Source organism: Lactuca sativa, chromosome 9 (assembly GCF_002870075.4).
Source record: "Lactuca sativa cultivar Salinas chromosome 9, Lsat_Salinas_v11, whole genome shotgun sequence".
In the NCBI taxonomy this organism is placed as follows: Eukaryota; Viridiplantae; Streptophyta; class Magnoliopsida; order Asterales; family Asteraceae; genus Lactuca; species Lactuca sativa.
The window spans coordinates 158,191,983-158,264,071 of record NC_056631.2 but is presented as its reverse complement, the minus strand read 5'-3'; the positions used below and the strand labels follow the sequence as shown (position 1 = coordinate 158,264,071).

The following is a 72,089-nucleotide window of genomic DNA, read 5'->3' as shown; positions in this document are numbered from 1 at the left end:
AACATAAACTAGGAAAGATAAACATAAAATAGGTAATACGCAGACAAGGAAACGATCATCAAACTCCCGTTATTTTTGCAATTTATTTCTCCCTCCTATTTCCATCTACGCCTCTAATAAACATTGACCCATTTGCCCTTATGATTTATTTCTCGTTGACCTCCATCTCGACCCATGGTAACTACTTAACACACCATTAAGCATTGCACATACACTTCAACACTTTAATTCACAAACTCGGTGTGTCTATCCATTTATGGATATGATAGGTCGTGTTTTTTTCGAGAAACGTTCCCCGGTGTCCTGAATAGTTTAGGGTTTAGGGTTTAGGGTTTTGGATGGATTTACATTCACCATGACCCCCTCACAAGATACAATATGACCCAAGTACTCCACACAATCCTGCCCGAACATATACAATGGTTAGTTGCTCTCGATGCTATGTTAGCTTTTTAGTATAGACTAATATATCTTCAAAGAGAACAAAAACAAATTTTCGCAAATATAGGAAAAACACCTTCTTTATCAATGATTGAAAGGTCTCCAGTCTCCACTCGCCAACACGTTGGTTAGCCTGAAGGGCATAACAAAAACTCGTAATGGCCTTTGTTAGTTCAGAAACTAGAGATGAGAGATAGATAAACAAGACAATATTGAGACAATTTTCTGCTTAATTCTTAATCAAAATGCAGGTTACAATTTATAGAAATTTGAAACTACTTGCTAACTAAAATTAAGGGAAACATGCATACTGGAATTAAATCGTGAGTCCTAAACTAATGCAATAAACTTTTAATGGCGATTGAATATGACCAAATCTTTATGCACGTGACTTGACCACTCTTCTAGTTTGACTTATGTACATGGAATGTGTTTGTATCAATGAATTATAGTTCCCTTTGCTTTGGCTAATTCCACGAGAAAACCCTCATTCGTAGAGATCGAACTAATGAACAAAAACAAACTAGGGGTTGACTAAATTCTTAATCGCCTCGAAGAACAACCTTCTCACCACCATATAAAAATGACAACCTTGATGTGTCAAACTACCCCTTGCATATCCCAAAACTCTTTTCGAATCTCCCATTACTCATCATCACTTAAGTCGTCAAGGTCCCTTTTACCATCAATATATTTAGGCGCGGCATGGTTTTTGCCAAGAAAAAGGCACCTGTGAACTTTCTGACCTGACCGACTCATTGAAAGGAAGATCAACATTTAGACCAGCGATGTTATATTTTTTGGATGGGCCGGAGGGAAGAATGCATGTGTGGATCTAACAGGGGTTTCCCCTCTTGTAGGTTGGGGAGTGTGGTTTTCATTGTGGGGCAAGCTGCTTATCATGCAAAGTGGCAGAACATGAGAAAACGTGCGTGGAAAATCAACACACGTTTATACCTTTTGCATTTGATACTTTCGGTTTCCTTGCACCAGATGCTGTGGAGCTCCTCAATAGAGTCCAACAGGTCATGCATAGTAATGTTATGACTCCAAGATCTATGGATGTTGGTTTTAAAAGAATTAGTTTTGCTATCCAAAAAAAGGGTTGCGGTATAGCTTGTTGCTCGTTTACCCGCTATGTCTATGTAAAACTTTTACTACCCTAATTTATAAAGATATACATTAAACCTGTTGGAAGAAGGTTGAAACTGCCACCGAGAGTCGAAAACATCAAAAACAGAAGTCAAAATGTCAAAGAATGAAAAAATTAGGTGCGATTGAGAAGAAGAACAAGTAGCAGCGTGAGCGACTTCTTTAGTGTGTGGGAATTGAGGAAAAAAGTCAAAATAAGTCTAAAGGAAAAAAAAAAGTTAGATTGTTCACATGTTGGATTCTCTTGGTGTATCGGGAGTGAGGCTTTAATTCCGGTGTATTAGTGTTCAAGTGAAGTGTTGAAATGAGAGGATGAAATCAGGAAATAACAACAGATAACAAGAGTTTCACTAGATTGATTAAACACTCAAATTAAGACCAAAATAAACAAAAATAACCTAATACTTACTTGCTAGTGATTCAAGAGCTTAATCTCTCCCAAAGGTTCTAAGACCAGAATTTGACAAAAGATAAACTCTACTCCTTTATAAGCATTCTGGTAACAACTAAAGAAAATGCACTAAAAGATGCTCCTTATTTACTGATTTTCCCATAATACCCTTTTCTATATATGTTACTTTGGAACAATCACAGTAAGTATTCTTTTACTGTTGAATTATAGACTTGAATGTGATACCAGAGATTTCTGACAAGATTAAAGACGTTCCTGTTAAACCATGTTTCGCTCTCATGTTGGCATTTCACAATCCCTTGTCTTCAGTAAGATTCCCATTCTTCAACTTCATCTTTCATAATTTTGTTATGGGTTAATAAATTTTTTTTAATAAATTTCTTGGCTCAGATACCACTTAAGGGTTTCTCATTTGAAAATTCTGAACTACTTAGCTGGGCAACCTGTGACAGCTGTAAGCCTGGTCGTTCTACCTCCAGGTCTTATATTATTTTGACTTTTTCATTATATCCTTGCTTTGACCAAATCCATTTTATTTATTTTGTTTTAACCACTAAGATTTTTTTATTAAAAAACAATCCAAAGATTATTTTTCTGGTTTTTTTACAAGTCAAGGTTTTGATGGTTTCTTTTTCTTCTTTTATAGAACTTATGTAGTGTTTAAGAAAAAAAAACAAAGTTTTATGTTTAATGGTTTGTATGGAACAGTGAAAGGTGGGTATTGCGTTCAACAGAAAAGTATGCAGAGGGTATAATTGGAAAAGCAGGACTAGAAAAACCTTCAAATGCAGCATTAGCAGAAATCGCTGAACAACTATTTCAAGAATTTCAGAGGACTGGACTTGATGTCTCTCTGCCATTTTTCAAGAAAGCTCATAGATGGTTTTTACTTTTTACTCAAACTTTACATTTCAACTACATATCTCATTATTTGATTTTTAATTTTTATATGTTATGATTTTTTTTTTTTTGTATTTGATTCAGGGGAAGTGCTTTTCCAGCAACAAGCATAGCAAGAGATGAAAAATGCATTTGGGATAGAAGAAAGAAACTGGCAATCTGTGGAGATTTTTGTGTGAGCCCAAATGTTGAAGGTGCTATTTCAAGTGGATTGGCTGCTGCCTCTATGTTTTCTGAATCTTTCAGTTGTTTATAGTGCAACAAAGATTCTCATTTCTTTCTTTTCCAGAAGGAGTTATTGAATAAATATGCCATATGCCATGTTTGTTAACGTTGCGTATACTTTACAAATGAACCGATTGTTGTATTGAAACGAATATCACATCCACTTATTCATCTATACTGTAGAGGGGTCAGTTCATAAAGAAAAGTAGACTAAAACACAACTGATTTAGAAGTTTGGGTTGTGTGATTGTTTTTGTGAGATGTGGAATCTTTTAATCGGGAATCTATCGTTGGTTGGTAGTATTTGAATTAGAATTGTAGAAAGATGTTATTCTTGTAATATGTGTCGAAGCATTTTGAAATTCTTTACTTTATATCGGGAGCTGATTCCTATATAATAGTTTTTCTCCATATATAATAATTTATGTTTTAAAATGTTGTATTGTAACTCTATAAAACATAAATTGTTGTGTATAAATTACTATGATATCTCATCTTTGAGTAATATTTGAAAATACTTAGATTTGAAACTATATACCTTAGCTGAACAACACATTAGATAGAGTATACGATGTGTGTCTAGAAAACGACGTTATTACCGACGTGTCATTGCCTTAAACGGCGTTATAACGGGGAGCACACTGCCCCTTCCTCGTTATGTGTTTTCTCGTTGGTGTTATGACTTGGTGAAACACGCGTTTGTGAATGTTTTTTGTCGTTATTTGGTGGACCGTTGTCAAACGGTCAATATTAATAAAAAATACATATATTTTTTTTTTTAACTTTAAAAACAACACATTTAATCCATCTTTTTACACAACTCCTCTATTTCTCTCTATATTTTATAAAAAAATCACTATTTTATTTAATCAAAAAATGAAACAAAACCCAAACATCCATCCACCAAACCCAAACAAACAACCAAACATAACTTCTCATATCGTATTTGCCGGTTACAAAATTTATTTTAACCTTTTATCCTCTCAAAACTCACCACAAATCCCATACCAAGGAGCTTCTTTCAATCTCACTTCACTTCCAATCCAATTTCCTACCTCATTTTACATTCAACAAAATCTTTTTAGGCAAATCCCAAACTTACAACAAAACCTTTTACCGACTTTCTCTTCGATGGCAGAAGCACAAGCAACCACAACCAACACAACCAGCGGTTGAAATCGAGGCCGAAACAAGTAGGGGCAGTAGGAGAAGAAGAGGGAAAGGGAAAGGGAAAGCGATTGCAATGGCAAGTGAGGAACCTCTACAATGGTGGACATCGGAGGAGGAATACGCTTTGACGGCAGTGTGGTGTGGTACTTCAAAAAATATGGTATGAAGAAAGGTGCCTATTGGGAGGCGGTGCTTAAAAAATTCCACAATATCTTGAAGAAAAAACCATAAAGCAATACCAACATGCTTAGTAGCAAATGGATTCAAATAAGTAAGCGGTGCACAACATTCAATGGTTTTACAGAAGTCTCAACAACAGAGCGGAACTATAGACTTCGATTTGTTTGAATCTGCAAAAGAACAATATCGGGTCGAGAATGGACATGCGTTTGAGTTCGGAGAAGCATGGGAGTTGGTGCGAGTAGATCCAAAATGGATTAAAACTCCAACATCGTCGGAGGTTCAATCGAAGAGATCTCGTAATTCGAGTTCGTTAGATGTTTCGGATGCACGGACTCACATTGATCTCAACACCGACACTGATGACATTCCGAATGACATCGATGAGATCTCCCCGCCACGAAGACCAATAGTCCGTGATAAAGCGAGACGCACTGCAAAACATGCATAGGAATTTGAGATGAACAAAAGTGACATTGCAGAAATGAAAGCAAAGTTCGATGATCACAATTTAATACAAAAAGAAAAGAAAATGAGTTGAAACATCGAGACTTGGAGACCCTTGAAAGGTAAGCGCGGGAGGAGAAGGAGCAAAGAGAGTGAGAACAAATGGCAAATCGGTTGTCAATTCTTCGGGCTAATGATGAGAGTTTGGCGTTTTGATATCTAACAGTGCTACAAGCGATGAAGAAGTAGAGTAGGAAAACTTATTTGGGAAATTAGGACTATGGTTATGTTAGGTTTAATTTAAATGTTATGTTTTTTTAGTTTTTAAATGTTATGTTTTTTTTAATGCTATGTTTTTTAAATATTATGTTTTATTTAAACATTATGTTTTATAAAAATATATTTGGTTCTATAATTAAAAAAAAGAAAATAAAAAAAGATAAAAAAACATGATGACATGAAAATTAGTGGGGTGTTATAACATGGTGACAATTTTCTTAATTGATTTTATAATATTATTGGTGATGTGGCATGTAAAGTGGTACCAAAATAATATTACGTTGTCTATACCCAATGCTCTTCTGTTATAATGAAATTCTATTTCAAATCTTACCAAAACAATCACTTCTAAAAATATATTTTCAATTGTCATTTGTTTGATGATGTATCTCACGATTTTTTCTTCTTTTTTCCGTTTTTTCTAAATTTTGCTTTCTTATTTTAGAAAAGAAACATATTTGATATACTTTTAAAATCTTGAGTAAATTACGTAAATGGTACATGTGGTTTGGGGTAATATATATGTTTGACTCGTAATTCCTTTTATTTTTTTCCAACTCAGACGGTCCTTAAGATGTAATTTTGTTTCACGTTTGGTCATTGTTCAACCTAAAAAGACTATTTTACCCTTGATGGTCTTTTTATTTATTTATTTTTGTTATTAACTTATTAATATTTAAAAACAATGGTAACTAGATATGTGGTCCACCTCCCTACCTAACCCATCCTCCTCAACCTCTTCTTCCCGTACTTAACCTCCGGTAAACAATCACCTCATTTGTCTTCTCCGACATGACTGCCGAAAAACCACTACATTGTTCATATGAAGCAAATCAAAAGTAAATCACAGGAAAATTGTACCAAGATGTGACATGGAAAATGGGAATTAGGAAATGGGAAAATCGGAAAATCACTACCATATTTGATTTTTTTTTGAAGAAAATCAAACCGGAAAATAGGAAAAGCAAATTAGAATTAGATAAAATCGAAAACCAAACCTCCACTAAATCTAAAGAAGAATCAAACGAGGGAGACTCTTCGCGATCAATTTAGCCAAGTACGCCCAACGTAGATACCTCGTACACCCAGCGTACTGACCAAACTCTTTCCCAATCTAACTTCCATTGGCCATAACTTTCTCGTCCTAACTCCGCTTTTGGCGTTCTTTATATGTTTGGAAAGGTAATGAAAACCCATACAATCCCCACTAATTTCCTTTGACTTAAAACCTTCCGAACTAGAATCTTTAATTCAAGAAAGATCTGAAGTATCACTTTTACCATTATACCCTTGAACTCCAAAGCACAAACTGAAAGTCTTGATCACATAACATGTATAATCCACACCTAATTGGGTCTAAAACCCAAACCCTTGAAGTCCAGGGCCCTAACTTGATCCTTTTAATTCCCATAATTCCCGAAATAGGAAGCTTCTCGAAACTGGATGTTACAACTCTCCCCCACTTAAACTGGATTTCATCCCTGAAATTACTCCTTGTTACTTCCAGGCACCCAAACGATCCAACCAATTCTTCCCAAACCCCTCTTCAGGCTAAACGTCGACTCACACGCACAACAACCCTCCAATGCTACAATCGAAACCCAAATTAGCAGGACTAACATACCCTAATAACGAACAAATCCTTGTCCTACTCACTTAATGTTGGATTAGATGTCTAAGCCCATAACTATTATTGGTATGTACTTGACCCGAGAGTAGCATGGTCCATTTGGGTTGCATATCATCAGGACAATTTGTTAGGATGGACTTTTGAGAGAAGGTTATTTATGGTTTATTAATATATTATAAGTTATAATATATTAATATGAAATCATATGTTTTAATTAGTATCGATCAAGAATTAATTTGGAATTAATTTAGTGATCAAAAGAGACTAATTAAATCTATGGGGACTAATTATGATAATTAGTTATATTTATATGTGTTGGGCTTATGACCCATGTTGGACCAAGTTTATGTATGGATACATAAAGAATTGGGCCACATGAACCATGGATCATAAAACCCATGGGTATGGATTATGGGTTATACCCATGACCCTTGGAATTCTACATATAAATAGGTTACTCCATAGCCAAAATCACCACTTCTTTTCTTAGAGAAATATGGAGGTGTTTTGGTGCATGGAATTCTCTCTCAAGAGCCACCTTTGTCCTAGGTGTGTTGTGATTTCATTTGAGGCATTTCATACTATTGGTGCTGAGCTCTTAAGGCCAAATACATCAAGACTTCAAGCCACATAAAAGGTATGTTTCCCTAACTAGTATATTATATGGTTTATGTCAAATGCATGCTAGTTATAGGTTTAATGCCTTGGAAACCATTTGCATGTATAATTAGTGAAAACATAGATCCAAGGTATTTAGGGTTGTATGTGCATCATAGGATGTTGTATTATACCAAAACCCAACAGTGGTATCAGTGACACGGGTTGTTTTCTACTATATTTGATGCAAATGTATTTTTTTTTTCAAGTTGATGAAAAAAAAAAGAAAAAAAACATGAAGTTTGTCAAATTTTATGATAATTACTTGATTTTATGAAAAACTAATTATTTGTAAAATTTGAGTCACTTTACTACAAGAGTTGAATTAGGTCAATTTATTAAAAGATAGAATGATATGATTATTTTATCTGTTTTAAAAGTTTGATCTAAGTGGTTTTAAGGAGTTACAAATTTTGTCATAAAATTTTGGAACTCAAAAGTTTTTTTTTTTAAGTTATGATCTTAAGAGTTTTGAAACTTCCATAAGTTATGGATGTGAAATGTCTCATTTATTAACTCTTTAGGTTATGAAGTCCAAGAGTCTTCAAAGGATAATTGTCAAAGTTTCAAGATTTGTATTAGTTTATATGATCATCTAATTTCTTGAAAATTGTTGATGTGAATTATCTTTACTTATGAGTTTAATCTAGATCATAGAAAAATTATTTGATTATTGTGTTAATTGGAATATTTGATCTTAATGGTTATTATGAACTCCATAACTTGTCCTCAAGTTATGGAAAGTGAAGAGTTTTTCTTTTTAAAGTGTCATTAAGTCTCATAGGTTATCAAAATAGAAAAGTCTCTATTTTTAATGTCATCATTAAATGATTTAATGTCTTCCATAACTTGTCCTCAAGTTATGGAACTTGAATTTTTTTTCATTAAACCTTAATTAAACTCATAAGTTATGAAAAAGCCAAGAGTTTTGAAAGGTTTCAAAACTTGTCCTCAAGTTTTGGAATTTGTAAAGTTACCCCCCATGTATACTTTAATTCCAAACTAGACCTTAGAATTTTAAAAGTTAAAATTCAACCCTTATACTTTATAATATTATAAGTTAATAATATTTATATATATGTATAAGAGTAAAGTCAGTCTTACAATTAGTAGGCCTCATTCACGAAGCCGGTCTATAAGGGGGGGTATAAGGTTACTGCCTATAAAATGGCAGTTTAATGGGTGTCCACTCTCACCCACCGCTTCCTTGACCGGTGGAGGGTCGTTAGCCGAACGGGTAGGACAAGGACTATAATTCTCCCTTCATTAAAAGTATTAATGATAAATACTAAGTAACTAAACCTTTTATAAATACCCAATCTTAGTTACTTAGGAAAATGTGAATAAGGTGCTAATCCATGAAATTACACTTTACACTTTGTTTAAGTCGGTTAGTGGAGCGTGTGTGGTTAACCGACACACTAACTCGTATTTAACAAGGTAGGCAAAGGGTAACTTAATGTTTATCATAGTATCGATGGAGCGTGTGTGGTTAACCGGCACATCGATTGAGGGGTAAACACTTAAGGGTGCCAAGTAATTTGCATGGTTACTTCACACCTTGTTTTGTGATCCTCGGCATCCCAGTCACAAAACCTGAAGGGCACACTCGAGATTGAAACATGCCATTGAAAAGTTCAATGAATCTCAAAAGATCTAGGAGTTTCAAATCCAATTAAAACCTAATAAATTATTTCGTTCTTCATGGTGGAAATTGGTGATTCGTCATTCACCTACCTTCAAATATTCTATAGCTTGGATTACGGCATCCCTCTTCCAAGTTATAAAATAGTTTGTTGGGTCCTAGCCTTAATATTTTATATTGGGTGTTATATTAAGGACTTTAAATCAACTATCTTGAATATCTCCCAAAAGATGTCTAGTTCAGACATCTATGATCTTCCTAAATATCTTGGAACTTCACTTCCTCCACCTCCTCCAATTATTCTCCCTAACCCACAAGTTCAAGGTCACTCAAGCCCTATTGGCAAGGCAAGGTCTAGGTGTGATCACATCTTGGAGATGAAGTCACATACTGACAAGCCGGTAGAGTTGAGTGTCAAAGTCTTAAGAAAGTTAGTGGTTCAATCACTTTCTAAGTCACAAAGTGAGTTCCTTGGGACTCCTATGAAACAAACTATGACAAGACCCTTAATGATCTTATCTATTTGTTTGGTGCTGCTAAATCAGAAATGATTTAGTGTACTAGTAAAACAAATTTGATTAGGAGATCAACTTCCCAAAACTTTATGGACAGGGACAGTAGTGACACAGGAAATCCAAAAAAACATTCTCTTCCCAATGGAAAGGGATCGGCCATAGTCAATTCGGTTGACCAAATGGTAAAGAGAAAGGCTAAGTCAGAGATAGTCCCATGTACTATTACCTAAGGGTCCATATGGTCCTATTGCCAAAAGGAAAGAGCATTGGTTGCGAAGCTGTCAATTTTACCTAAAAGATCATAAGGCTAGTAAAGTCAATAAATTTGACTCTATTTCAGGTAAGGTCCACTATCTAACTTGGTTAAGTTTCTATTCTGAGATTCTTATTACAAGATGTGACTGGGTCACATGTTGATGTTTAAGAATTAAAGGAAAATTGAAGGAAACTTAAAGAAAGAGTATGTTGAATCTGATCGCGAAGATGGATTTCTATCGCTTGATTGAAGATTGGATTCTTGAGCTACTCTTAGGAGTTATGATAGATTGCTAGGAAACAAGTAATAACATAGTTTTCATTTCAAGTTACATTGTAAGGAAAAAGTTTTTTCCGCATTTTAAAATAAATAAAAGTTTGTTTTACTTTATTTTTATCTCCTTACAATGGCATTCATGAAAACTTGATGTTTGTATATTTATAGAAATATTGGAAATATGAATTTGATTCGTTCATTTGTGGTAGTGTCTAAATTTACCAAATAAGGAAAGATTCTCATCACCCAAGTTTCAATTGGACCGAAACTTGGAATCATGCAAGTTGTATAGTATGATGAATGAGAACTTTCGAGCCTTGGAAAAATTAAGACTAACTACTTGTTCACATGGATGTGTGAGTCAAGAGAAGGACTAAGGGATCAAGTACACTTTCTTGTGCACTTATCAAAGTCCACCACAAAATATGGATAAGACTATTCGTCATGATTTACTAAGGTTTAGTAAATATGATTATACTTACAAGCTTAAGTATAATTCTGAAACATTGGAAAATTTTCAATGTATGACAGAACGAATAAGAAGAATCAAATTAGGCAGAAGGATAAAAGTTTCTCAAATCTGAAAAGATGGGAGAGTACTTTAGTATCATGTTTTAAGGTCATCTTAATGATTTTGAGACCTTATCACAATTCATCCTCTAAGTACATTCTGATAGTTAAGAAGAGGATTTATGAATTGTTGAAGTGGTTAAATCAAGAAGATGATTCATACTTCATTCCAAAACAATTCATAGAGTTATACTCTAAGATTGTAACTTGAGTGACGTGTCTTAATGAAGGTTTAAAACACTTGTCAAATGTAAGAGTAAAAGTTTTCTACTCTTGTACATTTGAAATTGGTAAGTTGTGATGTTTTGGATAAAACAAAGACCAACTAAGGCTAATTGTGTTAAGTGTCTGTCTTGATTAGAATCCACACTATCTCTTGAATATTTGGCAAGAAAGTCGTATAGGTCAAGGAGACAGTGGGAGTCTAAAAGATCCTGAAAAAGGTTTCAAGAAGTAATCAAGAATAAAACCTGTATTTCATCGCTAGCACACAAGTAGAGGTTTATAACCTATCGTGCTGACATTTTTGTGCCCATTCCAATTAAGTTGGCTATACATTTGAGTTCTACATGTTCTTAATTGTTTGCATAACTACTTGGAAGCAATGACAAGCCCTTGAGCTGCCAGGTGGCAAGAAGTTAAGATTGCACAAGTTCAATCCATATGAGTTTGGATTTGTCATTATCCTTGTCTTGTGGCTATGGTTTTGACAATTCACATGGATAAGAACACATACACCATTAAATCTAAGTGTCATAAGGTTTCTCTTCGATTCATGAAAATGATGGTAAGGAAACTCTTTCACTAAGTAGATTTTGAGTAGATAGCAATTGTGGGAATGACAAAAGGTCTAAACATTATGATTACGCCATCCCTCTTCATAATTGTTTAGACACACATGTTAGCTATCTAAGAGAGGTGTATGATATTGATAAAGGCTTATCAAGGCAATCTAGTATCAGAAATCTGAACTTTGGTAAGGAAGTCAATAAAGTATTGATTTCAAGAAGTTCAGTTGATTTCTGGGTACATGTCAAAGCTAGTGGGAGCATAAGTGTTATGCTAATAATCATCATGTTAGTGAGAGCATGATAATTATGATAAGTATTGCAAGTTAGCAATGTTAATTATAGAAAACAAAAGTTTCAATTCGTGAGGTTGCAGGGGTTGAAAAAGTTGTTTTGCTATAATTAAGGGAGAGGAAATTATACTTCATCTCAAATCTAAAAGCTTAGATTGAGGTCTTAATCATATTTAGTCAAGAATATATATGAATTTCATGTTGGGATGGATCAACATAACGAAATTCTATATATGGGTTCATTATTTGCGTTCTAAAATTCGATTATGATTACGGCATCCCTTTTCATAATCTGAATTATGAGAAATTGGCAAATAGAAATGGAAATATTATAGCAAAAGACTGGTTTAGTCTTTATGTGAGACATCATGAATCGTGTCCCATATGCTTCGGATATAGGATCGATTACATGTGCTATATTCACTCTTTCTAAGTTTTTCCAAATGCCTGGGGCATGAAGAAGGGAAAAAGGTCTAGAAATTGATATGACTAAAATGATTAAGCAATTGTTGAGGACAATCTAAGGTTTACCAAAGATTGGTTGCTCAAGGACAGTTGGAAGTATAGTATTAATTCTGGAAGGACCATATTGACATAATCTGTAAGGAGGCAACTCTTGTTCAGAAGTGATAGTCAAAATGGAATATGGAAATGCTTCAAAGTTAGAAAGTATTCAATCTGTATGATTAGGAAACTTAATGCAAGAAGGATGTTTCAAAGGAGTTGATCTCCTTTGGAATACTCTGTAATGATTGTTGCCAAGTCTTTATGAATTTGTGCATAATCATTACAAGAGGATCAATGCATATAAGTTTAGAATCTAACAGATTTCAGTAAATGGCATGAATTTGGAATTCTTGCATTTGCAGTAAGATTTGGGACTGTGAAATGAGAATCATTGGAGTTATGTTCAATTGATCTATTTCACAAAGTAAAGATCATAGACAAACATAGTATGCATACTTGGTGTGTGGCATGACTAGTGTTTAGAAAAACATAGTGTAGATGCTTGGAGCATGGGACAACTATTTTTTTAATTCAAGAATAAAGCTGATAGCTGAAACAGTATACAATGAATAATGTGTAATCATATGGTGATAAATAAAAGGTGTTTTATTTATATTCATAAGTTCTGAGACCATATTGGATTCGATTATTATTGTGTTTCACTTTGCATGTTTTGACTTCCAAAATAACTAGGTCATTGTTCTGATTGACTAAGTTATTCAAACCATCCATAGTCGGTCATATGTTGGAAGTAGATATGAATCAAGACTATCATGGGTTGGCTTGTAGAGGTCTAAGATGTTGGACAAAGGGCTACAACACTCATGAGTGCTCATAAGTTCTGAGTATTGGATTCAACCCGTGCTCATTGGAATCACTTCATGGATTTTATCATGAGTGATCATGAGACGATAATATCTTATATTCTTCAAACCTAGAGATATGAGTTGTTACTATGAGTTGGTTATACATTGATTGCACGAAAACGCATTGGTAACTCGATGTTATAAAACGTGCCTTTGTGTATGATTCAACAAGTAGTAGAACAAGCCATATGAGTCGAAGTTTATCCATTCCTTTTACCTTCGGGATAAAAGCGATATCTGTGGGCCCCTCGATGATTTGATGATGACAAATGGAAGTGCTCGGCCGGGCCAAGACTGATTTGATTTGTTCAATTAGTCAGTCGTCATAAATCGGAAATCGGGAAACAACAAATGGACAGAGAGAATGATTATAATCCATGTCTCAGTCCGTATGATATCTAGAATGGAGGAATATATGATCCCTTATCTAATGGACGCGTCATTGATTTGTTCAGAGTTCGACAGCGGCTTTAAGAGCTACGATTGCTAGTCGGGTTATGAAGTCGTACTTGCAATAATAGTTTTAGACTTATCCAAGTGGGAGACTGTTGGATTAGATGTCTAAGCCCATGACTATTATTGGTATGTACTTGACCCGAGAGTAGCATGGTCATTTGGGTTGCATATCATCAGGACAATTTGTTAGGATGGACTTTTGAGAGAAGGTTATTTATGGTTTATTAATATATTATAAGTTATAATATATTAATATGAAATCATATGTTTTAATTAGTATCGATCAAGAATTAATTTAGTGATCAAAAGAGACTAATTAAATCTATGGGGACTAATTATGATAATTAGTTATATTTATATATGTTGGGCTTATGACCCATGTTGGACCAAGTTTATGTATGGATACATAAAGAGTTGGGCCACATGAACCATGGATCATAAAACCCATGGGTATGGATTATGGGTTATACCCATGACCCTTGGAATTCTACATATAAATAGGTTACTCCATAGCCAAAATCACCACTTCTTTTCTTAGAGAAATATAGAGGTGTTTTGGTGCATGGAATTCTCTCTCAAGAGCCACCTTTGTCCTAGGTGTGTTGTGATTCCATTTGAGGCATTTCATACTATTGGTGTTGAGCTCTTAAGGCCAAATACATCAAGACTTCAAGCCACATAAAAGGTATGTTTCCCTAACTAGTATATTATATGGTTTATGTCAAATGCATGCTAGTTATAGGTTTAATGCCTTGGAAACCATTTGCATGTATAATTAGTGAAAACATAGATCCAAGGTATTTAGGGTTGTATGTGCACCATAGGATGTTGTATTATACCAAAACCCAACACTTAAACCAATGAAGAATAACCATTGCTACTCAGCCGAAAATCTTGGAATCCAAAACCTTGTATGACTTTCCGATATATAAACTCATTTTGATACACAGTCAAAACAACTCCACTGGAAAAAAGAATACATGGCCATTCATTGCTGCCAAACAATTTCCCTTTGATAACAGAGGTGACTCCCATTGCGATTCTCACCCCTAAACGTTAGCCCATCTATAACTCAGATCCCGAAAACCGAAGATTTGCACACTCATTCTATCCGAGATCTTCTAGTTCCTTGGTGAATTCCTACTAAGTTGGGATATAAAATACCCATTTGTCCACTTCATCCGACAATCTCGCACATGGTCACATCATGAGACTCCAACCAAGAGTCTAACTGCTATAGGCTACCTGAGCCTAAAAACCACATGAATGCCATCCGTTGACCATAGAGTCATCCTACTCTAAACGTGGTCCAACACCTTAATCAAGCAATTTTCTACCGGGTCTCACCTATACTCTCTTAACCAAACGGGCCTAGCCCATGGGTGTCACCCAACTACACAGTTGAACGAGCCTCAACCACGGCTCTTACCCCATGAGAGCTATACAAGCCTAACCTTGCTTCAGACCCAAAGATCTTCATTCCAAACAAGGAGTGGTCAACCAATAATATTGTCCGACTCGATCCATGTGTGCGTTATGATCCTCTTATAGCCCAACAATCACTCATGTACTAACTCATCTCCTCCTGGTGAATGCTACGGCTCCATCGTAAACTTACAACACCCCTCGACAACCTATCAACCTTGTGTATGATACATCTATCTTGTAGTATTACAACATTCCCATAACAGCCATGAGCTCATCCCATGGTCTTGTTCTCTATCTACCAAACCAAACCATAATCAATCATGAGTCAAAACCGTATTCAATTATATTCCAATCAGGTGCTCGGGTCATGCTTTGAACCCCAAAGCCTTTCTCAGACAAGAACAATCAGAGAGGCTCTAACACAACCCTCAAACTGAATCCAAACTCATATTCACCATGTACCACTACTGATGCACTATGTTGATCTATTGTTAATCCTTCGAGCAGTAACCCTGGTTCGCTCCCCTAAGGGCCTATACCAAAGATGACTGACAACCTAAATCTTTTCCAATAAGATGTGCTCCACTCCTGACTCTCGGTATGCATAATGGCATGCGTTGACCCTCGAAATAATAATCAAGCAATCATAGAGAAGCTAAACCGGAAATAGTGACTTACAAATACATTGCATGATCCAAAAGCATATATATATATATATATATATATATATATATATATATATATATATATATATATATATAAGCCACGAGGAAAATGGAAGGAAACATACCTATGATATCATCTGATGGAACTCTGGTCTCCCCAGCCTGCAACTGCAATGCTCGTGTCCTCACTGTTGGGGCCCCCGCCTTGCCCTCATGACCGTCAGTGATGATGAATCTATATGCCCAAGAATCAAGAATCATTGTGGAGTGATATTGATAATAATATGTGATCCTATAAGGTCACACCTTTATCAAGTAGGCACATTGTGTATATTTATTATTAATGTGATTATTAATAAATAATATCATTTCTTGATTTTAATTAGGGAATAAATATTGTTTTGTGAAAATAATAATTATAAGAGAGTATAACTAGTTATTATTTCATATGGTATGAATTAATAAGTCTTGCACCACATTTTGGACTAGTTGGATTCTTTGTCTTTTACCTAAGACAAAGTTTATATTTTATAAACTTAGAGTTTATAAAAATTAAAGAATCCTCCACCTTCCAAAAAGTATGGCCAAATTTATTAAACAAATATGGAGGTTGTTTGTCAACCTCCATGCTTTGTCTCCCCATGCCTCTAAAGGCTACAAATACTTTAGAGTATTTTATTATAAAGCCCTTACTTTACATGGGATATAAAATGAGAACTTCATGCATGAAAATTGGCTAGTTTTTTACTCCTTCTACCTTATGGCCGAAACTTGCTTTCTTCATACACTTCTCTCTCTCTCTTTTGAAGTTAGTTTAGTGATTTTAAAGCTTCCTTGAGTTGTCTCCTTTGGTGCTTATTTGAGTTAAGTACTTAAAGGCTTAAGACACTTAAGAATACAAGAAGGAACTAGCATTCCAAGTGCGTTACTCTTGATGGTGGATACTTGTAGAGAAGATCATATTCTTTGATCTTTTCATCTTCATCAACACCCCAAAACCAAGTGGGTTCAAAGGCTTCAAAGGTTATCAAGAAGGGAGACCCTATATAACGGAGGTTCATCCCTCCTTAGAAATTGCACCATTTCTCACCCAAATCTCTCTCCCTCCCGCCAGATCTTTCCCTATTTCTCTCTCGGATTTCGGCAGCTGCGAACCACTGCCGACCACCATAATTTGTTGCACTGAAAAACCGCGAACACGGTCTGAGAACCGGCTGCCACTTCCCTTTTTCCAATCTGACCTCTGACAAACCTCTTTCCGATCACCTATTGTCGACCAATCACATCCGATCAACTTTGCGACGCTGCCAGTCGTCGTCCGCCGCCACCGTCGGTGACTTTTTTCGACTATTTTTCCTGCCAAATTGCGGCCAAGCTCTGGTCAAGTAACTATTCATTAGTTAAGATTACTGTTCACCGAAGGAAGAAACAACTAATTTCCAGATTTTCGTAATCTCTTCGGTTTCTCGACTACTAACCTCATAAGTGAGTGTTGTGGACCCATTTAAAGTCTTTTATCGTTTTCGGAAAGAAATACATGCAAATACTGTTTATTTCTATCAGAAATATGTTAAATAAATTATATAGTTGGTTTGTATTGTAAATAAATATATTTCAATACCCAATGCAGTAGTCTTATTGTGGAACCTTGAATTAAGGAGTATTTGTAGTATTATGTATTGTTATGGGAATAATAACTAAAAACTTGATATTAAATTTAGGGTTATTAATTTATTTTAAATTCATGTGAGCCTTCTATGCATCAACCTAAGTATCACTATACTTAGAAAGGCCTCTGGCTTATAACCCTTAACCGAAAGAGTGGGAGAATTATGTATCGATATATACAGGTTGACACCCCTACCTATGGTTGCTAGCTACAACCTTGACGGTCAAGTCACATTGGGTAATAATTTACTTTTCTACTATTTGACACCCCGATGAAGCGTCAGGAGAGGCATATTAGTCTGAACTAGCTTGGTTATGGCACTCACAATGAATATAATATGTATAGGAAACTTGAAATACCTATAGCATATAAAGTAATATAGGAAACTTGAAATGCCTATAAAGAATATATTTTATCAAGAACTTAGTTACCGAAGTTAGGATAATAAATATACATTAAGTATACATATATATATATATATATATATATATATATATATATATATATATATATATATATATATATATATCCAAATAAGGTTTTTCGGTCTCGAAAAGTACTTACCAACTCTAATATAACTATACATCAGGAAGAAAGTATGTTTTGATTAACCTATTGCAAACCTGTGAACTCACCAACTTTCTAGTTGACACTCTTTCAAAATGCATGTATTTTCAAAAAGGTAGACTTTTGGAATACATACTACAAGGATGCTCACTAGATTTGTAACACCCAAATTTTTTTGCCAAATTTAAAATTTTAATACTAACAAAATAGTCGAATAGTAATTGTTTTTACAAAACATTTCCAATCCGTTTATCATCACAGTGTCCCAAAATAGATCATGAGGATGAGGAGCGGTACGGTCACGCCTTCGCCTTCCCTCGCTCTCCTGAAGTACCTGAAACAATAAACTGAAAACTGTAAGCCCGAGGGCTTAGTGAGCTACCCCCAAAATACCAATACCATACTGACTAAAGCCACAGCCAAAACGATCAATCAACAACATACATACTGGGCCATTGGTCGGACTGGTCCGTCCTACTGGACCTACAGTCTATCTGAATATCTCCCGAGCCTTCAGCATGACTGGTCCGCCGTGTGGGCCTACAGTCTCCCCGGGCCGCTTAAAGGGTGTGTTGGCCTTCAGCACAAAGCAGGACCGCATCAACCCAACCAACTAGCAACTAACCATGTACGCATACAATCATATACTTGCATATACACATAGCAACATATCTATCTCATTGATCGTCAATCATAGAGTTTCACTCGTAACTAGAGTATCGACCTAACAGGTCACTAACATACCGATCCTTACGGATAATAAAGCATAACCTACTATCTATCCTGATTCCGATCTAACAGATCCGAATCATATGTAGTAGGGGTGTTCGCGGTGCGGTTTCGAGTTGAAACCGCAAACCACACCGCATGTGCGGTTTGAAATTTTAGAAAACCGCAAACCGCACCGCAAAGGTTCTAAACCGCGTTATGTGGTGCGGTTTGGTGCGGGCGGTTTGTGCGGTTTTTTTGCGGTTTGAAAAAGGATATGTATTTTTAATACTATGTACATAAAATTTATACATAAATATATTAGTTATAGAATCAAGATAAGTTGGTTTTGTCAATGTTTTAACAATACTAGTCATTGTTACATTAGACAATAAGATAAATAATCTATCACAAATTTGTTTACAAAAATTGAAATTTGTGATATCAAATTCATTAGTAATAAAACCAAATTCGTATCTTCTGTGTAATTTTTATGTGTTTGTATTATATATATATATATATATATATATATATATATATATATATATATATATATATATATGCGGTGCAGTTTGAACCGCATTGTTATAATTGGAAACCACAAACCGCACCGCATAGTGCGGTTTAACAAAATTTCAAACCGCACCACACTAGTTCTAAACCGCATTAGGCGGTGCGGTTTTGTGCGGTGTGGGAGGTTTATGCGGTTTGTGCGGTTTGGTGCACACCCCTAATATGTAGCATACCATAACAATCGATCTAACCGATCTCTAGTATAGCAAGCATCCTAAATAGGATGAATTCTAACAAAGCGATAACATAACACCCATCCTAAACCAGGATGAAATCTAGCATGGCAATAACAAGCAACCATCCTAAACCAGGATGTAAATCATAAAGGGCCGGCCTTGGTGCCGTAAACCCTATCAATATAGTGAGGATAACTCACCTCGCAGATGTCGATTGAAATGCAAACTCCAACTATCGAATCACTTGACACCGACACCACCACCTATAAACATGGCACAAAATACTCATAAGTTCTTATTCTTATGAGGCACCCCATAACCTCTTAGTAATTCCTGATCAAGGTCAGAGTCCTCAGTCAAGGTCAACAGTCCATGTTGACCTCAACTCGCCGAGTGTACTCGGCCACTCGCCGAGTCCGTGGAGCACATTCCAACTCGCCGAGTCATCAAAGAGACTCGTCGAGTTCCTTCGAATCCCGATAAATCCTTAAGGGCCACCCGTCGAGTTTCCTCCTTGCAACTCGAAGGGTACACACGCATGCCTATCCAAGGGGAAAAGCCATCCGACTCGCCGAGTTGTTCTTCAACTCGTCGAGTGTTATGGTGATCCTCATTGGAGTCGCCGAGTTATTCATCCAACTTGCCGAGTTCAATGACCATCTTCATATGACTCGCCGAGTCCATCCAGTTCTCTTTCCATACATACCTGTTTTGAGCCATGCAGCGGCTCCAAATCACAGATCCAAGCTTCTAGAGCATACTTACCACGTAAAGTTGCAAACTTTACGTGCATGCATGGTTATAAAGGCTCCAAATGTCTATTTTAAGCTCTTAATGGAGCTTTTAGTCCAAGAGGGATTCCAACCACAACCAATACTGCAAATTTAGGACTCTAGCATCCAAGGAGGGTCCAGATCTGAAGTTACAACTTCAGATCTAGCCCATAGCTCAACATCCCCACTTGAAAATCCATAAAAAAAACCCTAGAATCAACCAAAGGGAAGAAAAGGGAAGTAAGAATGGTACTTTGATACCTTCAAACGTTGCTAGCTGAGGCAAAAACTGCTTCCCACTTCTTTCTTGCTTCAATTTCCTTTGCACTCTTAGCTTCCTTCCTCCAAGATCCTCTTTTCAAAGCTTCAAACCCACACCAAGGCACACAAACACGAATTAGGGTTTCAAGGGTTCTCAAAGACTGTAAGGAGTCCCAAAGGAGGCTGAGGCTCCTTTAAATAGGGGTGCAAACCCTAGGATTTAGGGTTTCCACTGCCAACTCCTACTCGCCGAGTCCCAATAGTGGACTCGCCGAGTAGGTCACTAACCACGCGTTTTCACCCCGCTGCTATTCGACGAGTAGGTCGAACAACTCGTCGAGTAGAGCTTTATCCAGAAATTCTTAATTAATTATTACCTGAGGATCGGGGCGTTACAACTCTCTCCCACTTGAACTAGACTTCGTCCTTGAAGTCCGCCGAAGGAAACAATGCCAGGTAATGCTCGCGCCTTTCTGCTTCCGGCTCCCACGTCCACTCGGATCCTCTCCGATGTTCCCACTACACCTTTACTAAAGGTATTTCCTTATTCTGCAGAATCTTCTTCTTCTTTTCCAAAATAGCTACAGGCCTCTCCTCAAAGTTCAGGCGCTCATCGACCTGAATGTCATCCAATGATACCATTGCCTCCTGGTCCATGACGCACGTTCGCAATTGCGAAACATGAAATGTGCTGTGGATCCTGCTAAGTTCCTCCGGAAGCTCTAGCCTATAAGCCACCTTGCCAACCCTGGCAACAATCCTGAACGGCCCAATGAACTGGGGACCCAATTTTCCCCTCTTCCTGAAACGGATCACTCCCTTCCAGGGTGAGACCTTGAAGAGAACCATGTCACCCACCTGAAATTCCAACTTAGATCGGCGTCGATCGGCATAACTCTTCTGTCGACTCTAAGTGGTCTGCAACCGCTGTCTAATCTGCTGTATCATCTTGGTAGTTTGTAGAACTACCTCTGTCCGACCCATCACCCTATGCCCAACCTCGCCCCAACAGACTGGGGTCCTACACTTCCGCCTATACAACAACTCGAAAGGCAGGGTGCCATTACTGGAATGATAGTTGTTGTTGTTGTAGGCGAACTCTGCAAGTGGTAAGTGGGAATCCCAACTTCCACCGAAATCAATGACGCACTCCCTCAACATATCTTCGAGGGTATGAATCGTCCGCTCACTCTTCCCATCCGTCTGCGGATGGAATACTGTACTGAAATGCAGCCTCGTACCTAGTTCCTCGTGGAACTTTTGCCAAAAACGGGAAGTAAATCGGACATCCCGATCGGAAACTGGAACCCCATGGCGAGAGATAATCTCGCGGACGTATAGGTCGGCCAACTTCTCTGCCGACGAACTCTCCCGTATAGCTAAGAAATGGGCACTCTTGGTCAATCGATCCACGATGACCCATATAGCGTCGAATCCCCGGGCCGTTCTTGGCAATTTCATGATGAAATCCATCGCGATCCGTTCCCATTTCCACATGGGAATCTCCAGAGGCTGCAGCTTACCATGCGGCCTCTGGTGCTCGGCCTTGACCATCCTATAGGTCAAGCACCTCTCAACGTACCAAGTGATATCTCGCTTCATACCAGGCCACCAATAACTCAAACTCAAATCTCGGTACATCTTGGTAGCCCCCAGGTGAATAGAAAAACGAGACTTATGAGCCTCCTCCATCACTGTATGTCTAACTCCTCCGGTCATCGGAACCCAAACCCGACCATATCGGGTCAATAGCCCGCGGCTATCCTGAACAAACCGAGCGCTTTCTCCCTTAATCCTTTCCAATTTCCAGTTTTCTGGTTTCATACCCTCGATCTGAGCATCCCTGACCAAACCCACCAGCGGGGAATCCGCCGCTATCCTCATACATCTGGCTAGGGTAGAAGACATGTGACATCCCCATTTTCACGGCCAGAAAAGACCGATTTTACTTATGCTTTGTTTTATAAAATCAGAGTAATCTTTTAAAGATACGGTTGCGGAATTTGTTCCCAAAACAAAATATGATAATAACTTATCAAAACATTTCTCAAAAAGAATGTATTTTCATTCAATAATAAAACCTCGGGATGTCATGTTCCGATACAGACATATAAGCATAAGCAGAACTTACATTTAATTACACAATTGATTTATATCTCCTTTAAATCTCTCTGTTAAATATGTCTTCGTATTTAATACCTGTGATACAAAGAAAACTGAGTGGGTCAGGCTTGGGAGCCTGGTGAGCATATAGGGTTTTCATCCCACAATGTTATATCATATATTTATAAATATAAAACATTCAAACTTGCACAATTACACCATATAGAGGCAACTCTTTAACCTACCCCATCGATCCTCACAATGACACGATTTAAACTGTCGCATCAAATATTTTTCCTCTTTACCTGATCACTACTCATGGATCTAAAACTACCTGATCCATACTCACGGATCTAAAACTACCTGATCCATACTCACGGATCTAAAACTAACCTCCTGGTCTAATCCATACTCCCGGATCTAAACTAATCTCTTGGTCAGATCCATACTCCCAGATCTAAAACTGTGCCCAATCCATACTCCCGGACTAGGGACAATTAACTATGTCTTAATCTATACTCCCGGATTAATAACAAGTTTACCTATTGGTCTGATCATTACTCCCGGATCTAAAACTGTGCCCAATCCATACTCCCGGACTAGGGACAATTAACTATGTCTTAATCCATACTCCCGGATTAATAACAAGTTTACCTATTGGTCTGATCCATACTCCCGGATCTAAAACTATGACCAATCCATACTCCCGGACTAGGGACAATTAACTTAGTCTTAATCCATACTCCCGGACTAATAGCAAGTTTATCTCTTTACCTGATCCATACTCACGGATCTAAACTAACCTCTTAATCTGATCCCTACTCACGGATCTAAACTGACCTCTCGATCTGATCCCTACTCACGGATCTAAACTAACCTCTTGATCTGATCCCTACTCACAGATCTCATCTACCCATGTCCTAACCAACACATTTGTAGATATAAAATACATATATAGTTTAACTCATTAAAAATCTATATAGTTCATCCATTCCAGTAATACCTCAATTAAACAACAATATATAAACACATAGCACGTATTTCGTAGCAAATACATCATACTTATGTGTTAGAAGAAAGTAACCACACACTCACACATATAAATCACAATATACTTAATACACTCAAACCATAATTGTATTATTATCGTGTTTATGAAAGGTAGTATACACTCACTTGATCAGAAGATGATCGGACAGCACTACGACTTGCAGAAGTAGTAATCCTCAGCAGATCTGGAAGATCTCTTCAAAAATCGAACTTCTCGCGGGCAGAGCTTCGGCTCGGGAACCGCACTTCTTGGGATCTTCGGGATCTCGGGACTTGCCTCGGGGCTAGAGAATAATACCGGGGCTTCGGGGTATTTCTGGCACGCAAATCGATGCAAAATGGGAGAGAGAAGAGAGAAAATAGCAACCCTAAACGGCTGGCCCTTCAAATCTATTTATAGGGCAAATTTGGCCATTGCCACGTCGTGACAACCTTGTTCCACGTCGTGGGCTTGGTCGTCACTGCATGCGTCATCCCAAGTTGCATCTGGGGGCCTCCCGGAGGTGTCAGGACACTTGCCACGTCGTGGCAACCTTGTTCCACGTCGTGGGCCCTGACAGTTTTGGGGTTTCGCGCCCCGAACTTCAGAAATTCATAACTTTCGCATACGAACTCCGTTTTCGACGTTCTTTATATCGCCGCGAAGGTGAGATTATGATCTAGAACTCTCGTTTAGACTCCATTGGCTAATTTTGAATTGATTTTTAATATATTATAAGTATATTACTTATATAGTATTTTTAGTAGGCCGGGATAGGAAAACTTCGTTCGAAATTCATAACTCCTTCATCTGAACTCCGTTTTCGTCCGTCTTTTTATCGTTGGACTACTATCGAAGAAATCTTCGACTCTCGTTTAGATTACTAAGGATAGATATCTATCTACCTTAAATTCACTATTTACGTCGCGCTGGGTCGCGCTAGGTCGTGTCGGTTCTGTCGCGAAACTTCGACATGTCATAACTTCTTCGTTATAACTCGGATTTTGGCATTCTTTATATGCACGGAAACCTTGTGACATATACTACAACTTGGTTAAGATTAATCCTTCTAAATAATATTCCATCAAAAAGTCATTTTGATGCTTATCTTCTCTAAATCGACTAGCCCTGATCTACGGGCGTTACAATTATCTCCCCCTTAGGATGATTACGTCCCGGAATCATCAATGAAATAGGACTTGCATAATGATTCCACACGTTATTTATTCATCCTAGGTAATAACCGTAACTTCTATGTTTCCTCGAAAGAGTATTTAACTCTATGGCTTTCTTGACCGCAGAAGATGCCAAATCTTACATCTGCTTATCGTACTATGTTGTACTTTCAATCGTAACCTTCAAGTTACCAAATAAGTCCTCATTGTGGACTCCTTCTTCTTCTCAGGATAAATACTTTCATTTATCTATTGTAACAAACCGATGGTTCGTGCTCGATCGACCTCTCATCGCACGATGCGACGCTTAGACTCGGTCTTTAATAAAGTTAAATTCCAGAATGGAATATACCTTCCTTCATATTCTAATGTGATATAATCACATTTCAGCATGTAGCATTTCTACCTACAAACTTCTTTTAACAACGAGAGCGACACTATCAATCGCATTAACTTCAACCTTCTGACTTAAGTCAGATGTTACATCTAACTCGGTCCTCTAGACCACGTAACAAACTCCTCGTAGTCGGACTCAATTTGGATATGACCACTAGGGTCGGAATAACAACCATCTTACTAGTCACTACCGAAACAAGGGTAATGACACACTTGAATAAAATGGAATCAATCACTAGCTTCTTGGTAACCTTGCGACTTTCCCTGATCCAAGTGCGAGTCCTGTGCTTCCGGTAGTATATGCATCTACTACCTTTCACACCTACTCATACTCGTCCCAAGTATTGTCCCGCAGTCGACCAAGTCACCAAACAAGAAAATCACAAAACAATTTAACACGTACGAATGTGTCCAAATAATCATAAACAATTTCCCTATACTCTACTAGGACTTCTTCATTGCTCAATCTTCAATCATCAACTCTACTTCAACTCGATTGGTGATGGAAATACCAGATGATAAAACAACTTCAAGAATTTCATCAATTGTTCCATCATCCTGCCAATCGAAAGTGTACTTCAGACGTACCGTACTCCTCTAAACGTACTGTTATTTCATAAGACATACTCTAAAGGCAAGATACCACTCTTACGATATCTTCTGATAGGTGTCATCCACTATCATAAGCCTTCTTCATTTCCTCCATTTACTCAATTTATCTACGAGTCTTCACCATGACCTCTTGTACATCCAAGCAGACATTTGGTGTACCAAGCGAGAATTTTTAAGATAAGAAAGCTTTAATTACGATAAACGTATAAATCTCCTTATCACCACGAAATATTTACATGCTAGTTCTAATATCGTAGCCATATGCTTAGAATCCTAAACACATAAAGTTTCCAGATCCGGTCGGCAACAGACCATAGATCCGAACAAATAATAGCATCAATATAGCCATCACACAAAACATTTAGCACGTAAAAGCATTTTAGGCATCACTCCTAAAATAAACTAGTGCTTGTGTCAATTTAGGTGTACTACCTAACATATTTTAGACACACTCCTCGCAATCATTACTTAGCATTCTAAGTTTAAGTCTAGAAATTTCCTACAAATTCCTAGTTCGCTTAAACTAATGCTCTGATACCAACTGTGACATCCCCATTTTCACGGCCAGAAAAGACCGATTTTACTTATGCTTTGTTTTATAAAATCAGAGTAATCTTTTAAAGATACGGTTGCGGAATTTGTTCCCAAAACAAAATATGATAATAACTTATCAAAACATTTCTCAAAAAGAATGTATTTTCATTCAATAATAAAACCTCGGGATGTCATGTTCCGATACAGACATATAAGCATAAGCAGAACTTACATTTAATTACACAATTGATTTATATCTCCTTTAAATCTCTCTGTTAAATATGTCTTCGTATTTAATACCTGTGATACAAAGAAAACTGAGTGGGTCAGGCTTGGGAGCCTGGTGAGCATATAGGGTTTTCATCCCACAATGTTATATCATATATTTATAAATATAAAAAATTCAAACTTGCACAATTTCACCATATAGAGGCAACTCTTTAACCTACCCCATCGATCCTCACAATGACACGATTTAAACTCTCGCATCAAATATTTTTCCTCTTTACCTGATCACTACTCATGGATCTAAAACTACCTGATCCATACTCACGGATCTAAAACTACCTGATCCATACTCACGGATCTAAAACTAACCTCCTGGTCTAATCCATACTCCCGGATCTAAACTAATCTCTTGGTCGGATCCATACTCCCGGATCTAAAACTGTGCCCAATCCATACTCCCGGACTAGGGACAATTAACTATGTCTTAATCCATACTCCCGGATTAATAACAAGTTTACCTATTGGTCTGATCCATACTCCCGGATCTAAAACTGTGCCCAATCCATACTCCCGGACTAGGGACAATTAACTTAGTCTTAATCCATACTCCCGGACTAATAGCAAGTTTATCTCTTTACCTGATCCATACTCACAGGTCTAAACTAACCTCTTAATCTGATCCCTACTCACGGATCTAAACTGACCTCTCGATCTGATCCCTACTCACGGATCTAAACTAACCTCTTGATCTGATCCCTACTCACGGATCTCATCTACCCATGTCCTACCCAACATATTTGTAGATATAAAATACATATATAGTTTAACTCATTAAAAATCTATATAGTTCATCCATTCCAGTAATACCTCAATTAAACAACAATATATAAACACATAGCACGTATTTCGTAGCAAATACTTCATACTTATGTGTTAGAAGAAAGTAACCACACACTCACACATATAAATCACAATATACTTAATACACTCAAACCATACTTGTATTATTATCGTGTTTATGAAAGGTAGTATACACTCACTTGATCAGAAGATGATCGGACAGCACTACGACTTGCAGAAGTAGTAATCCTCAGCAGATCTGGAAGATCTCTTCAAAAATCGAACTTCTCGCGGGCAGAGCTTCGGCTCGGGAACCGCACTTCTCGGGATCTTCAGGATCTCGGAACTTGCCTCGGGGCTAGAGAATAATACCGGGGCTTCGGGGTATTTCTGGCACGCAAATCGATGCAAAACGGGAGAGAGAAGAGAGAAAATAGCAACCCTAAACGGCTGGCCCTTCAAATCTATTTATAGGGCAAATTTGGCCCTTGCCACGTCGTGGCAACCTTGTTCCACGTCGTGGGCTTGGTCGTCACTGCATGCGTCATCCCAAGTTGCATCTGGGGGCCTCCCGGAGGTGTCAGGACACTTGCCACGTCGTGGCAACCTTGTTCCACGTCGTGGGCCCTGACAGTTTTGGGGTTTCGCGCCCCGAACTTCAGAAATTCATAACTTTCGCATACGAACTCCGTTTTCGACGTTCTTTATATCGCCGCGAAGGTGAGATTATGCTCTAGAACTCTCGTCTAGACTCCATTGGCTAACTTTGAATTGATTTTTAATATATTATAAGTATATTACTTATATAGTATTTTTAGTAGGCCGGACAGGAAAACTTCGTTCGAAATTCATAACTCCTTCATCTGAACTCCGTTTTCGTCTGTCTTTTTATCGTTGGACTACTATCGAAGAAATCTTCGACTATCATTTAGATTACTAAGGATAGATATCTATCTACCTTAAATTCACTATTTACGTCGCGCTGGGTCGCGCTAGGTCGTGTCGGTTCTGTCGCGAAACTTCGACAAGTCATAACTTCTTCGTTATAACTCGGATTTTGGCGTTCTTTATATGCACGGAAACCTTGTGACATATACTAAAACTTGGTTAAGATTAATCCTTCTAAATAATCTTCCATCAAAAAGTCATTTTGATGCTTATCGTCTCTAAATCGACTAGCCCTGATCTACGGGCGTTACAAGACCCAGTTGACTTGCGGCTCAGAGCGTCCGCAACCACATTCGCCTTACCAGGATGGTAAAGGATATCGCAATCATAGTCCTTGACTACATCCAGCCACCTGCGCTGCCTCATATTCAAGTTTGGCTGATCCATAATGTGCCTCAAACTCTTGTGATCCGTGTATATGGTACTACGGAACCCGTACAAATAGTGCCTCCAAACCTTGAGAGCGAAGACCACCGCTCCCAGCTCAAGATCGTGTGTGGGGTATCTCATCTCATGCGTCTTCAACTGCCGCGATGCGTAAGCTATCACTCGCCCCCTTTGCATGAGAACTGCCCCTAGGCCTGTGATGGACACATCATAATATACCATGAAATCCTCCACTCCCTCGGGGAGTGTCAACACTGACGCCTCGCATAACCGCTGTCGGAGGGTCTCAAATTCCCTCTGCTGCTCCGGTCCCCACGGAAATCCACTCCCTTCCTCGTTAGACGAGTGAGGGGTACGTCAGTTTTGGAGAAATCACGAATGAATCTCCGATAATACCCTGCTAAACCCAGAAAACTCCTGATGTCTGAGGGAGATCTCGGAGTCTCCCACTGCATAACCGCCTCCACCTTGGCCGGATCGACCAAAATCCCATCCTGGTTAACGAGATGTCCAAGGAACTGAACCTCTCGCAACCAGAACTCACACTTTGAGAACTTGGCATAAAGCCATTTTCATCGCAGCACCTCCAACAGCTCCCTGAGGTGCTCCTCATGCTGCTCTCGGGTCTTGGAATACACCAAGATGTCATCTATAAACACAATGACCGATCGATCGAGCATCGGTCTGTAGACCCGGTTCATCAGATCCATGAATAATGTCGGCGCGTTGGTGAGTCCAAACGGCATCACCACGAACTCGTAATGACCATAACGAGTCCAGAACGCAATCTTCTCTACGTCTTCCTCCCTCACCCTGACCTGGTGGTATCCTGATCTCAAATCGTTCTTGGAAAACCAAGATGCACCCTGCAACTAGTCGAAAAGATCATCTATCCTCGGGAGCGGATAACGGTTCTTCACCGTTAACTTATTCAGCTCCCTATAGTCAATGCACATCCTGTGCGAACCATCCTTCTTCTTGACGAAGAGGATCGGTGCTCCCCAGGGTGAGCTACTCGGTCGAATGAACTGCTTACCTAGCAGTTCCTCCAGCTGAGATGATAGCTACTGCATCTCTGGCGGTGCAAAACGGTATGACGCCTTGGCAATTGAGGCCGCACTGGCACTAGATCAATCCTAAACTCAACCTGCCTCATTGGAGGCACTCCGGGTAACTCCTCTGGAAACACATCAGCAAACTCTCTAACCACAGGGACCTCTGAAACCGAGAGCTGCTCCCTATCCCGCGTATCTACCACATACGCCAAATAACCGACACAACCGTGCTGAATATACTGCCGAGCCCTGGCCGCCGAACAAAACCCTGATCCCGACCTGGTGCCCTCACCATATACTACCAGTTCTCCCCCACTTGGGGTTAGAACCACTACCCACTGTCCCTCACAGTCGATCATGACGCTAAAATGGCTAAGCCAATCCATTCCTACAATCACGCATACATCCCTCATGGGAATAGGAATCAGATCTATCGAGAAAGGCTCCCCGAAAATCTCCAACTCGCATCCTCGGTAGACCGAAGAAGCAGAAACCCCGTGCTCGTTGGCGATCGAGACTCGCAACGGACACTCAAGATCATCTATCAGCACACTGAACCCTCTAGAGAAGGTCTGAGATACGAACGACCGACTCACCCCCGAGTCAAATAAAACCAAAGCAGGCAAAGAATTTACTAAAAACGTACCTGATCATAGGCACAACCAATAAGCCTAGAACAAATACAATAACTGAGATAGAGAATAAGAACTTACCAGCAACCACATCCGGTGCTGCCTTGGCCTCCTCAGCCGTGAGCTAGAAGGCACGACCCTGAGCCTTCAGAGGCTCCATCTTGACTGGCCTCCCATCTCCAATCCTCACAATAGCTGGCGCGGAACCCTGCGCCGGCTTGGCGGTGAGCTACAGACAGTTGGTCTTCACATGACCAACCTAATGACAATGGTAACAAATCCTCATATCTGCTGGACGGGCGGACCGATGGCAGTCCATGGCAAAGTGCCCCTCCTTGCCACATTTGTGGCACCCCCCTCCTGCTCGACAAACCCCTGAATGAGCCTTGCCACACTTTCCACAAGTGCAGCTCTGATGACCCCTGGACCGTGTATAAGCGGTTTTAGACCACTTAGGCGCCGGCTGAGACTGTGCCGGTGCCTGACGCTGCTCCTTCAGCTGCAGCTCTGTCTTCAACTCATGCCGCCGCGCGGATTCCTATAGGTCCAGGAGGGTATCGCATCACTGAGTAGACACAACCTGTTGAATATCCGTCTTGACCATACTTAGATAACGAGTCATCTGAGACTGCTATGAAGCAAACTCCGGGAAAAACATAGCCCTCTCCGTGAACATACGGGTAATCTCCATCACAGACTCCCTATCCTGTCTCAAGGTCAAAAACTCCTAAGCAAGCCGCTCCAGTTCCACGCGCAGAACGTAGTGGGTGCGAAACATATCCCGGAACTGCTCCCAAGTAATAGCAGCCCTCTGATCATCAGTATAAAAACCCGTCGTCAGTCTCCACCAGTCCTTCACCCCAAGCCTCAGCAGGTTCAGGGCACACCTAACCTTCTGGTCAGCAGGGCATGGAGATGTGAAGAAACATCCCTCCACGTTAGATAACCACCTCATAGCCTGAATGGCGTCCTGTGTACCATCAAATGTTGGGGGCTTCGTATTGTCGAAGTGTCAGTATTGGAAAGCCCTGTCGGCTCCTCCTCCTCCAACCCCTGCAACAGTTATAGCCAAAGTGGCTGCAGCGGCAACTGTCTTAGCTAGAGCGGCATACCTCTCATCAAAATACTCGACCATCGCGGTCTTAATCGACCCAAACATCTCTGGCAGCTGCGCTCAGAATGCTGGAACAATCTCATCGTGCATGATCTCCCGAATCCGAGCATCCAGCTCCTCAGTCCCTATCTGAACCACGAGTACAGCTGCTACCGGCACCTCCAATCCTCCGTCTCCTGACCCTGATCCTGATCATGATCCGGATCCGGACCCCGAAGCAACACGTCTCGTCACCACCATACTGCAAACATACTTAATGTCTCAGACAGACCATATAATGACAGAAAACCAATTACTCTCAATCCCTAGGGGTTGTGACTTCCTTGATATGTGTATGGGTCCTGTGCTTTCAGTAGTATGGGCCCCTACTACCTTCCAAACCTACCCATATTTGTCTCAAGTATCACCACAACGCCCTAAATTGTATTTAACGTAATATGCGCTCAACCCTCACTAACAGGGGACATCGCCTAACTAGTAACTGATCCTGCAGTTCCGCACCACTCACACATCCATGAGACTTCCATCATCCCCTGTAGCGCTAGTGTACACTGGCTGCACATAGCGTTGGACCCGATAGACTTTCGAACATCCAATCCCACACTAAGGTTGAATCGGACATTCTCAGGCTATAAGATCTTGACTATCGACAGCCGTGGTGCATACACTAATCATCTACAGTTATGATGTCAATCCCATATACAAGAAACCGTAGGCTAATAGGTATCATACAATCAGGCCAATCTATCATGCGATTCCAGAAAATACCTCGCCTAGCACTAGCATGCTGTTCTAACATATCAGAATATCAAATAACTGTATGGTATTTTGGGGCTTACTTACAGGCTCCGACTGATCGTACCCTCTGCATGCTCCATCCTTTATTTTGAAAACCATTTTAAAAACTTATTTTCCGAAAACCTCCTTGTTTTGAGACTGGGTTCACACGAGTGTTCCTCCAATTCACTCAAACCAAGGCTCTGATACCAACTTGTAACACCCAAAAATTTTCGCCAAATTTAAAATTTTAATACTAACAAAATACTCGAATAGTAATTGTTTTTACAAAACATTTCCAATTCGTTTATCATCAGAGTGTCCCAAAATAGATCATGAGGATGAGGAGCGGTACGGTCACGCCTTCGCCTTCCCTCGCTCTCCTGAAGTACCTAAAACAATAAACTGAAAACTATAAGCCCGAGGGCTTAGTGAGCTACCCCCAAAATACCAATACCATACTGACTAAAGCCACAGCCAAAACGATTAATCAACAACATACATACTGGGCCATTGGCCGGACTGGTCCGCCCTACTGGGCCTACAGTCTATCTGAATCTCTCCCGAGCCTTCGGTATGACTGGTCCGCCGCGTTGGCCTACAGTCTCCCCGGGCCGCTCAGAGGGTGTGTTGGCCTTCAACACAAAGCAGGACCGCCTCAACCCAACCAACTAGCAACTAACCATGTACGCATACAATCATATACTAGCATATACACATAGCAACATATCTATCTCATTGATCGTCAATCATAGAGTTTCACTCGTAACTAGAGTATCGACCTAACATGTCACTAACATACTGATCCTTACGGATCATAAAGCATAACCTACTATCTATCCTGATTCTGATCTAACAGATCCGAATCATATGTAGCATACCATAACAATCGATCTAACCGATCTCTAGTATAGCAAGCATCCTAAACAGGATGAATTCTAACAAAGCGATAACATAACACCCATCCTAAACCAGGATGAAATCTAGCATGGCAATAACAAGCAACCATCCTAAACCGGGATGTAAATCATAAAGGGTCGGCCTTGGTGCCGTAGACCCTATCAATATAGTGAGGATAACTCACCTCGCAGATGTCGATTGAAATGCAAACTCCAACTATCGAATCACTTGACACCGGCACCACCATCTATAAACATGGCACAAAATACTCATAAGTTCTTATTCTTATGAGGCACCCCATAACCTCTTAGTAATTCCTGATCAAGGTCAGAGTCCTCAGTCAAGGTCAACAGTCCATGTTGACCTCAACTCGCCGAGTGTACTCGGCCACTCGCCGAGTCCGTGGAGCACATTCCAACTCGCCGAGTCATCAAAGAGACTCGTCGAGTTCCTTCGAATCCCGATAAATCCTTAAGGGCCACCCGTCGAGTTTCCTCCTTGCAACTCGAAGGGTACACACGCATGCCTATCCAAGGGGAAAAGCCATCCGACTCGCCGAGTTGTTCTTCAACTCGTCGAGTGTTATGGTGATCCTCATTGGAGTCGCCGAGTTATTCATCCAACTTGCCGAGTTCAATGACCATCTTCATATGACTCGCCGAGTCCATCCAGTTCTCTTTCCATACATACCTGTTTTGAGCCATGCAGCGGCTCCAAATCACAGATCCAAGCTTCTAGAGCATACTTACCACGTAAAGTTGCAAACTTTACGTGCATGCATGGTTATAAAGGCTCCAAATGTCTATTTTAAGCTCTTAATGGAGCTTTTAGTCCAAGAGGGACTCCAACCACAACCAATACTGCAAATTTAGGACTCTAGCATCCAAGGAGGGTCCAGATCTGAAGTTACAACTTCAGATCTAGCCCATAGCTCAACATCCCCACTTGAAAATCCATAAAAAAAACCCTAGAATCAACCAAAGGGAAGAAAAGGGAAGTAAGAATGGTACTTTGATACCTTCAAACGTTGCCAGCTGAGGCAAAACCCACTTCCCACTCCTTTCTTGCTTCAATTTCCTTTGCACTCTTAGCTTCCTTCCTCCAAGATCCTCTTTTCAAAGCTTCAAACCCACACCAAGGCACACACACACGAATTAGGGTTTCAAGGGTTCTCAAAGACTGTAAGGAGTCCCAAAGGAGGCTGAGGCTCCTTTAAATAGGGGTGCAAACCCCGGGATTTAGGGTTTCCACTGCCAGCTCCTACTCGCCGAGTCCCAATAGTGGACTCACCGAGTAGGTCACTAACCACGCGTTTTCACCCCGCTGCTACTCGACGAGTAGGTCGACTAACTCGTCGAGTAGAGCTTTATCCAGAAATTCTTAATTAATTAATTCTTAATTAATTATTACCTGAGGATCGGGGCGTTACAAGATTGTAGTCGTCTTTTATATTTCAGTATTTCATTTGTTGCCTATCTGTTAAGGCTTGTTTTTTAAATTTCATTTTCTAGTACCCAAGACTAAGGGATATTGTAACCTACTTCTTTCAATAAATAATAGTACTTATTTACTACATTATTGTTGTATGTTGTAACGTCCCAAAATTCAAGACTAAAAATTTCTTTTAATAAAACATCACATTAAGCAAATTCATCTTTTCAAAACATAAACAGAGTAGTAGTTTCCAAAATACATGATCGTTATCAGAGTAAACATTCCCAGGATGACTAATTTATGGTGTGTGCCATGCGATCGCTCCGAGCTCCATCATCCGCTACCAGAAGTACCTGAAACCAAAACTGAAAACTGTAAGCACAAAACTTAGTGAGTTCCCCACCCTACCACATACCATGCATAACCACATACTGCACATACTGGGCCACGCCCGCTATCCTGGGCCTCACCCACCCCTACCTCGGGCCTCGCCCGCTACAACGGCCCCGCCGCTCCAGGCCCCGCCTGACTTCAAGCCCCGCTCGGATACAGATCTGTATCATTTAGGCCTCGCCTGTCACAAGGCCTCGCCCACTAACATACAATAGCACATAAACATATCACATCACATCAGGTAACCTTAACACATTCTAACGAATCTTGTCCTAAGGCCTCGCCTATCTCTGGGCCTCGCCCTTGTCCCGTTACTGATGAGTCATGGAACCCAGTCCATACTCCTGCTGATAGTGAGGTACGGGCCCAGCCCACCATCACTCCTTCCCTAACATGGGCCTCGCCCCTGATCTGCTGCTACTGAGATGTGGAACACCATCCACACTCTTCTATTGGTGAGATACGGGACCTCGCCCGCACTCACCTCCCTACCAGGCACATACAAGTATCACACAGACAACAAGTATAAACTATCACATAAACCATTCCTTGGGCACCCGCCCTCTATCATTGGACCTCGTCCCGAATATCATACTAGCATACTGTGCCTAGGGCTAACCCCCGGGTCTTCTACTCATAACTACATGGGCCGGCATTGTGGCCGTAGACCCATTCATACAAAGGGAAACTCAACTGCACTGGCTGAACTCGCTGATGATCCCACTGGCTACTGACCGGCAACTCTCTGAACTCCTGCTCCACTAGCTTCCCGAGCTACCAAAATCAATGCAACACTTAGTCTAGCTGACCCCCGACAGTCAACCAAGTCAACTCCGGTCAAAGAGAAAGTCCTGGTTAAAGTCAACCTTCCAGGTCAACCCTACTCACCGAGTCACCCTATTGACTCGCCGAGTTCATATGTTCAGAGTTCTTCCATTCGCATCTCGACTCGCCGAGTCAGTCCATGACTCGCCGAGTCTACCGATTTCCGAGTCCTGACCTTTCCAACTCACCGAGTCCCCACTCGACTCACTGATTCGAGTCTCAACTTGAAGGGTTTGGGGTTTCGCGACTTGACTCACCGAGTCCAAGAACAGACTCGCCGAGTACAAGACAACCTTCAACAGACTCGCCGAGTTGTTCATCTAACTCGCCGAGTTCCTACCCAACTTCATCTGACTCGACGAGCTGTTCATCCCACTCGTCGAGTTCCTCCTCATATTCATGCTACTCGCCGAGTCCACTCAAAGGACTCGCCGAGTCCATTCAGATCTCTATACATGCAGAGGACTTTTGAGTCATGCATGGACTCCAAACCGTAGATCTACCCTTCCCAAGCCTATTCCTTATGTAAAGTTGCAAACTTTACGTGTAGAGAAGGAGATCTAGGAAAAATACACCATAAACTAGGGTTTAAGGCAAGGAGGCTCCATAATCAACTCAAGGGCTGAAACTTTATGCTCCTCAAGACCATAGTATGCTTGGATCTGAAGTAGCAACTCCATATCCGGCTTCTAACTCAAATGGATGACTATCCATGGCTTAAAAAGCCCCAAATCTCACAACCAAAGAAGATCTAAAGGAAAGAAACGACTTATTACCTTAATAACTCAGAAAGGTTCCACAAACTCCAGATCTAAGGCCAATCCTTGAGACTTCAATGATTTTCCTCTTTCTTCTTCCTTCAATTCACCCAAAAATGACTTGGAAGCTTGAATGCACAACAATGGGGTCTTAGGGTTCGTTTTTTGTATGAGGGAGGCTCTAAGGAACCTTAATGGAGAGAATAAGGAGTTTAAATAGCGCCCAAAGTCCCAGATTTAGGGTTTTCTTTGAACAGACCTGACTCGCCGAGTCTCCTTGGCCGACTCACCGAGTCGGTCACTTACTCCTCGACCCGGATCCTGCTTGGACTCGCCGAGTCCCCCTTAAAGTTAGGGTTTTATTTCCTTTCTTGGCCTTCAAAACTTTGGGTGTTACATATGTTCAATTTATGCTTATTATTGTGATCCATGATGTCGTCTCACCGGGCGGTGTTTTCGCAGTCGGCTGGGGGTGTGACATTATATACCTACATGTAAGATCTAATGTACATACTTCCAATTAATGCAAAATAGTGGTCTCTTACAAGTAAGGTGTGTCTAAGAGGGAGGTTGGCAAGCAACCTCCCATTCGTTTGACGTTTTAGGCCCTAAGAGAGAGAGAGAGAGAGAGAGAGAGAGAGAGAGAGAGAGTTGACTAGTTACTCTAACTTGATTAGATAATGTAACTAGTTAAGTCAAGTGGAATCCAAAGTGTCCAAAACTTTGTATACGACTTATTAAATCAATCTATATGGTATAATAAATAGTTTATACTCTCTATAATTATTATTTTCATGAGACAATAGTTATTCTCTAGTTAAATACAATAGTTGATTATATTTATTAATAATCATATTAATAACAAATGTTCTATACATGCCAACTTGCTAAATGTGTGACCCTATAAGATCATATGTTATTAACAAACATCATTCTAGAATGATTCTTAGCACATAGATCCAACAAGCTTTACACCGAAGATGGCAACAACGACTAGAGCTTTTTACCGGAAAAGGCACTGATGAACAGACTTGGGTCAAGGAGGCGTGATGCTGAGAGAGAAGAAGGTTTGATTATAACTAGTGTAGCTCCGACAGAAATAGATGAGGGGTGACACATGGCGTCGACATCACCGACTCTAGCAGAAGCTCCAATGGCAGAGAGAAAATAGGAAGGTGGGAGACGGTTTCATTGAAACGAGTAAATGAGTTAGGTTGTATACATCTAACTTACAGGAGATAAAAAAAAGTATAACGACACTATATTTTTTATTCTAATAAAAATAAAAGTGCTCTAAAAATAATTATTTAAACTGATCTATAATATAAAAAGTGAAACAAGGGTAAAATAGTATTTTTAAGTCAGACACGGACTAACCATGCAACAAAATTACATCTTAGGGACCATCCGAGTTAAAAAAATAAGGACCAAACGCGTAGATTACCCCGAACCATAGGGACCATTCGAGTAATTTATTCTAGTTTTAACTTTTTATATTGTCATATTATTTCTCTTTGAATTAATTTTGATTTTGTTAAAATGTATTTCAATATAAAAAACAACAATACATGAATCTTATAAGAATTGAGTAAGTGGTGCGGGGTTGGGAGAGTGTTTCCATTAATAAGGAGAATGTTTCTGATGATAACCTCCAACATATTAAAACGCCATGATCTTACACCAAATGAACTCTTGTACTTAAAATGTCATCCATAATGAAGAGTAAATAATGACGCGTGTTAGAATTGGGGGAGGAAAGTAGAATATTTAATAATTAAACTTTTTTGGATTTTGTAAGTATCGTGTTAGTTCAATGTCCTTGTAGAGTAATGGGCCCGCTATGCATATTGTCGTGAACTTTGTATGTAAGATAATGAAAATGAATGACAATTTCTAATTTATACAAAAGAGAAATTTTCGGGAAAGGGTTCGATTAGGGTTTCTGGTAAACCACCACCAACCTATGTTCAACAGTAGCAGAGTTGAGGTCTTGTGTGTTTTTTAATTTTAAATTTGCTGTCTTTTAATTTCTGGCTGTCTTATATGTTATTTTAATTTGAAGTGTGTTTGATAGAAAAGCAACGTCTATAATAATAATAGTTTTTATGTGTTTTCAGAAAAAATTCAAATAAAAAACTTTTTGAAATATGAAAAAAGCTATATGGTTGGGAGTTAGGCCTTGTTAGTAAGAGGTAAAATCTGATCCAATCCAAATCAGGTGTTTAATACCACCCTAAAGTACCTCTTAATCGGTCCTGAAATCGCTGATTCGGTCCCCCAAAAAATGTTGCTGACTAAAGAAAAAAACTTCCTTGCCCTTATTTGCCCTTCTCGGCTTCTCATTCTTCTTGTTTGCGATCCTTCTCCTTTGCCCACCTCCGACAAATGCGACATCTACAAAAGAAAATTTTACCTTAGACATCTGTGCTGCTCCTTCCTCCTCCCCCAGGGGTTGTCGTCGTCCCCATCCAATGTCACCTCCCTGAGCTCCGGCCGTGTTCCACTTCATACAAGAGTTGTGTTAAAGGTGTTCAAATTATGATACATTCCAAGGTTAGTGTTATTAGAATATTTTGATTTATGTTTGTAGAGTTTGTCTTATTTTGCAGAAAATGTGTTTGACAAAATGCCATATTGAAATCAAATTCTAGGTGTTATGGAACAAAGAATTTAAACATCTCCCCCTTCCCTTGAATCTAAATTGCAGGTCTGGAGAAAAAAAACGAGAACAAGGTTGAGTTTTGATAGTCATTCTCATAGTTGTTAGCAATCAGATGGTGGGTATATCACGTGATTTGTTAATTGAAATCATTAACTGTATACCCTTGATAACCCTTCTTTATCTAATATGAATCAAACATCAAAAGGCTACTTGAACTGTATAAAGGATTTTTCAGGTTGTTTTAATTTCAATCATTATAGCATATTTGTTTATGATGCTCATATGTCTTGCCTCTGCCAAAATTCGATACAAGATGGTTTGCTCTGGTGGGAGGTTGCTTGATTAGATGTAGGAAGATGGTTTGTTTTCAGAGCAAAAAAAATGAAGGAAGTGATTTTGTTCTTAAATATTGTCATGGCATTGAAGGTCGTGTATGAAGCCGCTCAATCTTTTCGGCTAATGGTTTGATGAAGTTTGCTGATTTTGGGTTGGCTGCTAGAATATGGTATTTTGTGATTGTTACATTGGTACATGTGTTGATTATTCTTGTCATGTAAATTTAGTAAATTCATTGGTTATATATGCACTTTGATTAGAGTTTGGACTAGATTGGCGTAACGTATTTTATTAATTTACATGTGGAATAGAGCTATGAAGCTCCATACAAACTTGGAGTTATGTAATGAAAGTATGATTCAATATGATTTTATTGGTTATATAAGCGCAAAACAAAACAAAAGGGTAAAATAGTCATATTAAGTATTTAACACACTCAATCAAAGACGTAATCAAACATATAATTTCAGTAAGAAGCAGATCCGGTCAGAGCTTCAAACTCAGTCAGACCTCTAACTCAGATCTGACTCAATTAGCAACTATCAAACAACCCCTTAGAGTCTTTCATATCGTATCCCTAGCTCTCCTAAGCTACGATCAATTGACTTAGACCTTCAGGTGTACCCTTCACGAAGGGTTTAATGGTTAATGTGGCAACAAATACTAATCACGGACACTATTCTAATGTTTAGTGATGGGTAATGGTGGTGGTGAATTGTTATTCATACACCATGGATCACCACATCCAATTAAATTCTTTCTCTCTCTAACTTTCTCTACCTATTTCTACAATATATATATATATATATATATATATATATATATATATATATATATATATATATATATATATATATATATATATATATATATTATTTAAAAATAAAAAATAAGAGAAATATAGTGATGAGAATCTCATAGGTTTAATGGTTGGATTTAGTGATGATGTGACACCCACCATTATAGTGGTTAGTGGTAGGTATAACGGATAACAAAAATATTCGTGGTCTATGTGGCCACACACCACAATCATGAACACCACCCCATATGCATAGTGGTGGAAGAATTCGTGATCAATTGTGGCGGGGAGGATGAACCACATCTAATGGGGTTTTTTTTTTATCTCTCTCTACATATTAACTTATTAAAAAAGATATTTTTTATTTTAATAATAAAAAAATAAGAATGATATATATATATATATATATATATATATATATATATATATATATATATATATATATATATATATATATATATCCTGATAGTACCATATGATAATACCATACGGTGGTATGACGTGGATGTGAGTGGTGGTGCCCTGTGGTTGTTTATATATATATATATATATATATATATATATATATATATATATATATATATATATATATATATATATAACAACCACAGGGCACCACCACTCACATCCACGTCATACCACCGTATGGTATTATCATATGGTACTATCAGGGTATTCCTTCCGGTCTAATAGGAGCTTTTTAAAATACATTCTTTATATGAATTTTTTTTTAGTGAAAATGTATCACCAAATTGAAAATCGGCAATTTATATAAACAACTTGTAAAAACAAACTAAAAGAATATTTTATTATGGAGATATAATATGTTTTTTCTTAAAAAAAACTCTATTAATCGAACGGAGTTTGATTATTTTATTATTATTATTATTATTGTGAGCATTGTAAAGTATTTTTATGTGGACCAATTAATTAATAGCGATTTTCAAGCATCTCATAATAAAAAAAACGTTTAGAAAGTTTTTGTATTTAAATATATTTTAAGAAATTAAGCTAACAGCCTAAAAATACTTATTTCATTTCAAACAATATCTAACTTGTTTGAACTTAAAATATTTATTTTAACAAATATAAAAGAATTAAAAATATAATAAATTAACATGATTACTTTATGATCCCTAAAATTTCAAAACTTACTTTTAGATTATTTTAAAAAAGTTTTTATAAATTAAAAAAGATAGAGCCAATCAATATAGACTACGTGTTGTCTCTATTATTAAAACGGAGTCGTTCTAAAAAAATATTTGAAAATAATGTTTATAGACTATTTTTTTGAGAATATATTTACTTGATAAAATAAAAGTTGTTTGTCACAACTACCTTTATAGCTTTTATAAAATAACCAACTTTAATAAAATTGAAATAAAAGATGGTTTGAAACTTTGTATAATTGAAAGAAGATTTACAGAAAAATCTTTTTAAAAGAAAAGGTTGAGTTTTTTGTAATTTAATACATTTTGACTCATATATATTAGAATTTTAAGTAAGACATGTAGACTAATATTACCCATGCATTTTAAAGATAAAAATAATGTTAATACGCAAAATAATTAAAAATTTTTGAAAAATTTATAAAAATTATTTTCGTCATCTATATTTTCCAAAAAAAAAAAATATATTTTTTTACAAAAAAGTTACCATTTTTTTAAAATGTCTATGAAATATTCTAATATAAAATTTACAATAAAATTGTTAGAATATTAAAATATTCTACTAGAATATTAGACTACAAATATTTAAAACAATTCCTATATAATATAAGAATATTTTATAAATTCTAACAATTTTAGTAGAATATTAAAATATTTTAATATATCTAACAACTCTAGTAGCATACTAGAATATTATAATATTTTAAAAGTTACATTTGAATATTTACATTCTAATATTTTATTAGAATATTTAATATATATTTTAAAAAAATGGTAACTTATTTTATTATTTATTTATTTTTTGGGTAAATAAAATGATGAAAATAATAATTAAAACAAATAATTTTTGGATTTTTCCTTTTAGATTTTAAATTTTTTTTTTAATCTCCAAGATGAATGACTAGGACCGTGTCCCTATGTCTCATAAAATTAATATGGTCTCAAATGAACACACACACACACACACACACACACACACACACACACACACACATATATATATATATATATATATATATATATATATATATATATATATATATATATATATATATATATGGGATGGTTCAAATGAAGACAGTAAATAAAATGAGGATGTGAAGACACTATTTTTATATTATTATTATGCTAAGAATTTTACATATATGTTCTATTGTTGTAATTCTAATGTGAATATTTGGCGTATGATTATTCATATATTTATTTGTAGTAAGTTATAATGTTAATATTAAAATATGATTATTCATATATTCATTATCGAATAAAGACATAAGACAATATATAGAAGATTCATGACAGAATAATAAAATAAAAGTAGTGTCTTCACATCCTCACTTTATTTACTGTCTTCATTTGAACTTATATATATATATATATATATATATATATATATATATATATATATATATATATATATATATATATATATATATATATATATATATATATATATATATATATATGAAATCATAAGCTTAAAAAAACCCTAAAAATATATAAAAAAATATTCTGAGATATCTAATCTTTTTTTTGACTTTACAAACACAAAAAACGCTTCTTCTTTTTTTTCTTTTTTAATAAAATCGCTGAAAAAAAAAATTTTAAAAAAAAGTATTAGCCCTATAAAGTAAAAAAAAAAATTAGATATGTTAAAGTATTTTTTTTCTGTATTATTATTGATTTTTTAGGTCTTAGGGTTTCCAAATCTTTATGTATTTTCTATTAATTTCCAAATCTTTATATATATATATATATTTGTCCATGTATGTATCTCTATTCCTCTAATCGATTGAACCATATTAATTTCTTGTGTTTTCATTTTTATTTTTGTTGCATCTTTAATTGTGGTGTTTGTGTATGTTTATCGATTAATCGCAACAATCGAAATCAAAGCTATGACCGAAGATTTCCTCTAAGAGAAGAAGTTACACAAATCCTTGAATAAAAGAAAACTTGAAACGATAATTATGATGATTGAAACTTGTTAAATCGACATGCTTTTGGTGTGGTTAAGTTGTTGTTAACAAAGAAAGTTTATTACATCATTGTCAACAAGAAGGCAATGGTGGACTGATCAAGGCGTTATCTAACATATATAAGAAAACACTTGTGATAGTGAACAAGATATTGTTAATTAGATAATTGGTTAATACAAAGATAAATGAATGCGGCAAGTGACATATCATGTCAACAAGTTTAATTCATAATATCTATTCTGATATTTGTGAAGATTAAATTCGAAGATGATGTCCATTTTTCTATTCATCAGGAACTACTACACTTACCTTTTAAGACATTCATAATTTGATTCTGAGTGAGGATATTCGCAGAAGGGATGCATGGTAATGTTCTAGTAGTAATTTGTTGAGTACAAAAGACGGGAGCAGAAAATCCATTAGAGGGGTTGAGGAAGATCGCAATCAGGGAAGAGAAGTCAGTCAAAGAACATGAAATATATTACATATTTGTCCGTACGTAGCTCGCTTTCTCTATGGAGTAAACCACATTAATTTATTGTATTCTTTTTTTGCTTCACATCTTTAATTATCGTGTTTGTGTGTGTGTGTGTGTTTATCGATCCTTAATCCCAACAATAAGTATGGGCATATGTCTAACTGTGCTAATCGTAATCAATTTATGTCGACCAACATTTTAAAAAATTAAGGATACATAAGACCAAGATCTAAGTCAGAGTATGCTTATTCACATGTTAATACCGATGTATCATTGTGATTCCCTAACTCTTGAATGGTGGAATCAATTTAATGCACTAAAAATCATCACTATCTAGTAAATCAAGAAAATATCTTGCACATTCGGATACTTTATACATGGGAACTTAGTAAACTTACACCATAATGAACTCTTTTGATCAATAGCATATGGACAAGAATGTATTTTACACGTGATTTTTTGAGTTCTGGTTGGGGGCAGCAAATGCAATTGGGTAGGGACATATATGATATATCTCTTTTTAAGACCATATTAGTATCGACAAAGTGCTCAGTTTGATAAAGTGTATAACGCAATGGTCGACAATCATTAAAAGTTCATCTTTCACTCTACTCCATCATTAATATATAGTTATATACATGATAGTAGTTGATAAAATACTTTAAAATAAGGTGTTAGTCCTATTGATGACCTAATATTTAATATAAACATATAGGAAACTAACACTCAAAATAATAACATTTGTTTTTGTAAAAGACAGCCGGATTCTCTACATAAAGAATATATTTCAAGCGTACATAGATGCATATTTTGTATGTAGGTCGCTATTTCCATTAAATTTCCATATTTTATCAGTAACACTGAATGTGAATTTATCTCCATGTTTTACACTTTATTTAAATTCCAAGCAGAAGCACGATCAATAATCCATTGTCGTCCAGCGGTTAGGATATCTGGCTTTCACCCAGGAGACCCGGGTTCGATTCCCGGCAATGGAATTTTTTTTGCTGCTGCTTGTTTTTGCTACTTGCTAATATTGTCCCTATTTTCTTTTGCTACTATTTTAATATTATCACTATTTTTTATATCATACGACATCAAACTGTGAACAATATTCAACTGTTATAGTTTTAAAGTTGATTAAAAAACACATACTAGCTTCTTATATTTAAAAAACTCTCTCTCCAATCGACTAAATTAAATTATTTAAAAATGAAAAGGGTTGTTGTATCTCTCTCACCCCATGCACAACATGTAAAATGTAAACCATATTGTTAACACACACACAAATAAATAAAAATAAAAACCGACCCTTTTAAACAAAAAAATTGAAGGGTTAATTTCATAAAATAAACCTTATATTTTGTTTATTTTCCGGATTAAACCTCAATTTTAACTTTTTGCTTGAAAAAGACCTTGATTTTTATTTTCGGAAAAGCCAACGACTCTGTATTTTTTTTTTTGAAAAAACCCTCAGCCTTCTAAATGCCTCCAAATAAACCCTCAACTTTTTTTAGTTTTTCTTAAAAAAACTCACATTTTACAAATTGTTTTTGGAAAAAAATGACTAAAAGGGTAAGATTGGGAAAAAAAAAATACAAAATTTTTTCCAAGCAAAAAATAAATTTGAGATTTAATCCGAAAAAAACACAAAATACAAAGTCTTTTATAAGATTAACCTAAAATTTAAAACTATCACATTATACCTAATAAAACTAAAACTTTTAACTATTTCTACAGATAAAATACATTGTAACCGATCAAATTACATCTTGGATGCTCTCTATCAAATTTTCATCATTCATGATCGGATTTATCGGTATCCCATTTTATGAAATTGAAAACCACAAAATATTCTATTTTTTCCAAAAACCTTAAACACATACAAATTATCTTAACGATGATCTCTATAATCATGGATATGGTACATAATACATTCAAGTTCAATATTCTCATAACTTTTATCATTTTATGAAACTCAAATGCAACAAATCATTTTCTACACGCAATAACCCTAACCAAACAAGATCATATTACACTGTGTTTGACATTAATTGAACTGAGTCAGACATAGAATTTGCAACTTTTTATGAACACCCAAAAAGTGGGACATGGACATGCTCTCAACTCAATCTCTCCTATGTGGAAAAGACCTAAATGCCCTTCTCATCTCCATTTTCGAAAATAGCCCTAGATTCAATGGTCATGTATTAGCAAATGAATAGTTGATAGTCCGGCTTTGCAGTGCCCACATTTAGGTAGTTTACATCAACTACATTATCACCGAAATCATCTGCCAAAAAGAAAACAAGAAATCTAAATAATTTATAAACTTATTAGTATTTTTAATCAAAGTCAAAAAACACAAATTATGTAAAAACTTTTTAACCTTCATATATTGTTCTTGCATATTTTACATAGTTAGGTATGATATCCCGATATATAATTCCACCAGGATGCGCATCCAATACCACCAACACTCCTGTCAATAACATAATCACAGTCAAAGACACAAAGGGTAAATTGGTCATTTTGCACAGGTTTCATCTGTGCAAAAGACGTAAATACCCTCATCCTCATTACCAGGTGCAGACCAAGCATTGGTGGAATCACTTGGCAAAGGGGCTAGCCATAGAATGTTCCTTATATTCATCGAGTCGTCATATGTCACATTAGAACCTGAATATTACCAAATTATTAGAAATTAACATGATGAAATTTAATATTGTATATAGCCCTAAAAAGCAAAAGGGGAAAAGAATATGACCTTTTTGGCAATAACCCATGTTGTATGGGAACACTTTCTTATCAAATGCAGGGTATTCTTTAGCATGAAACCTGCGAATATATGACCCATTAATAGTCAATCAAGATAAAAAGGAAAATCAAAGATAGATATTTAATAACTTTCAACTTACAAAATACCAACTCTTCCATCTGCAGCAATGAAAAGATGACCATGAAAGAAGTCAAATCGATTTAATGATACAATTAACCCAACTTTAGGACCACGAGCAGCAATAAGTTGGAACAAAAATTCCATGTATGAATTCAATTCCTGTAACATGTTTGAAGAAGAAGAAGATTATAGTACAAAAATGAAAATAAGCCTTCATGTAATTGAACTCTCATAGTGAAAACCTCGTTTATAAAGTGTCTTCCATAAGGATATCTTGTAAGTTCACATCGATTTTCATTTGAGCCTTCACAATCTGGTACCTGTGATATAGTTAAAGGAAGCTTCAATTACATTCCATTTTTGTACTTCTGGAAGAAATAGAGTGAGCACATTGAATGATTGAGGTCCGAGAATGAAGCTATTTGATTACAGAACATTGCTAATTTGTAACAGTTGATACCTGCTACACAGTTCTAAGCATAGCCCAGAGTTGGGAAGATTGTAACAAATTTGGATATGGAAAAAGGTCTTGATTTTATCATAATAAGGAACATTGATGATGAAGAAAAGGTAAGGGAATACAGAAACTCACGTAGATCATGGTGGGATCAAGGGTGCCTTGAATAGAACCTGGATCGCCACCAGAATCAAAAGCAAGTCGAGCAATCTCCAACACAGGTGCCGGTGGTGACCAGATAAGCTCATTCTGATAACCCTCAGCGTCACGACGGGGTTTAGAATTCAGCGTGCGCCGCGGAAATCGAATTCCCGATTCGGTTAGGGATTGACTCAGCCGATTTATTAAATTGAAACGGGAATCAGGTGGAGTGTTGGTAGTAGGATTAAAAGGAACGATGAACTTGAAGCAGGATTGAAGTTCAGCAGCAATTTGGGGGTCGACGGATGCAGCTTGCTGAGGTGTGCCAAGAAGTGCGAGTATGTCTCCAGCGGTGGCGGTGGTCGCTGAGGGTTTCTTGGAGTTGACTTTTGGAATTGAGATGGAATGATAACGGGGGTTGGGGGTTGGGGGAGAGTAAGACGAAGAAGATGCAGTGAGAGAGAAAGAGAGGATGAATGCTATTTTGAGGGGAAGTGATGATGATGGCGATGGATTCCACATGGTTGTTCTCCCTCAAATTCGTGCTCTCCTATTCGTCTTGTCAAAACCACCATTGCAATACAACAACCAGTTGAGTAACGATTCATCTAGCTTGGTACCAAACCACATGTATCTTCGAAAAAATAAGAAGGGAAAAGAGGCACTCAAACATGGTTAAAAAAAAAAAAAAAAAAAAAAAAAAAAAAAAAAAAAAAACCAATAAATTTTACCATCTGTTCAAATGTTGCCCAATAATAACCAGTTTTTTGCATGTTAAAAGATGATTTGACATAATTCTTGTAATAGTTAGTGACATGACAATAATCAATTTAAAGAAAGAGAGAGGAAGTTGATGACACGAGAAATTCCACATTTTGTCTTGGAGGGAGGAGGCGTGAATATAGTTGGGTGGAGCTTGCTTGAAGGTTGGATCTCTACAATCAATCCGAAGTAATGAGTGAAGGGTTTCCGGTTTTTCTTGATCATTGCCATAAACATCTACCTCAAGGCATTGACGAATCCGAGTGGTGGACAACCACTGCAAATGAAAGTTATACCCCAGGTTCAGCTTCAGAAGGGCGCATCCGTTCACCAATATATAGGTTCATCTACCGATTGATAGCATTCTTCATCAATCAGAAAAAGGAGGGAGACCACATTCCTATGCTTGATATATTCTTTTTATGGTGTATCTTCACACCAAATACTTTTTGCCACTTATCGTACCGTGTGGTAGATTTCCTTACAGACAAAGCTGGGAAAAATAGGTCGGGGGATCCTATTTATCAAGAGATATTGGTGACCAAGTTGGCCCGATCTTATGGAATCTTTGATGCTCCTGAGCCAAGTTTTCTTACCGTAGTGCATAACTACCCGTTACAGCCTCGATTATTCAAGACTGCACATATTGTTTGGATTTGGGGGGGGGGGGGGGGGGGGGTGGAAACTACATGATTCCCAATGATGATCCGGTTGAGGCACCACACGGGTGCTGGAATGTGAGGCCAAAAGTAGAGGGAGGAGAGTGTTGGATTAGGTGTCTAAGCCCATAACTATTTTGGTATGTACTTGACCCGATTGAGAGCATGGTCATTTTGGGTTGCCTTCACCATAACAACTAATGTGATGAATTAAGGAGAAAGAGGATTAATTATGATTTATTAATATATTATATGAATAATATATTAAAAGAGAAATCATATTGTTTAATTAATATTAGTCAAGAATTAATAATAATTAATTTTGTGGCTAAAAGAGATTAATTAAATAAAAATGACTGATTGTGTAATTATAAGATAGTTGCATAAATGGGCTAATGGACTCCATAGAAGTTGGAGTGGACGAAATCTATGGGGAAACCTATAAGAGTTCGTCCAAGGCCTCTAAGGAGGGAGTCCATGGGCTGCTTAGGGCCTAAGCAGTCAAATTAGGGTTTCCTAGTTGAAAACCCTTATAGCCTACCTATATAAGGAACCCCTAAGGCCCCAAAAATGTAGTAAAGTAGTCCCTAAGGGTTCTTGGACGTTTTTGGTGCTCCTCCTCCTTCTCCTAAGTCATCTTGTTGCTCATGGTGTTTGTGACTCATTTAGAGGTGCAACATTTGAGGCACTAGGCTTTCAAAAGACAAGATCAAAAGGAATTGAGATTGTTATTACTACATAACAATCAAGGTAAGATCCAATCCCTTTTATTATGATAATATCGACTATTATATACTAGATATAAGGTTTATGAGCTTTGGGTGATTATTGCATGTTCATTAGACAAACTAGATCCAAAGCTTTAGGGTTTGCATGTACACCATAAGATTGATGTAGTGCTTATAACCCATCAGTGGTATAAGAGACTAGATTGTTTGTTTGATGTATTTGATGCTTTACATAATCGTTCAAGCAATCACGAAAAATTGCATTCTGGAGCCTGAACTTGCCGAGTTCATAGGTGAGCTCGCCGAGTTCACTGGGAACTCGACGAGTCCATCCCTGACTCGACGACTTTGTAGGTTTGATTGCTGATTTTGTGGGATTTTGACCGATTTGGCTGTGGGATAATTACCATAAACGTTTTTTATTGATAAAATATGTTTTTTTTATTGTTTTGGTATGATTATCCTAACCCAAATAGAAGATAATTGTCATTTAATAAAATATTTATTGCCTTATATGATAAACTTTAATTATTTGTATTATTTGATATGCATTATCTTGCCTTGAGATATAATTAAGTCAAATTTAGATAATCACTAATTATTTGATTAATTAAAAGTATTTGTAATTTGATCTATATGGTTTTGAAAAGTTTCAAAACTTGCCCTCAAGTTTTGGAATTTAAAATTTTGATTAAAAGTTTAATTTTGAAATATTAAATTCAAAGACCCTAGTTTTTTGAAAAGTTCAAATTACACTCTTACGGTTTTATTAATTAATTGTGTAATTAAAAGAGAGTTAATAAATCCATAATGCAATGGTTTATATTTAATAAATTTAAAAGTATAACTTATTAGATTAAATCACTTAGTATTTTAAAAATGTAAAATACACCCTTATATTATATAGAATTAAAAGTTTAATATTATATATATGTATAATTAAATGTCATTCTTACCGTTAGTCAGTGCCGGCCCAATGGAGGTTCAAACAGTGTGTAAGAACAGGGCCCAAAAAATCATAAGGCCCAAAAATTATTTAATAATTCTTGTATACTAGGTTCATTTGGCCCAAAAAAATAGGTTAATTTTTATTACTCGCCAGAAGAAGGAACGCCATCTAGAAGTTGGAGCGGGAATGAATTTTCGGGAAACAGAAAACTCTTCGATTTCTTCTAATCTTCTTCATTGACGCATACATGGGTAATAGCAAAAATCATTGCAGGAGCAGGAGGAACGGTAATATCTATTCAATCATTTCTATTCCAATATTAAAGAAACGATTTCAGTTCTTAATTTTGTTTCTTCTTCTTCTTCTTCTTCTTCAGCGATAACAGCCAACCAATTCAGTCTATTCTTACTTCTATTTCTTCTAATCCTCTTCTTCTTCACTCAGTCTCAAAAGTTCAGAACTATCAAGCTTCAAATTTCAAATTAAGAATCATCAAATTTCAAAATCTAAAGCTTCAAAATCATACCTGTTTGAGCCTTGAGGTTTTGAAATCAAAGGTAACTTTAAACTTTAGTTTTGTTTTTCATGGTTTGTATTTTCTAATTGAATAATTTTTGATCAATTTTTCTTTTTCTGATCAATATCATTTCTGTAATCAGAAGGAACAAGGGTCAAGGAATAACGAATTCAGGTAAATTCTCCTTTCAAGTTTTTTGATTTTTTCTTCTTTTTTGTTTCTGAAAAATCACAAATTTTGATTTTCTGTTTCTATTTACTTCTTATTTGTAAGGACTAAGAACTATATTTTGATCTCAAATCGCAGGTTTTCTGATTTTTTTTTGGAGCATAACATTGTTTTCTGATTTGAAGTGTCAAAATTTGAGGTAATTTTCAGATTATGATCTGATATGATTTCTTTAATTTTTCTTTTCTGATATTCTATTTGATTTCTTATTTGAATTCTGATTTTTATTTACAGTTTTGGTATCTTCTCTTGGTGATTTGAAGTGTGAAAAATCTAGAACCTAGAAGAAATCTACAAATCTCAATTCGCAAATAAGGTCGTTTCTTTCTTTTCTATAATTTACAATGCCTCCTAGATTAAAAAAATATGCATCTGGATATGAAAAACGTAAAAAGAAACAAAAAATTGAAGAAGATGATAAAGCTCAAGCAGGTTCTATGGATAAGTATATAACAAAAAAAACACAAAATTTTTAGGAAAATGAAACACAAACTGTTAATGAAGATAATATTGAAGATAATATTGATGATAATGATTATGTTGATGTTTATGTTAATGATAATGCTAATGACAATGTTGATGTTAATGATAATCCTAATGTTGATGTTGATGATAATGTTGATTTTCACACTTTTGATATATTTGATCCAAGAAATTGAGATGTTCTTGATTCTAATATGATAAATATATTAGCATTGAAAGGTCCTAAAAGAGATTTATCCATTATAAAAGGTCCTAAAGATAAATATTTAAGAAGATTTTCTGCAACATATTACACTAAAACTTTACAAAATGGGGAAAAATGTGATAGAGATTGGCTTGTTTATTCTAAAGAAAGTGATAAAATTTTTGTTTTTGTTGTAAAATTTTTCGAAAAGGGTGTGGAAAGGGTCAATTAGCAAATGAGGGTTTTAGAGACTGGATACATCTTAACACTAGAATTAAAGAGCATGAAACTAGTATGGAACATGTTAAAAATATAAATACTTGGTATGATTTGCGTTTAAGATTACAAAAAAATAAAACTATTGATAATGTAGCTCAAAAACAATTAGAAAAAGAAAAAGTTCATTCAAGTTTTGTTGAGAATTATCTCTATTGTGAAATTTCTTGCTAAACATAATCTTGCTTTTCGTGGTACTAATGAGAAAGTGTATGAAGATAACAATGGAAATTTCTTAGGCTTATTTGAAATGTTGGCTGAATTTGACATGCTTTCTTATGAGCATATACAACATATTACAAATGAAATTGGTATCCATAAACATTATCTTGGGCATTGGATACAAAATGAATTAATAATTTTGCTTTCTTCGGAAATAAAATCTATGATTATTAGAAAGATAAAAAATGCAAAATATTTTTCTATAATACTTGATTGTACTCCCGATACAAGTCACAAAGAGCAAATGACTATTATTTTAATATATGTGGATGTTTCATCAAATGTTGTTTGCATTGAAGAATCCTTTTTAGGATTTTTAGATGTAAATGACGGCCAAGGACTTTTTGATGTTTTACAAAATGAATTGAATTTGCTTGATCTTAACATTAATAATGTGCGTGGACAAGGTTATGATAATGGATCAAATATGAAAGGAAAACATCAAGGAGTGCAAAAAAGGCTTTTATATATAAATTCTAGAGCTTTTTATACCCCTTGTGGTTGTCATAGTTTGAACTTAACTTTGTGTGATATGACTAATACTTGGGGTAAAGTTAAAGGTTTTTTTGGAACAATACAACGTATCTATACATTTTTTTCAAATTCCACTAAGAGATGGCAAATTTTAAAAGATAATGTGAAAGGGTTAACTCCTAAATATTTGTCATCCACTCGGTGGGAGAGTCGTGTTGATGGTGTTAAAGCTATAAGATTTCAAATTTTTGACATAAAAAAGGCTTTACTTCAAGTAGCCAAAAATGATAATGATCCAAAAATAACAAGTGAAGCTAAATCTTTAGCAAATGTAACATCCCAAGTCAGAATCAAGAGTTCAGGGGGGTAAAGTGTAAGTTTGGAAAAGAGGAACTCGACGAGTAGGAGCTGCGACTCGTCGAGTCTAAGCGTGTGCCGGACACGTGTTAAGTGATTGGACTCGTTGAGTCGGAGGCTGGACTCGACGAGTCTGTGCTGGAATGAGAAACCCTAATTCCTAGGGTTTGCACCCTATTTAAGGAGCCTTAAGCCCCCATTTCGGCCCCTTATTACTCCCCTGAGAATCAGTAGCCCTAACATCATAAGTGAGAGCCTTGGGAGCATTTTGGAGCTTAGATAAGTGGATTTAGGAAGGAAGTCTTGAAGATTAAGAAGCTTGGATCAAGGAGGCTTGAGGAAATTTGGTTTACTCTTCAGTTGGAGGTTGTTTTTGTTGGATTAGGTGTCTAAGCCCATAACTATAATTGTTATGTACTTGAATTGATAGTAGCAATGACCTTTTGGGTTGCCTTCAAACCTGACAATTGAATAGGATAATTGTTAGAGAGAAGAATGATCTATTAATTTATTGCTTGGTTAATAAATTAATAATCAAGATAAATGATTTATTAATGTATTATGGATATAATATATTAATTAGAAATCATATTGTTTAATTAATATTTAATCAGAAATTAATTTGGAATTAATTTTGAGATTAAAGGAATTAATTGAAACTACAGGGACTAAAGGTGACAATGTTCAAAAGTTGTGCATTGAGCATTCTAGAACCTCCCTTAGAGGTAGGGAACGCAATCTAGAGTGTCCTATGGTTTCCTTGGGCTCTAAGGGTGCCTTGGAAGCCTTAGGGAGGAAGTTAAGGGATTAGGGTTACCTAAGATACACCTGCTTTATCCTAAACCTTCCTTATCACCTATATAAACCCCTATAGGGTTGGATTTCGAAGATGGCACTCCAAGAAAGGCTAAGGGCCGAAATTCTACTCTACTTCTCTCTCTCTCCATAGTAATCCTTGGTTGCTAGGTTTGTTTGTGAGCCATTAGAGGCGCGACACTTGTGGCGCTTGCTACCAAAGTTCAAGATCTTCAAGGATTTGATTGTTATTACAATATAACAATCAAGGTATGTATCCTAACCCTAATTATATGTTAATTTCTAAAATTACATGTGCCTCCTAGGGTTTCTAGTTTTTGTGTTCAATGCTTGTATGTCTATTACTGAAAACATAGATCCTCAAATCTAGGGTTGCATGCACACATAGGATTGTTTGTTTGTATAAAACTCATCAGTGGTATCAGAGCGTATGGTTTTTGTTTTTCAATTAGATTTGGTACAATTTATTGAACTAGACAAATTAGGGTTTATGGCTATTAAACCCTAAGGCCTTTAAATTTTCGCAAATTAGGGTTTAAGAACCCTATTTTTCGAAAATCCCTAAGGGTTTTAAAACCCTTTCCTTTGGCCACCTTGGAGTCAAAATCTAGGGTTTCCTAACCCTAGGGTTTTTGATTTTTAGGCAAGTTTGAAAGCCTTGCCTTCCACTCCAAGCAGAAGATTTCGAAATCTAAGGAATCTGTTAGTAGGTTGTTATTTTTGGTAATTATCTTGTTAATTGTTTAATTGGATAATTAAAGATATCCCTACCTAAATATCGAAATCCATGGATATAGGATTAAATTAAGTTAGTATATTTAATTTAAATTGGTAATCCTTATTTGATTTAATAATTTAATTAATTGTTTAATTTTTGAATAATTATTAAATCAAAATAGTTCAAATTGCACCCTTATGGTTTTATTAAATTAATTAAGTGTATAATTAAAAGAGAGTTAATAAATTCATAGTGATATGATTTACATTTAATTAAATTAAAAGTCTAATTTATTAAATTAGACCACCTAGTATTTTAAAAGTGTAAAATACACCCTTATACTATATATAACATTAAAAGTCTAATATTATATATGTATAACTTAAACTGCTAGTCTTACTGTTAGTAGGCCTCATTCACGAAGCCGATCTATAAGGGGGGGGGGGGTATAAGGTTATGGCCTATAAAATGGTCGTTTAATGGGTGTCCATTCTCACCCACCACTTCCTTGATTGGTGGAGGGTCGTTAGCCAAACGGGTAGGATGGGGCAAACCCTTTCCATTAAAAGTATAATGAAGTATAAAGTAACTAAATGTTTTATACAAAATTCCCAATCTTAGTTACTTTAGGCAAAAGTGAATTTGATGTAATTCCATGAAATTACACTTTGTACCCTTGCGAAGACGTTAATGGAGCGTGTGTGGTTAACCGGCACACTAAATGGTTCTAAGCAAAGGTAGCAAAGGGTGACTTAATGTTTGTCATAGTTCGGTGGAGCGTGTGTGGTTAACCGGCACATCGAATAGGTGACTGTAAGATTGGGGGCACCATGTAAGTTTGCATGGTTATTCACACCATGTTTTGTGATCCTCGGCATCCCAGTCACAAATCGAGGGGCATATCGAGATTTAAACATTCCATTGAAAAGTTCAATGAATCTCAAAAGATCTAGGAGTTTTCAATACATTTAAAAATTAATCTCCTTTTCGTTTTTCATGGTGGAAAATTAGTGAATCGTCATTCACTTACCTTCATATGTTCTGCAAGTTGGATTACGGCATCCCTCTTCTAAATTGTAGAATATCGTGTTGGATCCTAGCCTTAATATCTCATTTGGGTGTTTTATTAAGGACTCAATCAACTAACTTGAATTTTCTCCCATTTTATGGATGTCAAAGTCTGACAACTATGGTCCTCCTAAATCCGTTGGAAATTTTTTTCCATGTGAAGATGATCTTCCACGATTGTATTGTGGAAATAGAAATCATGCTTCATTTCCTCCACCTCCTCCAATAATTCTCCCTGACCCACATGTTCGAAGAATTGAACAGTTCAAGGTCACTCAAGTCCTATTGGCAAAAGACACAAAAATGGAAAGTCTATATGTGCTCATATCTTGGATAAAAGGTTACATATTGATAAATTGGGATTGTTGGGTGTCGATGTTTAAATAAAGTTGGCTGTTGATTTGGTTTTTCAGTCACTTCCCGAATCATATGGTAAGTTCGTTAGAGAGTAGTATATGATGGACCACGACATGACACTTATTGATTTGACTTATTTGCTTATTGCTGCTGAATCATAAATGATTTGGCGCACTGGTTAACATATTTGTCTGGTAAATCAATATCCCAGCCCTCTATGGGAAATGGTAACATTGGAAGTCCAAAAAAGTTTTCTCTACGCAAGAGAAAGGCTAAGTCTGAGATAGTCCCGTGTGCCATTCCAGAGAGTCCATAAGTTTCTACTGCCAAAAAGAGGAGCCATTGGTTACGAAGCTGCCCTGACTACCTGAGAGATCTAAGAGACGGGAGAGTCAAGATGTATGACTCTGCTTCAGGTAAAAATCCACTATCTAACTCTATTAAGTTCCTATTTGGAGATTCTTAATACATGATGTGATAAGATTACATTTCGATGTTTTGAAGGATCGAAAAAAGGAAAGCAAGCTTAAAGGAAGGAGCAAGCTGAGTCTGATCGCGGAGAAATGGATTTCTATCACATGATTCAAGGATCAGATATTTAAGCTACTACTTTAGAGTTAGGATAGATTTCTAAGTAATATTTACATAGTTTTCATTAGTAATCGCATTGTAAGGACAATATTTTTCCGCAATAAAATAAATTTTGATTTTGTCTTATTTATTTATCCTTGCAATGGTGTGTATGAAAAATTGATGTTTGATTGTTTCTATTGTTAGCTATAATGGATTTGATTCTTAATTATGTTATTTGTGGAAATGTCGAGAATTTGCAAAATAAGGGAAGATTCTCATCGCCCAAGTTTCAGTTGGACAGAAACTTGGAGTCATGCAACTTGGTTGCGTGATGAATGAGAAACTTCATATTTGGAAATTAGACTAATTCTTTGATAAAGTATCAAGAGAAGGACTAGGAGATCGAGTACACTAGGTTGTGCATTGATGAAGTCCACCAAAAGAGTGATAAAGATACTCTTCATGATTTAATAAAGTTTAGTAAATATGGTTATACTTATAAGATTAAGTATAATTCTGAGTTGATTGAAAGAGTTTCAATCAATAGCAGAACGAATAAGAAGAATCAAGTAGGCAGAAAGATAAAAGTTTCTCTATTCTAAGAAGAAGGGAGAGTACATTTTATTGTGTTTTATGATAAGCCTTAATGATTAAGAACCATATCTCAATTGATCCTCCAAGTGAGTCTTAGTGCATTTGTATGCCTAAGAAGAGGAATCGAGAATTGTAGAAATGGTTAAAATCAAGAAGTCAATCATACTTCGTTCCAATATCAAGTCTTAGAGTTATATTCCAAAATTGTGAATTGAGTGACAAGTCTTAAGTAGGTTTATAACACTCATCAAATGTGGGGTTTGGAAAAGGCTTTCTTATTCTTGCACATTTGAAAATTGGTAAGTTGTGCTGTCTTGGATAAGACAAAGACCAACTAGGAGCAAGTATGTGAAGTGTTTTGTCTTGATAAGAACTACACTAACTCTTGAATATTTGTTTTGTCTAGGAAAGGTTCCTGACAAGAGAATCATATATGTCAGGAGGTCAATGGGAGTCTAAATTGTCTTGAAAAAATTTCAAGAACAAATCAAGAAGTAAACCTATTAAACACTAGCACACGACTTGAGGATTATAACCTATCGTGTTGACAAAATTGTATTTATGTGCCAATCCAGTTGAGTGATTATGCATATGAGTTCTACAAGTTCTCAATTGAATGCATAAGGGCAAACACCTTGATCAATGAAAGTACATTGACTGGCATAGGTGAGTTTCCAAATAAATGGGAAGCAATGGTGGGACCCTTGATGGCAAGAAATTAAGAATGAAAAAGTTCTATCCATAAGAGTTTGAATTTGTCACAAACATTATCTTTCGATTATGGTTATGGAAAACTCACATGGATAGGAACACATACACCATAAAATCTAAGTGTCATAAGGTTTCTCTCCTTCATGAAAATGATTGTGAGGAAACGCTTTCACTAAGAGAAATTTTAAGAAGATAGCGATTATGTAAATTGCATTCTCAAATTTGATTATGATTACGACATCCCTCTTCATAGTTTGAATTGTGAGATTTGGAAATTAGTCTGAACATTTGGGACTTAATAAAATAAGTTCTGAATTGGTTTAGACACACATGTGAGCTGTCTAAGGAAAGGTGTGTGATTCTGAGAAGCTTAGATAAAGGCTTATCGAAGCATTAGGTATTAGAAATATGAACTTAAGGAATTCAATAAGCATTGTTTTCTAGAAGTTCAAGTGTTTTATGAATACATGTCAAAGCTAGTGGGAGCATAAGTGTTATGCTTGCGTAGAAATAATCATTGTGTTAGTGGGAGCATGATTATTATTTCAAGTATTGCGAGTTAGCAGTATTAATTATAGAAAACAAAGATTAACTTTGCAAAGTTGTAGGGGTTGAAAAGTTGTTTTTCCATAATCAAGGGAGAGAATATTATACTTCGTTTCAAAATCTAAAAGCTTAGATCAAGAAATGTTAATAAAATTTAGTCAAGGATACATAGCACGTTCTCAAAATTCGATTATGATTACGGCATCCCTCTTCATAGTTCGAATTGTGAGAACATGGGTAACAAAATATTATGGCAAACGACTGATAAAGTATCATGTCTTTATATGAGACACTATGTATCGTGTCCAATACGCTTCGGGTATAGGATCGATTACATATGCTGTAATATTTGACCATTCTAAAATTTTCCAAATGCCTAGGGCATTAAGAGGGAAAAAGGACTAGAATCGGTTTTGACTAAAATAATTAAACAACTATCAAAGGACGATCTGAGGTTCACTGAGGATTTGTCGCTTGTGAGTAGTTGGAAGTATAGTATTGGATGGACTATATTGACATTATTATGAATAGATAAGATTCTATTAAGAATCAGTTGTCATATGGCAAATATGGAAATGTTTCCATTAATGGGAGTTGGATATTAAGAAATATGTCTAGTTTAGAAACTTTTATGCGAGAAGGATGTTCAAAGGAATGTACTTTGAATGTGAGACTTCACGTCTATGGAATTGTCTTGTAAAAATTTCTGATAGAATACCTTGTAATTTCGTTAGCCGGGTCTTGGTGACTTTTGTGCTATGACATTACGAAAGAATCATTGCATAAAATGTTAGAATCTGACATATTCTAAAAGTGGCAAGAATTCGGTTTTCTTATAATAATAATAAGGATTGGGAATTGTGAAATGAGTTTCGTTGGAAAAGTTTCAATTGATCTATTTCACAAAGTATGGACCATAGGAAACCAAAGTGTGCATGCTTGGAGCATGGGACAATTGTGGTTATAATTCGAGTTATAAGTTGATTTTCTGAAACAGTAAGCAATGAATAATGAGTAATCAATATGGTGTTTAAATAAAAGTGTTTTTATTTACGCTTAAAAGTTTTGGGGCCATATAGGATTAATATTATTATTGCGTTTCACTTTGCATGTTTTGACTTCCAGAATAACTAGGTTATTCAAACATCCACAGTCGCTCATACATTGGGAGTAGGTATGAAGCAAGACTGTCATGAGTCCGTCTGTAGATTGTCTATAGTGTTTAGACATAGCAAAAGTTTGTTGTAGAGTTCATGAGTGCTTTAATAAGATTAGAGTATTGGATTAGGCCCACGCTCACTTGAATCACTTCATGGATTTTATCACGAGTGATTGTGAGACGATAATATCTTATATTCTTGAAACAAAGAGATATGAGTTACAGTTTGCAAATCGGTTGCACATTGATAATACGTAAACGCACTAGTAATTTGGTGTTATAAAGCATATTGTTGTGTGTGATTTGATGAGTAAATAGAGAAAGCATATGAGTCGATGTTTATCCGTTCCTTTTACCCAAAGTTGGATAAAATCGATATCTGTGGGCCCCTCGGTGATTTAGTGATGACACCATAAAGTGCTTGGCCAAGCCGGGACTGATTTGATTTGTTCAATTAGTCAGTCGTCATAAATTAGAAATCGGGAAACAGAACATAGACAGAGAGAATGATTAAGATCCATGTCTTATGTCTATACGATATCTAGAATGGAGGAATATATGATCCCTTATCTAAGGACACGTCACTGACTAGGTCAGAGTTCCACAACGGCTTTTGGTAGCTAAAATTTGCTTGTCAAATTTTGAAGTTATACTTGCAATTATAGTTATTAGACTTATCCAAGTGGGAGACTGTTGGATTAGGTGTCTAAGCCCATAATTATAATTGTTATTTACTTCAATTGATATTAGCAATGACCTTTTGCGCTGCCTTCAAACCTGGCAATTGAATAGGATAATTGTTAGAGAGAGAAGAATGATCTATTAATTTATTTCTTGGTTAATAAATTTATAATCAAGATAAATGATTTATTAATGTATTATGGATATAATATATTAATTAGAAATCATATTGTTTAATTAATATTTAATCAGAAATTAATTTGGAATTAATTTTGGGATTAAAGGAATTAATTGAAACTACAGGGACTAAAGGTGACAATGTTCAAAAGTTGTGCATTGAGCATTCTAGAACCTCCCTTATAGGTGGGGAACGAAATCTAGAGTGTCCTATGGTTTTCTTGGGCTCTAAGGGTGCCTTGGAAGCCTTAGGTAGGAAGTTAAGGGATTAGGGTTATCTAAGATACACCTACCTTATCCTAAACCTTCCTTATCACCTATATAAACCCCTATAGGGTTGGATTTCGAAGATGGCACTCCAAGAAAGGCTAAGGGCCGAAATTCTACTCTACTTCTCTCCCTCCATAGTAATCCTTGGTTGCTAGGTTTGTTTGTGAGCAATTAGAGGCGCGACACTTGTGGCGCTTGCTAACAAAGTTCAAGATCTTCAAGGATTTGATTGTTATTACAATATAACAATCAAGGTATGTATCCTAACCCTAATTATATGTTAATTTCGAAAATTACATGTGCCTCCTAGGGTTTCTAGTTTTTGTGTTCAATGCTTTTATGTCTATTAGTGAAAACATAGATCCTCAAATCTAGGGTTGCATGCACACATATGATTGTTTGTTTGTATAAAACTCATCAGTTTTAAGGTAAGGATTCGTCATCTTGGCTTTATTCCTTCTAGATCCACCTTTCATGGAGCTTTAGGTTTTGTTTGGAGGAATTTATGATGAGATCTTGATGCATGAGCTATATTTGGAGTTGAAACTCTAGATCTGAGTTCTATATGGATTCTATGTGAAGAAAGCCCTTTGTTTAGCTATGAAAAAGCTAGCCCTAATGAGTTAAGTTCCATTATATCTTGGTTTTTGGTGAATGGGTCATGGAAGCACGTAAAGGTAGCAACTTTATGTTGCTAATGAACCATAGGGACCCTGATCTATTGTTTGGAGCAAAGGAGAAGCTCTGTAATTTCAGATTATGGAATAACCCATGTGGACTCAGTGAGTATGGGAGAAGACTCGGCGAGTCGGGTAGGGTTTGGTTTGATTAGTCCCGTGTGGACTCGGTGAGTTGGAAGAACAACTCGGCGAGTCTGTTGAAGATTGCCTTGGACTCGGCGAGTCCGGTCGTGAAGTCCTAACCTTTTCTGGTTGAGCTGTAAATCCTTGAGTCGAGGGATGACTCGGTGAGTTGAGCAGGAAGGGACTCAGAGCTTGTTGGACTCGACGAGTCTTGGGGCGACTCGGCGAGTTGAGTCGTGGCATGGGGAATTCTGAGCATAGGAACTCGACGAGTCAACGGGTTGACTCGGCGAGTAGGGTCAACCAGGAAGGTTGACTTTAACTGAGGACTTTGACTTGGACCAAGGGTTGACCAGTTTGACTTCCAAGGGTATTTTGGTAATTATTGGTGCTTATTGGTTTTGGTTAATTGGTAATGTTCAGTGGTGGAGCTCGTGGTGGTGGTCGGAGCAGCGTGATCTTATTTCTTCAAGTCGGCAGTTGCAGGTGAGTTATCCTCACTATATCGACAGGGTCTAAGGCACCAAGGTCGGCCCTTTATCGGATGGGAATCCGGGTAGTTGTTTGTTATGTTATTGCTCTACTATGTCTACATATTGGTAGTTAGGATGGTATATGTTAGAGACCTAGTTAAGGTCGGTATCCTGGTATATAGGATGATGCTATGTTAGAGACCTGGTTAAGGTCAGTATCCTGGTATATAGGATGATGCTATGTTAGAGACCTGGTTAAGGTCGGTATCCTGGTATATAGGATGATGCTATGTTAGTGACCGGTTAGGTCGGTATCTTGGTTAGGATGTTGCTATGTTGTGTGATCTGCTAGATCGGTTGATTAGTTGTGAATTGCTATGTGATTATATGTTTATGTGCACATGGCTGTTGGACTAGGGTTGGGTTGAGGCGGGTCCTGCTTTGTGCTGTAGGCCAACATACCCAGGGTGGATCGGTTAGACCGAAGGCCCAGTGAGCGGTCCAGATAGGCCGAAGGCCCCAAGAGGGCGGGCCAGACGTGCCGAGGCTCGAAGAGTGGACCATACAGACTGAAGGCCTGGTGTGGGCGGACCAGTCACACTGTAGACTTAGAGAGTGGACCAGGTGGACTGAAGGCCCGGTGCGGGCGGACCAGTCATACTGTAGACTCGAAGAGAGAGTGGACCGGGTGGACTGAAGGCCTGGTGCAGGCGGACTAGTCACACTGTAGACTCGATATGCATGGTTGTTTTGTTATGATATGATATGATATGTATGGTACTATGGTTAGTATTTTGGGGGTAACTCACTAAGCTTTCGGGCTTACAGTTTCAATGTATTGTTTCAGGTACTTCAGGAGACCGTGGCAAGGCGAAGGCGTGATGGTACCGCTCCTTAGTTTTATGTTGATGTTCTTGGATACTCTGATAATAAAAGAATTGAAAACCTTTTTGTAAAAACTTAATGAATATGCGTTGTTTTGAAAAGCTTAAATTGGTTGTAAATTTTCACGGTGTTACAGCAAAAAATGAACTTGGTAACTTTGAGTTTATATTGGCTTTAGTAATTTGGTATAAAATGTTAAATACTGTTAATTTAGTTAGCAAACAATTGCAATCAAAATATATGCTTATTGATGTTGCAATGGAAAAAAATAAAGGGGCTGATTTCGTTTTTTAAAGAATATAGAGAAAATGGTTTTTTAAATGCTTTAGAAACTGCAAAAGATATTGCCTTGGAAATGGGTATCGATCCAATATTTTCTAAAAAACGTGAGCCTAAAATAAAAAAAAAACATTTTGATGAGATTTCATCCCATACTTCTTGTAGTGTTTCACAATCCGCACAAGAGAAATTTAGGGTTAAATATTTTATTTATATTGTTGATCAAGCAATTACTTCTTTAACTACAAGGTTTGAACAATATCAACAATATGATAAAATATTTGGTTTTTTGTTTAATTCAGAAAAACTACATTCTTTAGATGATATAACCTTAAAATCTTGTTGTAAGTCTCTTGAAACTTGACTCAAGAAAGATGAGCAATCGGATATTGATGGAAATGACTTTTATGTTGAGTTAAAATTACTTCTACATCTCTTTCCCAAAGAAAAAATGACAACAATTGATATTTTAAACCTTTTAAAACGTGTTGATCGTTTTCCTATACATCTATTGCGTATAGAATTATGTTGACTATTCCTGTTACTGTTGCATCTGCAGAACGAAGTTTTTCAAAATTGAAGATTTTGAAGTCCTATTTACGATCTACAATGACTCAATAACGACTTAATGGATTGGCTTTGATGAGGATTGAGCGTAACATGTTGGACAAAGTTACATATGAAGATGTTATTAGAAATTTATTTCAACAAATATTAGGAGGATGACAGTTTTCAAGTAGAAACCAATTTCTTTTTTTGTGTATTATTTTGAATGAAATTTTAATTTTATGTATTTGCAATAAAAACTTAATATGTATATTTTTTTGCTTAAATTTAGACATTTCAAATTTTAGGGCCTATTTTTCGTTAAATCATACAGGGTCTCTAAAATCTCGGGGCCGGCCCTGCCGTTAGTAGGCCTCATTCACAAAGCTGGTCTCTAAGGGGTGTTTAAGGAAGCAACCTGTAAAATGATCGCCATTGGGTATCCACTCTTACCCACCGCACTATTGACTAGTGGAGGGTCGTTAGCCGAACGGGTAGGATAGGACACAACCTTCCATTATAAGTATAATGAAATACGAAGTAACTAAATGTTTTATAAATTCCCAAATCTTAGTTACTTTAGGAAAAATGTGGAGTTGGTGCTATTCCGTGAAATTACACTTTGTACCCTTGCTAAGACGTTAGTGGAGCGTGTGTGGTTAACCGACACACTAATTGGGCTCTAAGCAAAGGTAGCAAAGGGTGACTCGATGTTTTTCATAGATCGATGGAGTGTGTGTTGTTAACCGACACGTCGATTAAGTGACTGTAACAATGGGGGCACCATGTATATTTGCATGGTTATCCACAACTTGTTTGTGATCCTCGACATCCCAGTCACAAACGAAGGGAACACTCGAGATTTAAACATGCCATTGAAAAGTTCAATGAATCTCAAAAGATCTAGGAGTTTCAGTTCATTTAAAACTTAATTTTCAATTTTCATTTTTCATGGTGGAAATTGGTAAATCGTCATTTACCTACCTTCAAATGTTCTGCAATTTGGATTACGACATCCCTCTTCCAAATTGTAGAATATTGTGTTGGGTCCTAGCCTTGATATTTCATTTGGGTGTTATATCAAGGATTCCAATCAACTAACTTGAATTTTCTCCCGTTTTGTAGATGTCAAAATCTATCAACTATGGTCTTCCTAAATCCGTTGGAAAAAGTTTTCCACATGAAGATGGTGTTCCACGATTTGATTGTGGAAATGAAAATCATACTTCACTTCCTCCACCGCCTCCACTAATTCTCCCTGACCCACGTGTTCGAATACTTGAAAAGTTCAAAGTCACTCAATCCCTATTGGCAAAAAGACACAAAGATGGAAAGTATGAATGTGCTCATGTCTTGGATATGAAGTTGCATATCGATAAATTGGGAATGTTGAGTGTCGATGTCTCAAGGAAGTTGGCTGTTGACTTGGTTCTTCAGTCACTTCCCGAATCATATAATGAGTTCATTAGAGAGTACTATGTGATAGACCACGACGTGACCCTCATTGAATTGACTTATTTGCTTATTGCTGCTGAATCAACAATGATTTGGTGCACTGGTCGAGAAAATTCGTTTGGTAAATCAATATCCCAACCTTCTATGGGCAATGACAACATTGGAAGTCCAGAAAAGTTTTCTTTATGCAAGAGAAAGACTAAGTCTGAGATAGTCACGTGTACCATTCCAGAAGAATCCATAGGTTTCTACTGCCAAAAGAGGGGGCATTGGTTATGAAGCTGCCCTGACTACCTGAGAGATCTAAGATATGGGAGAGTCATGTTGTATGACTCTGATCCAGGTAAAATCCACTATCTAACTCTATTAAGTTCCTATTTGTAGAGTCTTAATACATGATGTGATAAGATTGTATTTTGTAGGATCCAAGAAAAAAAGGAAGCTTAAAGGAAGAAGCGAGCTGAGTCTGATCGCGAGTAAATGGAATTCAATCGCATGATTCGATGATCGGATTTTTTGGAGCTGCTACTTTTAGAGTTATGATGGATTGTTTAGGAGTATGAAATAGCATAGTTTTCATTTAAATTTGCATTGTAAGGACAAGTTTTTCCGCAAGTTTTTATAAATAAAATAAATTTTAAGTTTTGTCTTATTTATACATTCTTGCAATGCTATTTATGAAAATTGATGCTTGTGTGTTTCTATTGTAGGCAATATTAAGTGGATGTGATTCTTAGTTATGTTATTTACTGTAGTGTCATAATTTTTCTAAGTAAGGAAAGATTCTCATCGCCCAAGTTTCAATTGGAAAAAAGCTTGGAATCATATGATTTGAATCATGTGATGTATGGAAATCTTGGTACTTAGGAAATTAAAACTAATTACTTGATCACACAAGTATGTGTGTCAAGTGAAGGACTAAAGGACTAGAATACAATGTTTTGCACTGGTCAAGTCCACCACAAATAACAATAAGACTATTCGTCATAATTTACTAAAAGTCTAGTAAATGTGGTTATGCTTACAAGATTAAGTATAATTATGAATTATTGAAAAGTTTCAATAATAGCAGAATGAATAAGAAGAATTAATTAGGCAGAAAGATAAAAAGTTTCTCCAATCTGAAAAGATGGGAGAGTACTTTAGTATAATGTTTTATGATTGTCTCATTGATTGTGAAACCATATCACAATTGATCCTCTAAGTAAATCTTAGTGCACTAGTATGGCAAGAAGAGGAATCGAAAATTGTTGAAATGGTTAAATAAAAAAGGAGGATCATACTTCTTTCCAAAATCAAGTCTTAGATTCATACTCCAAGATTGTGATTTGAGTGACACATCTTAAGAAGTTTTAACACACTCATCAAATGTAGAGTAGAAAATTGTTTTTCTTACTCTTGCACGTTTGAAATTGGTAAGTTGTGATGTCTTGGATAAGACAAAGACCAACTAAGACCAATTGTGTGTAGTGGTTTGTCTTGATAAGAATCCGCACTAACTCTTGAATATTTGTTTGTCAAGAAATATTTGTTGACAAGAGAATCTTATATGTCAAGAGGCCAGTGGGAGTCTAAATGATCTTGGAAAGGTTCAAGAACTAATCAAGAGTAAACCTATTAGACACTAGCGCACGACTTGAGGTTTGTAACCTATCGTGTTGACAAAATTTTATTTCTATGCCATTCCAGTAAAGTTACTTTTGCACATGAGTTCTACGAGTTCTCAATAGACCACATAAGAGCAAGCACCTTGTTTAATGAAAGTACATTAATTAGTGTATGTGAGCTGCTAAATAACTTTGAAGCAATGGTGGGACCCTTGATGGCAAGAAATTAAGAATGAACAAGGTATGTACATAAGAGTTTGTATTTTTCACAAACATTATCTTATTATTATGGTTATGAAAAATTGACATGGATAAGAGCACATACACCATAAAATCTAAGTGTCATAAGGTTTCTATCCGCTTCATGAAAATGATTGTGAGGAAATGCTTTCACTAAGAGAGATTTTAAGGAGATAGAAATTGTGATAATTGCATTCTCAAATTCGATTATGATTACGACATCCCTCTTCATAGTCCGAATAGTGAGATTTGGCAATTAGTTTAAACATTTAAGATTTATTGCTATAAGTGCTGAAATTGTTTAGACACACATATAAACTATCTAAGGAAAGGTGTATGAGGTTGAGAAGTTTAGATAAAGGCTTATCGAAGCATATCGTATAAGAAATATGAACTTTGGAAGTCAATAAGTATTGATTTCTAGAAGTCCAACTGTTTTCTAAATACGTGTCATAGCTAGTAGGAGCATAAATGTTATGCTGGTATGGATATAATTATCATGTTAGTGGGAGCATGATTATTATTTTAAGTGTTGCATGTTAGCAATATTAATTATAGAAAACAAAAGTTTCACTTTGCAAAGTTGCAGGGGTTGAAAAGTTGTTTTGGTATAATTAAAGGAGAGAATATTATACTTCATTTCAAATCTAAAGACTCACATCGAGAAATTTTAATTGAATTTATCAAAAGACATATATGAATGTTATGTTGAAAAGGTTTAACATAGGGACATTCTATATATTGCAGTATTATAGCAAGAAACTAGTAAAGTATCACGTTTTTTTTATTATGAATCATGTCCCATACACTTCGGGTATAGGAACGATTGCATATGCTGTAATATTCGAATGTTCTAAAATTTTCCAAATGCCAGGGGCATTAAGAGGGAAAAGGACTAGAACTGGGTTTGACTAAAAATAATTAAACGACTGTCAAGGACAATCTAAGGTTCGCCAAGGATTGGTCGCTTGTGAGCAGTTGGAAGTATAGTAATGAATGGACCATATTGACATTATTATGAATAGATAAGACTCTATTCACAATGATTTTTCATATGGAAAATATGGAAATGTTTCCATATTGGGAGTTAGACGTTAAGAATTTATGTCTAGATTAGAAACTTATATGCAAGAAGGATGTTCAAAGGAATGTACTTTAAATGTGAGACTTCACATGTATGGGATTGTCTTGTAACAATCTCCAATAGAACACTTTGTAATTTCATTGGCAAAGTCTTGGTGACTTTTGTGCAATAAGATTACAAAAGGATAAATCCATAAAATGTTAGAATCTAACATATTCTAGTAGTGGCGAGAATTTTGTGTTCTTACACTAACAATAAAGATTAGTAGTTGTGAAATGAGTATCATTGGAAATGTTTTTCAATTGATCTATTTCACAAAGTATGGACCATAGGTAAACAGAGTGTGGATGCTTGGTGCATGGGACAACTGCTGTTATGATTCACGCAATAAATTGATTATCCGAAACATCATACAATGAATAATGTTTAATCAATATGGTGACTAAATAAAAGGGGGTTTGTTTATACTCAAAAGTTTGGGGCCATATTGGATTTGATTATTCTCGTGTTTCACTTTGCATGTTTTGACTTCCTGAATAATAAGATTATTCAAACCATCCACAGTCGCTCATACTTTTGGTTTAGGTATGAAAGAAGATTGTCATGAGTTGGTTTGTAGAGGTCTAAAGTGTATTAGACATAGCAAAAGTCTGCTGCAACGTTCATGAGTACTTATGAATTAAGATTTGAGTATTAGATTAAACCCACGCTCACTTGGATCATTTCATGGATTTTATCACGAGTGATTGGTGAGATGATACTATCTTATATTCTTGAAACCGAGATGTGTGAGTTGTATTCTGGAAGTCGGTTGAACATTGATAATATGTAAACACACCAGTAACTTGGTGTTATAAAACATATTGTTGTGTGTGATCTGATGAGTAGGTACAATCGAGCATTTGAGTCGAACTTTATCCGTTCCTTTTATCGAAAGTGGGATAAAAGCGATGTATGTGGGCCCCTCAATGATTTAGTGATGACACCCTAAGCGCTTGGCCAAGCCGGGACTAAGTTGATTTGTTCAATTGTAGTCTGTTGTCAGTCGTCATAAATCGGAAATCGGGAAACAACACATGAACATAGAGTATGATTAAAATCCATGTCTCACTTCATACGATATCTAGAATGGAGGAATATATGCTCCCTTATCTAAAGGATACGTTTCTGATATGATCAGAGTTCGACAACGACTTATGAAAGCTATGATTGTTGATCAGGTTCCGAATTCATACGTAATATAGTTATTAGACTTATCCAAGTGGGAGACTGTTGGATTAGGTGTCTAAGCCCATAACTATTTTGGTATGTACTTGACCCGATTGAGAGCATGGTCCTTTTGGGTTGCCTTCACCATAGCAACTGATAGGATGAAAGAAGGAGAAAGAGGATTAATTATGATTTACTAATATATTATACATATAATATATTAAAAGAAAAATCATATTGTTTAATTAATATTAGTCAAGAATTAATAAGAATTAATTTTGTGGCTAAAAGAGATTAATTAAATAAAGGGGACTGATTGTGTAATTATTAGATAGTTGCATAAATGAGCTAATGGACTTCATAGATGTTGGAGTGGACGAAATCTATGGGGAAACCCATAAAATTCTTCCAAGGTTTCTAAGGAGGGAGTCCATGGGCTGCTTAGGGCCTAAGCAGTCAAATTAGGGTTTCCTAGTTGAAAACCCTAATAGCCTACCTATATAAGGAACCCCTAAGGCCCCAAAAACTTAGTGAAGTAGTCCATAAGGGTTCCTAGACGTTTTCGGTGCTCCTCCTCCTTCTCCTAAGTCATCTTGTTGCTCATGGTGTTTGTGACTCCATTAGAGGTGCAACATTTGAGGCACTAGGCTTTCAAAAGTCAAGATCAAAAGGAATTGAGATTGTTATTACTACATAACAATCAAGGTAAGATCCAAAGCCACCCTTTTATTATGATAATATTGACTATTATATACTCGATCTAAGGTTTATGAGCTTGGGGTGATTATTGCATGTTCATTAGACAAACTAGATCCAAAGCTTTAGGGTTTGCATGTACACCATAGGATTGATGTAGTGCTCATAACCCATCAAAGAGACCATTAGAGATGAGAGCATGATTGATGAGATTTTTATGGACCCATATCATGTCATGGCTAGGCGATATAATGATGATGTGGGACGGGGGCTAAATTATGTGGGGTATAGCTTGGAGGCGATTATGCATCATCTTGCAATTACACCTTCTGTTGGAGTGCCAGATCATTATACTTATATTCCTATTTGGGGTGAACGTTGGACAAAACATATAGGAAGTGCAGACACTAGCGAGGCTGGAGATGGAGATGATGATGAGGAGGATTGATTATCATTTCTTTTGTTTTTATTTGTTGGTGTTTTAAGACTATTTAAGTTTGTGTGTTTAATTTGTAGAATTTAAGTAATTAAGATTTGTGTAATTTTATATTTTGTACTTGTTTTTCCTTTTTTATTACTCTTTTGTTTGTGTCTTTAGATTGTGCAGAATTTTGTTTGATGGTATAATACGTTAGAAATTCCAGAGAACGTGACTAAAAGAATAAGTGCAGGGTGTGATTTGCGACTTGAAGAAAGATTTTGAGCGAAAGATGTGCTTTATAAGCCATATTTACTGGAAGACATAATTTTACATCCTAATAAGAGGGGAATACCACCTTGGTATTACCTTTTCTAATCAAATTCGTGATTGGACAGAAGACATATTTTTCAAAAGATACAGCAGCCACAACTTGACCACTATATGACATGGCGAGGTGGAGGCAGAATTCACGATGATGTTCCAGTACTAGTAACCCACGACTAGGGATGAGCATCAGAACCGGGTACCCGCTTTTGGAACCGGAACCGCCTCGGAACTGCCGGTTTTGGAACTGGAACCGCCTTAGGCGGTTCCGGTTCCGGTTCCTAAAGTTATGGAACCGCCTTAAGCGGTTCCGGTTCCGGTTCTCGTTTTTTCGGAACCGCTACCCGCTGGGTACCCGCCGGAACCGGTATATATATATATATATATATATATATATATATATATATATATATATATATATATATATATATATAATTTCATATAAAGGTGTGTTACTTAGACCGGTTTAGAATATATTGATCCGATTTTGTCCGTCTTTGGTCCGAATTGATTTGATTTGGATCGAACTAAATTACGGTTTTGTCGAAAAAAGTTAACAAAATTAATGCGACCGGGTTACCCGCTTTCGGAACCGGAACCGCCAGTTCCGGGATTGGTTCCAAACATTTAAGAACCGCCTAGAGCGGTTCTGGTTCCGGTTCTAACTTTCTAGGAACCGCCGGTTCCGGTTCCGGTTCCGGTTCTCACCAAATGAGGCGGGTACCCGCCTACGCTCATCCCTACCCACGACGTGGCATTATCTAGCCACAATGCAGAGAATGTTTAGATCAAATTTTTGAGTTGGCGTTTCATCACCACTTGGATGTTCGTTGTCTTGGCGTGTCCGAGATCATTCCTGTAGTGGTCCAAAGTTTTGCTTTCCAGCTATTTCACGAGATGTCAGCCACACAACTTTCGATTTTGACCTCACCACTTCTATCCCAGGGGAGATGTTCTAATTTCTCTCTTTAATTTTATACTCTTTATTTGTCTTAAGCATGCATTGAGGACAAGA

The 72,089-nt window shown here is 36.7% G+C and overlaps 2 protein-coding genes, 1 long non-coding RNA gene, 1 other non-coding gene and 1 pseudogene across 7 annotated transcripts in view; 3 read left to right on the top strand and 2 right to left on the bottom strand.

The window, feature by feature from the left end:
- The window catches only part of LOC122195799 (uncharacterized), a 3,674-nt gene extending 1,536 nt beyond the window's left edge, over window positions 1-2,138 (bottom strand). Inside the window, exons 1-2 of the long non-coding RNA XR_006186555.2 lie at window positions 518-2,138; window positions 1-402 (exon numbers count right to left, since the gene is read on the bottom strand). The exon at window positions 1-402 is cut by the window's left edge and continues 1,536 nt beyond it. This is a non-coding gene — a long non-coding RNA (uncharacterized LOC122195799). The remainder of the gene's footprint in view (window positions 403-517) is intronic.
- LOC111895546 (uncharacterized) overlaps window positions 1-3,504 on the top strand; it is a 5,579-nt gene extending 2,075 nt beyond the window's left edge. For all 4 annotated transcript variants that reach the window (XM_023891634.3, XM_023891633.3, XM_023891631.3 and 1 more), the window contains exons 6-9: window positions 2,216-2,313; window positions 2,396-2,484; window positions 2,714-2,887; window positions 2,990-3,504. In XM_023891634.3, the coding sequence (XP_023747402.1) occupies window positions 2,216-2,313; window positions 2,396-2,484; window positions 2,714-2,887; window positions 2,990-3,161 (533 nt within the window). In that variant the 3' untranslated portion in view covers window positions 3,162-3,504. The remainder of the gene's footprint in view (window positions 1-2,215; window positions 2,314-2,395; window positions 2,485-2,713; window positions 2,888-2,989) is intronic.
- Window positions 3,505-44,972: 41,468 nt separating this feature from the next.
- Window positions 44,973-45,044, top strand: TRNAE-UUC (transfer RNA glutamic acid (anticodon UUC)). The gene has a single exon. It is a non-coding gene; the product is annotated as a tRNA-Glu (tRNA).
- An 891-nt stretch (window positions 45,045-45,935) lies between these two features.
- LOC111895549 (uncharacterized) lies at window positions 45,936-48,223 on the bottom strand. Its single transcript, XM_023891636.3, has 7 exons — window positions 47,538-48,223; window positions 47,188-47,265; window positions 46,965-47,104; window positions 46,814-46,884; window positions 46,630-46,725; window positions 46,436-46,528; window positions 45,936-46,339 (listed from the first exon to the last, which is right to left on the bottom strand). The coding sequence occupies exons 1-7, from the start codon at window positions 48,063-48,065 to the stop codon at window positions 46,257-46,259; spliced, it is 1,089 nt and encodes a 362-aa protein (XP_023747404.1). The 5' UTR covers window positions 48,066-48,223; the 3' UTR covers window positions 45,936-46,256.
- Window positions 48,224-51,752: 3,529 nt separating this feature from the next.
- LOC122196129 (uncharacterized) lies at window positions 51,753-64,113 on the top strand (annotated as a pseudogene).
- Window positions 64,114-72,089: the final 7,976 nt, after the last annotated feature.

What these genes read in the sequence shown, in the direction of transcription:
- LOC111895549 (XM_023891636.3), bottom strand. Translation starts at nt 48,065, where the DNA reads ATGTGGAATCCATCGCCATCATCATCACTTCCCCTCAAAATAGCATTC. An exon ending in CATGGGTTATTGCCAAAAAG is followed by an intron (nt 46,726 to 46,813) that starts GTCATATTCTTT and finishes GGTAATATTCAG; the next exon opens with GTTCTAATGTGACATATGAC. An exon ending in TGCAAGAACAATATATGAAG is followed by an intron (nt 46,340 to 46,435) that starts GTTAAAAAGTTT and finishes TCTTTTTGGCAG; the next exon opens with ATGATTTCGGTGATAATGTA.